General features: G+C 42.6%; 3 protein-coding genes and 1 pseudogene across 4 annotated transcripts in view; all 4 read right to left on the minus strand.

Annotated features, from left to right (window-relative positions):
• The window catches only part of LOC109893193 (trichohyalin), an 11,697-nt gene extending 10,884 nt beyond the window's left edge, over positions 1-813 (minus strand). The window contains exon 1 of the mRNA XM_020486290.2: positions 1-813. This exon is cut by the window's left edge and continues 166 nt beyond it. The gene's annotated coding sequence lies outside the window, so the exon portion shown is untranslated.
• Positions 814-35,845: 35,032 nt separating this feature from the next.
• LOC109892209 (modulator of macroautophagy TMEM150B-like) lies at positions 35,846-38,280 on the minus strand (annotated as a pseudogene).
• Positions 38,281-40,367: 2,087 nt separating this feature from the next.
• On the minus strand, positions 40,368-41,828 carry LOC109891887 (modulator of macroautophagy TMEM150B-like). Its single transcript, XM_031825959.1, has 4 exons — positions 41,821-41,828; positions 41,500-41,590; positions 40,853-41,030; positions 40,368-40,549 (listed from the first exon to the last, which is right to left on the minus strand). The coding sequence occupies exons 1-4, from the start codon at positions 41,826-41,828 to the stop codon at positions 40,368-40,370; spliced, it is 459 nt and encodes a 152-aa protein (XP_031681819.1).
• Positions 41,829-46,534: 4,706 nt separating this feature from the next.
• On the minus strand, positions 46,535-56,422 carry adsl (adenylosuccinate lyase). 2 transcript variants are annotated; one of them, XM_020486291.2, is made up of 11 exons: positions 56,154-56,422; positions 53,792-53,995; positions 53,562-53,606; positions 53,308-53,387; positions 52,086-52,304; positions 51,849-51,939; positions 51,644-51,713; positions 51,132-51,370; positions 47,444-47,533; positions 47,081-47,257; positions 46,535-46,816 (listed from the first exon to the last, which is right to left on the minus strand). In XM_020486291.2, exons 1-11 carry the CDS (start codon positions 56,286-56,288, stop codon positions 46,730-46,732), a joined length of 1,437 nt encoding a protein of 478 aa, XP_020341880.1. In that variant the 5' UTR covers positions 56,289-56,422; the 3' UTR covers positions 46,535-46,729. The 2 variants fall into 2 exon arrangements, with proteins under 2 accessions (XP_020341880.1, XP_031683036.1); XM_031827176.1 differs by lacking the exon at positions 56,154-56,422 and adding an exon at positions 55,213-55,307.
• Positions 56,423-65,646: the final 9,224 nt, after the last annotated feature.

Genomic DNA, 65,646 nt, shown 5'->3' on the forward strand with positions numbered 1-65,646 from the left:
GGAATTGGAACTCCTTGCCTTGCAAGTGGACGGACACCTACACTTGTCGTCTCAGCAAAGTGTCCAGTGAATTAGCAATTGTAGCCTGCTCAATGATACGCTTCCCACACAGAACGTCCACCCAGTTCGAAATTCCACTGTCAGGGGACTAGGGGAGTAAGGCGACTTTTTTAAAGATGATTTGGTCCATTTTCAATTGATGTCTTTAAATCCCCAAGGAACTGTTTGTGGTGTGTTCCAAAAACAATAATCTCCTGCAGTCGGGATGATAGTCGCAGACTGTTTGGTATCACACAATTTAAAAATGTTTTTAAGGCACCAGTCGATACATTAAAAGTCCAGGTGCGAAATTAAAACGCCCAATGTTATAGCCTATGGCTTTAAAATAAACATCTTACATTATCCTAAAAAATAATCAATATAATGAGAAAAAAAATCTTCAAACATTTTAAGTTACTTGTATATATCAGACAAAGCTTACAAACAAACAATATTCTAGACTAGATTAGTAAAATGTTATTTATACTACACATTAATACAGGCTAAAGCTAGGTTATCCCTCGAGACATCAAAACTCTTCAAGTTGATTAAAATCCCTTTTTATTTTCCTTTTTTCACGCGTTGTAGCATACACGAGGTTATTCTCTCCTTATAACGCACGGCGCGCCTCTATATGAAGCGCCACACAAGTGTGGTACGTAGCCTACAATGGGAGTTTGCTGTCCGCTGCTTCGTCACAGGCTTATCAATATCCAAAGCTCTCTGTGGCACAGTGCGCGTCAGCCCTGTTCCCTCCTGATTACGCCTCTACCGCACTTGACGGGACAGCAGATTTCCAAGTTTGTACAGTATCTCTCCCGCCCCCTGAAGGCAGGGCCATCATCTACATAAAAAAGGACTAACTGGGCTCTTGAGGGAAAGGTCTTAAAGGAGAAGTCTCGTGTGAGTTATTGCAAGGGGTCATGTCTGCAACCATGTATTAAAAGCTGCAAATTCACACTGAAATGTGTGTCATAGATCTGTCATTCTCATTGAAAGCAAGTCTAAGAAGCTATACATCGGTTCTATGTGCCCTATTTCTAAGCTTTTCTTCTTAAGTATAGTTTTTGCATCTTTTACTTTCGTTTTTGTACACCAGCTACAAACTGCTGAAAATACAATTATTTTGGTTATGGAAAATATATTTCACAGCGGTTTAGATGGTACAAATATTCTCTACACTTCCTTACACTTGTTTTTTTTTGTCACATAAACTGAAATTAGGTGAACTATTAGAATTTTAGCAACCAGAAAATGGCAGAACGATTTCTACATATTTTTAATAGCCCATTAGCACAGATGTTTGAAAGTACAGTACACTGTAAAACAAATCATGTGATTGTCACAGTGAATTACTGTATAATCAGCAGTAACATACATATAAACTGAATACAGTAGATTACATTGCATTGTGGGAAAAATGAATATGTCAGGGAAATATTTGTTGTATTTTGGAATATCACTGTAAAAATTCTGCATAAAACACAGTAGCAGTTCACTTACTGTATTTGTGAATATTCCAATAAAAATGCCACACTCAAAGCATACAGGCAAAAAAATCAAAGCAGATCCTCTGAAGCAAGACAGAAAGTGTTTTTGCTAATTGTTATTATAAATTGAACATTTATTCTTAGTTAATTAGTACAAGTCCGGCAGACTAAATATCCCGAAGCTTCTGCACATGTGCAGATCATGTTCTGCGCAAGTGCATATTTTCTACTTTATGCGGAGAGAACAGGCTCCCGAGGAGAATAAACGCTTGTTTAATAAAGTCAGATCACATAATGATATTATTCTACATAACAGAACCAAATATAATAGCGTAGTATAAGATTACTGTAAGACAACAAACACCACCTCATTCAATCGTGAAAGATCATTCTTCAAGTTTTACCATGAAACATCCCTGCAGAATCTGCATGCCAATTATTTTATCTCAGTCAGTTTCATGGGGATATACGCTACCGTTCAAAAGTTTGGGGTCATTTCGAAATGTCTTTGTTTTTGAAAGAAAAGCAAATTTTTGGTCTATTAAAATAACATAAAATTGATAAGCAATACAGTGTTAATCTTGTAAATGACAATTTTTTAATGGAATATCTACAGAAGTGTATAGGCCCATTATCAGCAACCATCACTCCTGTGTTCCAATGGCACGTTGTGTTAGCTAATCCAGGTTTATCATTTTAAAAGGCTAATTGATCATTAGAACACCCTTTTGCAATGATGTTAGAACCAGCTTAAAACCGTTGTTCTGATTAAAGAAGCAATAAAACTGTCCGGCTTTAGACTAGTTCAGTAAATGGAACATCAGCATTTGTGGGTTCGATTAAAGGCTCAAAACGGCCAGAAACAAATACCTTTCTTCTGAAACTCATCAGTCTATTCTTGTTCTGAGAAATGAAGTCTATTCCTTGTGAGAAATTGCCAAGAAGCTAAAAATCTTGTACACCGCTGTGTACTACTCCCTTCACAGAACTGTGCAAACTGGCGCTAACCAGAATAGAAAGAGGAATGGGAGGCCCCGGTGCACAACTGAGCAAGAGGACAAGCACATTAGAGTGTCTAGATTGAGAAACAGACACCTCACAATTCCTCAACTGGCAGCTTCATTAAATAGTACCCGCAAAACACTATTATTGTTATGTGACTTGTTAAGCACAGTTTTACTCCTGAACTTATTTACGCTTGCTATAACAAAGGGGTTGAATACTTTTTGACTGAAGACATTTCAGCTTTTCATTTTGAATGAATTGGTCAAATGAAAAACAAATCTCCACTTTGACATTACGGGCTCAATTATGTGGTGTGTGTAGGCCAGTGACACAAAATCTACATTTAATCCATTTTAAAACCAGGCTGTAACACAACAAAATGTGGGAAAGGGTCAAAGGGGTTTTTAGAACTTTCTGAAGCCACTGCATGTAATGTGTTGTCATAAAGAGTTTAACTTGATTGGTAACATTCGCCTAGGAACTCATTTGGTGAAAGCCACAGGACAGAAAATGAAGGAATTAAACAAATCTGTCAACATTTCCCAGTAGCACCGGGCATATGGAAAATAATTCAATACAACGTTGGGGTTTGTAAAGACAAAATGCCTTAAATCTCAATGAATTCATGAATGCATTCATCCATTCATTCATTACATATTCACGAAATAGATGCTGCATTTACAATGACCATGTCATGAATAACCCACGCTGACTTCAGAACAGAGATGAATAGGCTACTGCATAACGCAGTGCCCTTCCTTCCTCCATCTCACATGATGAGAGGTCGTGATCGTGGACCCTCTGTCCTTTACCCACATCGCCCCTAGCGAGAAAGTAGGCCTAAGAGGTGTATCTAAACACCACCAGAGCTATTCTCAGATATTATGACCTTTCCTATCTGCTCATGTTTTTATGGAACATTTCTGGACAATACTGCCTGTGACTCATCCTAACTTAAACTCACTTAGACTTGAGCCCCCAAAATAGTGAGCCAACATTATGGACTGGATGTAATGCGTACAGGTTGATTAGATTTGTTGATATGTCTCTATTTCTACAAATTAAAACATGTGTTACTTGTTTTTTTTTATAGTTGTTGTTTTTGTCTGTAGAAAGGGGAAAGAAAAAAGAGGGGAGAAAAAGGAAAAGGAGAAGAGGGAGAGAAGAAGAAGTAACAGCCAAAAGAACTAGCTCCCCGAGTGAGCTTCAGCAACCACGTTGAGAAACACCACATCACTTGTTAGCAGATAAGTATGTCATCAATGTAATAGGAAAATAATGTAGTGCTTTGCTGTAAATTGCCAGGGACAAAACCGCATATCGGTCAGGGAGGAAATGTTCATTGCTCACAGACAGAGAAGTGACTGTGTTTGGCATTTTACGCTGAGGCTCATAGAAGCTGTGTGGGTGTCAGAAGAATCGGTCAGTGAAACCGTTCAGTGAAACATTGTGGTTTTAAAAGAGAGGACCAGAGGTCAAGTTTGGATGAGCCACTAAAATGTGTCAAGGCTGAACTCTATTCCCCTGTCCAGCCTCTTTCAGGCTCTCTGCCTTTGTGGACATTTGCCCTCTTATCTCATCATGATCATTGACCTTAAACATGTGCTCAGGACAAATTTATATGAGCTTTATGCTATAATTATGCAATATTTAAATTCCGTTTCATACAGTAAGTAGGGAGTCACCTTACACTTCCTGAGAAAGAAAGCATGCCAAACTCCAGACAGCACCACACTCCATAATTACAATGGAAACACACTCCATAATATGTGTTGCCTGCAGTTATGGCAAAAAAAATCTAAATTTCCTTCAGAGGTTGCGTTAAAAGAATGAAGACTAGTTCCATAGTCCCTGTTGACCACACATGACCACCAGTAGGGCTGCAGCCAGAACGTGCCTAATTAGAGCCTGATGAATAATAGGATGCCATTGTTTCTGTTCAGACTGCAGTCAACGGAGGAAACTGAGCTGTTGAGCTATATATATATATATTTAGTCCTATGTATGTAACGTTCACACATTTATCCAGGGCCCATTATGAGTCAAGTCACTGGTGGAAGTATTAGTCATGATAATGACGGAATGAACGCGAGAGAGAGAGAGAGGGAGAGAGAGGGAGAGAGAGAGAGAGCGAGAGAGAGAGGGTCAGAGTAGTGGTTTAAGAGGGGCTTGGAGGGACTGAAGTGGAGTAAGGGTCGAGGCCTATGTTAGGGCTTGAGGTAAGCGCAACACCAAAGGTTAATGGACCAGAATTAGGCGGCAGGACTGACCTTAACTCAATTCTGAACTGGCCCGAGGCTCCACTGCCAACACCAATCTACACCAACCTCCCCACTCTGACGGAAAAAAGTAAACAAACCCAAAACAGGATAGCTTGTAATGCTTAGAAACATAATATATATATAAACAGCTTCATATTTGTGTTTATATTAAGGACATTTATATTGAGGCATTTTAATACAGTGCGCTAGCTATTTAACCGCTCGAGGCCATGGTGGGAAAAACGGAATAAAAGTAAATACCAAGAGCAATGGAAAATTAGATCTGGAACCCTTGACCCCCTTTGGATCTGTGAAAAAGCCCTCAAATATTTTAGTGAGTGCTGTCATTTCTCAATGGCCGATAAAGCGCTCTCTGTTTGGAGGAAATGGGGGTTAGACAAGGCCAGTGTGTGTGAGTGTGCGAATGTGCGAGGGTGTACATCATTGCGCATTTAATGTAGCTGAATGCTGTTCAATGATCTGCCTGTGTATAAAACTATCCATCTTATAAAACGATCCATCGTTGTGTGTATGCGTGCATGACATGTTCACCTTTCTGTTTTATATCTTATATGTGGCAAGAGGTATAAGATTGTTCTGCACATGTATGTTGGTATGAACGTGTGTGTGTGTGTTTTGTAGCAATATGTGTGTCCATGCTCCACACAGTATGAATGTGATGTGGTTATTAAGTTGTCACTTCTGTAGAGGGTGATTTATGCCTCTCTCTCCACTTCATGGTTTTGATGTGAGTCGTTATGGTCGCAGGTGTCTCTGGGACGCAGGCAGATGTAGGATCCTCTGTTTGATCTGAGTGCTGGTCTTGTCTGTGGGGAAATCCCTCTCTCATCAGATGCATACTGTACCTGCTCCTTCCTTTCCATTTCCATCTCTCCCTGGAAACCAAATACAGGTACACACTCCACTCAAGCTGCAAGACGAGAGGCTATAGTTTAAGATTTTTTTTAAATGGTTACTTTATATAGCAAGTGAAGGAAGATTGACACAAGTCATTATTAACCTTTTTTTGTGTGTGTGCAGTTTTGAGCTGGCTCATCAGGATTGTACAGTATGATTCTTCTCTATATTGCCAGCATTGGAGTCATCTTCTAAGTATTCTACTAAACCCTGGTCTACAGTTTATCTACTCCCCCTCATCTACAATGTTCACCTCTTGAGATATTAAAGCTACACCTGCACACACAGCAAATGGTCCAGTGTTAAATCAAAACTGAGTGTTACATTTAACACTGGTCCAGTGTCTATATGGGTCACACTTTTTATTGTTAAATTAACACACTGCTTAGTGAAAAGCTCATTTGCATATTTCCCATAGTGCCTGGATTTTCGAGTGAGTTGTACATTTAACACCCATGACTGTATTTGTTAGTTACAAAGAAAGACATGATGGTTGCATTCATCCATTTTTAGTCCTGTGTCCTTCACCAAGTGATATCCTAAGTGAATATATTATCATTGAAATTGCATTATTTAACACAATAAAACACATATTTAATTAGGCCTTAATTTGAGGGCCTAGTTTATCCTAATATAGTTGCCTGAAACTCATGGTTTATAGGCAATATCAGACCTGCAAGTCATATTATGCTGGCTTGCAAAGTGACGTGTAATTCCTGTTGGAATCCAGCCAGAGTGGGGATATCCAACATTTGCCATTTGTATTCACCCGCAACCTGCATTCAGAATGACTGAATACTGTATATGAGACTACCTAAAGCATTTAAAATAAGTCCAAGTAACAGATTGGATTGGTTTGGAGAAATGTATGTTATTTATATTTGAGTAGCATACAATTAATTAATCAATCAATGTACATGCAAAATGATAGCTATTGAAACAAACAATTCTAAAAATCAACCTGCAATAGACCATGCTGGGAAATGTGATAATGATTTATATTGGTTTAACACTTGTTATTACCTCCAACACTGGAGTTATCAGCAGCACCTGACCCCTTAAATATATTCATAAATGTGGACCTATATTCATAAATGTGTTACCTATATCCACATGGAAAACTTTATATCTTGTCTATTCCATGCCTATTACAGGCCATATCATTTCATTCTAGGTGATATCTGGCCTATTCCATGCTTATGCTATCCAATCTTGCCCTTGATCCACGACCAGACCAGCTCCAACTGACAAAATGTCTCAGTGGGGAGCCTTGTGGAACGCCACAGACTGATCTTCCATTAGTGCCGAGCCTGCTGATAACAGAGTATCAAATACACCAAATGGACGGCAGGGAATCATTAGCTCCACCTTTATGCTAGCACCACCATTACCATTCACATGTCTCAGGTTCCCTTTCTGGATGGAGGAATGTGGCTATCTTGATAAAAAAATAAAAAACGAAAATTTATTCGGCTAGAGACAAAACCAATTCTTATGTGGAGACAATGCAAAGCAAACCAAGGACCCATCTTGGTTCATTGACTCACACTGAATTTTGATAGTGTAAGTTTCCACAGAATAAAAGACCACAATGCATGATTATTTATCAAGATAAACCAATAGCAAGATGTTATTTGAATTTTTTTTAACCTAGCAAGCATGTTTTCTGTATAAGATGAGAGAAGATGGGCAGGTTGTCAATTGAACCCAAGCCAAAGCCTTATTTGCATCCAAGCAGAAATATTCAAGGACAGTCTAAAGCTCTTTAGGATAGTGAACAGATTACTTTGGCAGGCAACAGTCCGCATCTCGCCCCAGGTGACCATAAGTTAACTAATGCTACAGATGAATGTGGTCTATATGCATGATTCTTATGAAATAGACAAAATGCTCATCTGATTATGTATTACTGCACGGCAGAAGTAAGCAGACAACAGCAGAACTACAGTTTCTTCAGAAGGTATTTAGACCCCTTGACTTATTCTACATTTTGTTGTGTTACAGCCATAATTCAAAATGGATTAACTACATTATTTTTCGTACCGATCTACACACAACACCCCATAATGACAAAGTGAAAACAGGTTTTTATAATTTTTTGCTAATTTATTGAAAATGAAATACAGGAATACAGTGCCTTTGGAAACTATTCAGACCCCCTTGACCTTTTCCACGTTTTGTTACGTTACAGCCTTATTCTAAAATGGATTGAATAAAAACATTTCCTCAGCAATCTACACACAATGCCCCATATTGACAAAGTGAAAACAGGTTTGTAGACATATTGAAACATTTATTTAAAAAAAACTAAAACAGAAATACCTTATTTACATAAGTATTCAGACCCTTTGCTATGAGACTCAAAATTGAGCTCAGGTGCATCCTGTTTCCATTGATCATCCTTGAGATGTTTCTACAACTTGATTGGAGTCCACCTGTGGTAAATTCAATTGATTGGACATGATTTGGAAAGGCACACACATGACAATATAAGGTGCCACAGTTGACAGTGCATGTCAGAGAAAAAACCAAGCCATGAGGTCAAAGGAATTGTCCGAAGAACTCAGAGACAGGATTGTGTCAAGGCACAGATCTGGGGAAGGGTACCAAAAAAGCAGCATTGAAGGTCCCCAGGAACACAGTGGCCTCCATCATTCTTAAATGGAAGAAGTTTGGAACCACCAAGACTTTTCCTAGAGCTAGCTGCCCGGTCAAACTGAGCAATCGGGGGAGAAGGGCCTTGGTCAGGGAGGTGACAAAGAACCCGATGGTCACCCTGACAGATCTCTAGAATTCCTCTGTGGAGATGGGAGAACCTTCCAGAAGGACAACCACCTCTGCAGAACTCCATAAATCAGGCCTTTATGGTAGAGTGGCCAGACAGAACCCACTCTTCAGTAAAAGGCACATGACAGCCAGCTTGGAGTTTGCCAAAAGGCACCTAAAAACTCTCAGACTATGAGAAACAAGATTCTCTGGTGTGATGAAACCGAGATTGAACTCTGAATGCCAAGCATCACGTCTGGAGGAAACCTGGCTCCATCCCTACTGTGAAGCATGGTGGTGGCAGCATCATGCTGTGGGGATGTTTTTCAGCGGCAGGGACAGGAAGACTAGTCAGGATCGAGCCAAAGATGAACGGAGCAAAGTACAGAGAGTTCCTTGATGAAAACCTGCTCCAGAGCACTCAGGACCTCATACTGGGGCGACGGTTCAGCTTCCAACAGGACAATGACCCTCAGCACACAGCCAAGACAAGGCAGGAATAACTTCGAGACAAGTCTCTGAATGTCATTGAGTGGCCCAGAAAGAGCCCGGATTTGAACCCGATCGAACATCTCTGGGAGACCTGAAAATAGCTGTGCCGCAACGTTCCCCATCCAACCTGACAGAACTTGAGATGATCAGCAGAGAAGAATGGGAGAAACTCCACAAATACAGGTGTGCCACGTTTGTAGCGTCATACCCAATAAGTCTTGAGGCTGTAATTGCTGTCAAAGGTGCTTCAACAATGTACTGAGTAAAGGGTCTGAATACTTTTTATAAATTAGCAGAAAATTGTTAACCTGTTTTTGTGTGGTATTGTGTATAGATTGATGAGGGAATTTAAATGATGAGACAATTTTTTTTTAAACTAACATTTTTTTTAAATAAGGCTGTAACATAACAAAATGTGGAATTTTTTTGTCAATACATGTTAGTATCACCTTTGGCAGTGATTACAGCTGTATGTAATTCTGGGTGAGTCTCTAAGAGCTTTGCACACCTGGATTGTACAATATTAGCACATTATTCTTAAAATAATTTATTCAAGCTCTGTCAAGTTGGTTGTTGATCATTGCTAGACAGCCATTTTCAAGTCTTGACATAAATCGGAATTTTACATACACTTAGGTTTGAGTAATTTTTCAACCACTCCAGAAATGTCTTGTTCACAAACTATAGCTTTCACTGCATCACAATTCCAGTGGGTCAGAAGTTCACATACACTAAGTTGACAGTGCCTTTAAACAGCTTGGAAAATTCCAGAAAATTATGTCATGGCTTTAGAATCTTCTGATAGGCCAATTGACATAATTTGAGTCATTGGAGGTGCACCTGTGAATGTATTTCAAGGCCTATATTCAAACTCAGTGCCTCTTTGCTTGACATCATGGGAATATCAAAAGAAATCAGCCAAGACCGCAGATAAACAAATTGTAGATCTCCACAAGTCTGGTTCATCCTTGGTAGCAATTTCCAAACACTTGAAGGTACCACGTTCATCTGTACAAACAATAGTACGCAAGTATAAACACCATGGGTCCACGCAGCTGTCATACCGCTCAGCAGGGAGACGCGTTCTGTCTCCTAGAGATGAACGTGCAAAATCAATCCCAGAACAACAGCAAAGGACCTTGTGAAGATGCTGGAGGAAATATTTACAAAAGTATCTATGTCCACAGTAAAACGAGTCCTATATTGACATAACCTGCAAGGCCCCTCAGCAAGGAAGAAGCCACTGCTCCAAAACCACCATAAAAAGCCAGACTACGGTTTGCAACTGCACATGGGAACAAAGATTGTACTTTTTGGAGAAATGTTCTCTGGTCTGTTGAAACAAAAATAGAACTGTTTGGCCATAATGACCATCGTTATGTTTGGAGGAAAAAGGGGGAGGCTTGCAAGCCAAAGAACACCATCCCAACCGTGAGGCACGGGGGTGGCAGCATCATGTTGTGGGGGTGCTTGGCTGCAGGAGGGACTGGTGCACTTCACAAAATAGATGGCATCATGAGGGGAGGAAATTGTGTGGATATATTGAAGCAACCTCTCCAGACATCAGTCAGGAAGTTAAAGCTTGGTCGCAAATGGGTCTTCCAAATGGACAATGACCCCAAGCATACTTCCAAAGTTGTGTCAAAATGGCTTAAGGACAACAAAGTCAATGTATTGGAGTGGCCATCACAAAGCCCTGACCTCAATCCCATAGAACATTTGTGGGCAGAAATGAAAATGCTTGTGCGAGCAAGCAGTTACACCAGCTCTGTCAGGAGGAATGGGCCAAAATTCACCCAACTTATTGTGGAAAGCTTGTGGAACGCTACCCTAAACATTTAACCCAAGTTAAACAATTTAAAGGCAATGCTACCAAATACAAATTGAGTGTATGTAAACTTCTGACCCACTGGGAATGTGATGAAAGAAATTAAAGCTGAAATAAATCATTCTCTCTACTATTATTCTGACATTTCATATTCTTAAAATAAAGTGGTGATCCTAACTGACCTAAGACAGTGAATTTTTATTCTGATTAAATGTCAGGAATTGTGAAAAACTGAGTTTAAATGTATTTGGCTAAGGTGTATGTAAACTTCCAACTTCAACTGTATTTTAAGTCCGTTTTAGGTCAAAACTGTAATAAAGCCACTCAAGAACATTCAATGTCGTCTTGATAACCAACTCCAGTGTATGGCTTTATATTTTAGGTTATTGTCCTAGTATTTTAGGTTATTGAAAGGTGAATTTGTCTCCCAGTGTCTGTTGGAAAGCCTCTAAGCCTCTAGGATCTAGGATTTCACTTGCTCTCTTCCGTTCCTTTTTATCTTAAACAACTCCCTAGTCCTTGCCGATGACAAGCATTCCCATAACATGATTAAGCCACCAATATGCTTGAAAATGTGAAGAGTGGTAATCAGTGATGTGTTGCTTTGAATTTGCCCCAAACATAATGCTTTGTCTTCAGGACATGAAGGTAATTTGTTTGCCACATTTTTTGCAGCTATAATTTAGTGCCTTATTGTAAAAAGGATTCATTTTGTATAGGCTTCCTTCTTTTCTTTCACTTTGTTATTTAGGTTAGTATTGTGGTCATTTAGGTTAGTATTGTGGTCATTTAGGTTAGAATTGTGGTCATTTAGGTTAGTATTGTGGTCATTTAGGTTAGAATTGTGGTTATTTAGGTTAGTATTGTGGTCATTTAGGTTAGTATTGTGGTCATTTAGGTTAGTATTGTGGTCATTTAGGTTAGAATTGTGGTCATTTAAGTTAGTATTGTGGAGTATCTACAATGTTGTTGATCCATCCTCAGTTTTCTCCTATCACAGCCATTAAACTCTGTAACTGTTTTAAAGTCACCTTTGGTCTCATGATGAAATCCCTGAGCGGTTTCCTTCCTATCCGGCAACTGAGTAAGGAAGGACGCCTGTATCTTTTGTAGTGACTATGTTTGTTGATACACCACCCAAAGTGTAATTAATAACTTCACCATGCTCAACGGGATATTCAGTCTGCTTTTTAAATGTTTATCCATCTACTTATAGGTGCCCTTCTTTGCGAGGCATTGGAAAACCTTCCTGATCTTTGTGGTTGAATCTGTGTTTGAAATTCACTGTTCGACTGAGGAACCTTACAGATAATTGGGGTACAGAGATGAATTAGTCACTCAAAAATCATGCTAAACACTATTTTTACATACAGTGTGTTACTATTATGTGACTTGTTAAGTACATTTTTACTTCTGAACATACTTAGGCTTGCCATAACAAAGGGGCTCTATTAATTTGTCAAAACGTCTCAAGGTATTATTCCACTTTGACATTATGGGGTATTGTATGTATGCCAGTGACACAACATCTGAATGTTATCCATTTTAAATTCAGGCTGTAACACAACAAAATGTGGAAAAGTCAAGGGGTGTGAATACTTTCTGAAGGTGCTGTAAATGTTTTCCATCTCCACAGAGGCCTTGGCAAACTGAACTTGACATTATGGTGACTTCAATTGTCCATGATTTGTCCATTTACATTCAACATGGGATGCACCTAAAAGTACTGGAGTTCAGAAATGTTTTGCACTACTACAGTAGATAGCAAAACACTCAGATACTATTTGTCTTTTCAAAGAGCACCGGTAAATGATTTAACGTTGTCTGCCAGTCATTCTTTTGACTGTGTAGTTTCTCCTGGTCGGCGATAGAGAGGTGAAGTTGCTGTGCGTGCTGATGTGAAGAGTGTGACGGAGCAGGTAGACTACAGAGTTAATGTGGCACACATTACATTCTTGACGGTCCATGTAGTCATGTTTCAGCAGAACACTGTAAAGTAGTGCCAAGAGAACGACCGAGTCTAGGAGAGGGAGAAAGAGAGAGTGAGAAAGAAAGAGAGCAAGAGAGAGCGAGAGAGAGAGAGAGAGAGAGAGAGAGCAAGAGAGGGAGCGAGTGAATGAGTGACAGAGAGGCATTACTAGAATGTACTGTCTGTAGTAATACATAGAGAAGGAGTGAAGGATTGACGAGGAGAAGGAGTGAAGGACAAACAGAACATGCTAAAAGAGAGGGATAATAAGAACGAAAAAAAGACGAAGAGAGAGACAGCAAAGGATATATTTGGAGAAATGAGACACAAACTCACACAGATGTTCACAGACCTGAAGGTATGCATGCTGTTTCAACACATAGTCGAAGTCTCCCCTTTCCAAAGGCGTTATTCTGGCTACGAGCCAAGAATCAAGCACCTCTCAAATTTTGCAGGCTTAGTTGCCCAAAGTAATTTACAACTTTATCATCTCCTGACTGTTTTTCTATCTTCATGCCTCCCTGTACGCTGGCTAATGTAAATTACATTGTTCCAAGCTATGTGTATGTCTGCACTATGGTCCTGTAGTTTTGCACGTGCCAAAACTCTACCCACCTACCCACCATCCATTAAACTGATTATTGGACCCTTAGGTCATTTATAAGGAAATGATGCCAATACTTGTTATCCACTTTGCCAAAAACATGCCCTGACTGTGTTTTGGCACACATTTGCCTGCTCAACATATTAATCCTCAATTATCTGCAGGGTAAATGCCAGGCATGCCTGTCTCGGGATGTCAACATGCTCTGTTTGCTAATGGTGTCTACTATTCTCTCTATACTGATGTCAACACTGGTTTGAGATTAGATCATGCCTTACTAAGGACTGTCATTGAATCTGTGCCATAGGGACAGGTATTGGGTCTCTAAATACAGAATTATACAGAAATAGAGAACCACAACAATCGAAATATGTTATGTTGTACACATATCAGCCCTCCTTTGACTGTCTGTCCTCAGTACTTGCACTTGTATACAGTATATTCTCTGACTGCCTATTCTCCCTATCCTGGTTGAGAGAGGGGCTTAATATAGGATATATTAATATCCTATGCAGGTCTCTGCCTGAGACTTTTCCTTTGACAGGAAACCCATTACCTCACTACACAACCCCCCTCCCTTTTCTCAAACAAAATCCCTCCAACATTATTTCAACCCACCATCAACCTCCTTTCAATATTCCCTAAATCTCCACTCAACTTCCCATCAACCTCCTCCCAACCTTCTCCCAAATTACGATCAATCTTCACACAACCTCCCTTCACACAACCTGAGCAACATACAGGCGCTGTCAGAGATAAGCACAAACCTCAGTAAATGTAAATGTACATCACAACTAGCCTAACAGAACAAGGGAGAGAGTGTGGAGAGGAGACCAGGAGACAGCCAGACTTGGAGGGACCGCCACATCCACCACAGAAATAGAAACGGGGAGGGTCACAGGTGTGTACTCTATTGGTCAGACTGAAGGCTCTTCCCTTCCCCCCACCCCACCGCTGTCCTTCCTGTTTAGAGTGCAGCTTCCTGATGACGCTGTCAGTGTCATATTCCCTCATCTGGTATTGCTCTCAGATGAGAGATCACTGTAAGACAGGAGGTCTAGGCACAGAAATATGATTATTAGAACAGACATTCTCACTTGAGTCAATGTTCTGTGCTGTAGCGGTAATACTATTTCTATTGGTCTAGATTCCTGGAGGCTGGGTCTGTGATTACATTAAAACCAATATCCAACTGAGAGCTTACCAAGTTTCAACAAATTGTTCATTTTCATTTAGCATTATAATCATATGCATCCTCACAGGACAAGATGAATGTTGTGTTTTTATTTCTCGCTGAAAAGTGGTTTTTTATTGTTCAGGTCCAAAGCACTTTATTGGTTGTTACATGGTTGTATGCATTTACAACTAAGCCTCTCAGTTGGCGCAGTGGCCTAAGGCACAGCATCTCAGTGCAAGAGGCGTCACTACAGTCCCTGGTTCGAATCCAGTCTGTATTACAACTGGGCCCACAACTGGCCCAGTGTCGTCCGGGATAGGCCGTCATTGTAAATAACAATTTGTTCTTAACTGACTTGCGTAGTTAAATAAAGGTTCCATTTATTATAGTGCATGGTCAAGTTCAGGTGAGAAACAAGTAACATGGACAAATTAAGAGAGTAAGGAACACAAGACGTAGAAGGTTGAAAAACAGAGATAATTCATTTGTCCCAATGCCTATCCCAAAACCTTTATAGTGTTGCCATGCAGCTGCACAACCAAAGTGAAAATCCTTATAGGATCTCATAAATTAAAGACGTCAGACCCAACAATCAAAGCAAATAATCAGACAGGCCCAGACAGCACTGAGCCACTGCGGAATAATCACAAAAGACAAAAAGCAGTTACCGCATCCAAATATATACCATATTTATACGCCTGTGTCTATATACACCTCCTCAGTATACAGTTGAAGTCGGAAGTTTACATACACCTTAGCCAAATACATTTAAACTCAGTTTTTCACAATTCCTGACATTTAATCCTAGTAAAAATTCCCTGTCTTAGGTGAGTTAGGATCACCACTTTATTGTAAGAATGTGAAATGTCAGAATAATAGTAGAGAGAAATACTTATTTTAGCTTTTAATTCTTTCATCACATTCCCAGTGGGTCAGAAGTTTACATACACTCAATTAATATTTGGTAGCGTTGCCTTTAAATTGTTTAACTTGGCTCAAACGTTTCAGGTAGCCTTCCACAAGCTTCCCACAATAAGTTTTGTGAAATTTGTCCCATTCCTCCTGACAGAGCTGGTGTAACTGAATCAGGTTTGTAGGCCTCCTTGCTCATATGCGCTTTTTCAGTTCTGCCCACAAATGTTATATAGAATTGAGGTCAGGGCTTTGTGATGGCCTTTGTGATGACTTTGTTGTCCTTAAACCATATTGCCACAACTTTGGAAGTATGCTTGGGGTCAATGTCCATTTGGAAGACCCATTTGCTTTAACTTCCTGACTGATGTCTTAAGATGTTGCTTCAATATATCCACAATTTTCCCCCCTCATGATGCCATCTATTTTGTGAAGTGCACCAGTCCCTCCGGCAGCAAAGCACCCCCACATGATGTTGCTACCCCTGTGCTACACGGTTGGGATGATGTTCTTGAGATTGCAAGCCTCCCCCTTTTTCCTCCAAACATAACGATGGTCATTAGGGCCAAACAGTTCTATTTTTCTTTCATCAGACCAGAGGACATTTCTCCAGAAAGTACAATCTTTGTCCCCATGTGCAGTTGCAAACCGTAGTCTGGCTTTTTTATGGTGGTTTTGGAGCAGTGGCATCTTCCTTGCTGAGCGGTGTTACGCACGCCTCTATGGAGAGGGAACGCAACACCCTGCTACAACTCAACTCCCCGTGAAGTGAAAGAGATATGGGACTGTAGGTGCGAGTAAGGATGACAAAGGCAGAGAGAGTGGTACCATTTACAAGGAATTTATTACGTCACACGGTAGTATGGGGAAAAGGGGCTGGACGGAACCAAAGCAAAGAAAGTAAATCTCAAAGCCCCCTCTCCTACCTTACCTGGCTACCCACAACTTACCTAATTTAGCACCACCTGGTGCCCTAACCAAAATACAGGGGGTGGTCCACCCAGGTCTTACCTAGTGTCCCTAGACAGTGAATATACTATATGTATGCCCGCAGGCCTCTTGCCTATTTGTCCTCCCCTGGGAACAAATAATAAAACAGAATATTAAACCATTTCACAAACAAACTGAGAAACACAAGACATCAAATATGCTCTATCTGACTGAGCAACAAACTCACACAGAACAAACCAAAGCTGCTCCCATCTACAACTAACATATGCTATAGCCATCAGCCTCCTCTCTCAGCCATCAGCCTCCTCTCTCAGCCATCAGCCTCCTCTCTCAGCCATCAGCCTCCTCTCTTAGCCATCAGCCTCCTCTCTCAGCCATCAGCCTCCTCTCTCAGCAATCATCTTTCTTCAATGACCTCCAAGCAATGATCTCTCTCCTGAACAACAGAATACTGGCTTTTATAACTGGAGAAGGAGTCTAATGGGATACAGCTGTAACTTGACGAGGGGGCGAGGTCAGCTCCAATTAGCCGTGGAGTCGACCAATCAGCTGCTTGGGGGAATTCAGGAAGCTATCATGAAACACACATAACAAACCACAACCCAGAAACTGGGGAAGGTAACAAGTGGTCTTTCAGGTTATGTTGATATATTACTAGTTTTACTGTGGATATAGATAGTTTTGTGCCTGTTTCCTCCAGCATCTTCACAAGGTCCTTTGCTGTTGTTCTGGGATTTATTTGCACTTTTCGCACAAATTGTACATCTGTAGGAGACAGAACACGTCTCCTTCCTGAGTGGTGTGACGGCTGCGTGGTCCCAAATTGTTTATACTTGCGTCCTATTGTTTGTACAGATGAACGTGGTACCTTCAAGCATTTGGCTGATTTCTTTAGATTTTCCCATGGTGTCAAGCAAAGAGGCACTGAGTTTGAAGGTAGGCCTTGAAATACATCCACAGGTACACCTCCAATTGACCCAAATTATGTCAATTGGCCTATCAGAAGATTCTAAAGCCATGACATAATTTTCTGGAATTTTCCAAGCTGTTTAAAGGCACAGTCATCTTAGTATATGCAAACTTTTGACCCACTGGAATTGTGATACAGTAAGTTATAAGTGAAATAATCTGCCTGTAAACAATTGTTGGAAACATTACTTGTGTCATGCACAAAGTAGATGTCCCAACTGACTTCACAAAACTATAGTTTGTTAACAAGAAATTTGGGGAGTGGTTGAAAAAACGAGTTTTAATGACTCCAACCAAAGTGTATGTAAACTTCCGACTTCAACTGTATATAAGTGAAATGATCATTTATTAAGTCGTTTTGAGGAGACAGCTGCCGGTAAAGAATGCTGATGATCCTTGAGTGAGGTCCATGGGGCAAGCGCCAGACCTGGGTTGAAATAGTATTCAAAATCGTTCAAATACTTTGTATTATAATTTGTATAATTTGTATTATACCAATATTTTGGTTGAGCCTGCCTGGAGTGCAGACGCCACAGCGTCCCTGTGTTTGGACTTGTGGAGCTATTCCATTGGTCCCATTGCACTAAGATCAATCAAGGGCATCCGAAGTAGTTGAAAGTAAACACTTACACACAACACAGGTGTCTACACTGTGAAACGGTGACCTCCCTGCCTCGAGCAGAGGAGTGGTGGTAAAGAAGCAAGAGGAGGAAGAACCCCATCAAATAAAACGCGTAATGGTTTACCAGCGAGGGAAGGAAATGAGAGGGTAGGAGTGAGCGTTAGTGGTTAAAGAGGGAGAGAGAAAGAAGGGAAAATCCACATTTCACCTCTCCGAGGATGAGAGGGAGAGAGTGTGTGCCGCCTCTTAGGTGTAAAGCCAAAAGGCTTGACTACATTCCTAGTCTGCTGCTCTCCTCTCCTGCAGGGCTTTTCATTGGGTTGTCCCCCTCCTGGTACTCCAAATACAATGAAATTTGTGTCGGAAAACAATGCGAGCTCTCGGCGCAGTGGAAAGAAAGGTTTGGAGTGGCCTACTTTGACAGGGTAGCAGAGAACTGTGTCAAGGATGTGATGCCTGACTGCATGCACAACAGAGCAGGGGACTGACAAAATGTTATAACGTGTGGCCTTACTATTTAACCTCGGATCTGAACGTTTCTTCATTCACACTGGTAGCACCTCACCATGAAGTTAGCTGTCAATGCAACACCATGGCAAATTCACCTTGTGCACTTTGCTAGCCCGTACAAACAGAAACATTTGTGAAGTCTACATTTTCAGGTTGGTGTTATGGGTTCATGAATCAACACAGGCATGATGGGCTTGATTCCAAATTGACCTTTGATCCCTAGATGACATTCAAATCAACACGTTTGAACTAAAGGTGATGAGACAAGAACTCTTTCCATCGTTGGTCTGCTTTCATACAGTACAGAGCAGCCATATCCTGCCCCGCCCTTCCTCGCTACTCAGAGCACCACATGGCTTTCACATCAGCTCTCCTCTCGCCTCTTCCTCTCCTCTCGCCTCTCCTCCTTCAGCTTCCTCTCCTGTGTTTGTTTGTCCTCCGTTCAGGTCCCAGGTGTTTTCCTCCCCTGGCTCAGGATCTGCGTTCTATAGCGGAAAGAGCTGGTCATCCGCTCTGACTCAGGTACCAGTGGTTTCCCTCCCTCTCCCTCGCTCCTTTTCTCCTCCTTTACCGCTGTGGTCCTACACCTCCCGACCCGGGATCCTGCTCCCGGCTCCCTCCCTCTTTCTCCGGCATCCAACCATAACACAACAAACTCCACTTCCTGTCTGAACGGGAACAATAGTAGGATAGCTTTGATGGCGTGTGGTAGGTTGTTGTACTGTAGGTGCTGGCTTTTCAACATTGAAATCACAACCTGAGTCATAGATCTGGAGTCAAACTGAATCGTGGTTGTTCTTAAAAGTTCTTAATATCCTTCATAAATCTTTTTTTTTTCATATGGTGTGGTCCGTTTACTGTAGCAGACACTTGCAGTATATTCAGTCAACGTGTATATTCCGTATATAAGGGCTGAAACCCACGACTGCTCCAACCAACTGTGCCCTAACAACAGCTGTACAGATTAGTTGTGTGTGTGTTATGGTACAAACCCCAGCGAAGTGGAAAGAGGTGTATGTGACACAGACAGCAGCTGGACAGGTGCTGCAGAGGGCACAGGTAGTCAATATTAAATGCATCAGCAGACTACTGTGTAAACACTGAATACATCATCAGCTCTCTCCCTCTGCCATATGGTGCCTTCAGTCCCCAGCCTCCAGCCTTCAGTTCCACTAGCACAAAGAGCCTGGACATGACCTCTCCTGGACTTGACCTAATAAAACAGCTATGTATGTCTGAAATGGCACCCTATTCCCTATATGGTGCACCACTTTTGTACAGAGCCCTATGGGCCGTGATAAAAAAAAGTCGTGCACTAAATAGGGAACAGGGTGCCATTTCGGCCGCAGCTCCTGGACAGCCAGCGGACTGAGTTCACTCACAGAGACTCTCTGATGTGTTAGTCATAAACATCTTTCTCTCTCTCTCTCTCTCTCTCTCTCTCTCTCTCTCTCTCTCTCTCTCTCTCTCTCTCTCTCTCTCTCTCCTCCTCCTCTTCCTCTGTCTCATTCTCTCCATCTATCAATGCCTCCATTTATTCGATTAGGCCCGAGTCCTCCCGGGGTCATCCTTGTGTTAGGATTCCGAGTTGCTCATGGCAACAATTTGATCATCACGCCTCCACACCAAGTCCCTGTCCCTTTTGTCCACACATACAGCGGACGGACGGAGGGAGTGGTGGTTTCGAGGGGTGTGTGGGAAGGTTATTGAGGAAGGCGATGACTCATGCCACATACCACCCTGCGGGGCACAACAGCACCCCCTGTTGATGGGCAGGGGAAACCCCGTGGCGTGGGTGTATTGTCTCTAGAGAGTGGAGTGCAGACATGACATCACATAACAGGATCTCTCCCACTCACCTCTTTGGTTTATGTGGAGGATGGTGGGGGGGTGTCGGTGCACAGGTGGATACTAGTGTTGTTCTTTCTTTCTTTCTTTCTACTGTGCCCATGGCGATAAGCTACTGTTACTCGATCAATGCCCTCCATTGTTTCATTTCATGAGTATTTAGCAGGATTAACAGTGCACAGCATTGATGGATAAATACTGTATAATACTCTGACAGACGGTACACATTGAGGAGTGCGAGGCCACCACTGTAACAATCGCCTTTGAAATCAGACTCGTTAAACAACCTGCTGTTCTGTGATGTGGCTGCATGTCTTGACAACGTCATAATCATAATTGAATGACTATTATCCTTTTCATGTGTTACTATGTGTTGCTATTTGTTCCTATGCGCCTACTTGTTGTTTTGTTATTTTTGCCATGCGTAACACATCTGTTGGGCAATGACGTCATCCCTCAGCATCACAGTCTGGGTCCTCATACAGGAAGCAGTGTTTACGGAGTTGTGAGAGCGACGGATCGTCTTGTCAAAAGGTAGACCTCTGGAACATGTGTTAAGTGAGTGTGAGTGCCCTCTCTGCCTTCACACTAGCCCTGTCCTGTGTTCCCTTAAACACACACACACATCCACACGCATGTGCACACACACACACACGAACGCATGCCAGCACGCACGCGCATACACATACACACACACGCACACACCAAGACACACACACTCGCGACGCGGCAGGGAGAGGAAACTGCAACACAATGATAAGGTCTCAGAACACAATGGGTCCAGCAGAGCTCACACAGAGCCAGGACCAGTTTAGCTCTGAAAGGTCAACAAGCCTCTCCAGGCTTTCATTCGGTTCCCGCCGTTCTTATGGTTAACGTTCTAATGATTACTCTGATGGTCTTTATTTTGCAAATGTGGAACTATCCGGAAATACCGTTGAAATATGAAAATGCAGGCCAGGAAAAAAAAGGAAAAAAAGAGAGAAGGCGAATGTGTTTGACGTCAAGTTTCCCATGGCCTGGGAGTTTTTCATCTCTGTGGCTGCTGTTGCTGGGATCGCTGGTGAGCTGCCAGGTTAACAGCCCTTAGTCCTTTTGTCTTTGTCTGGGCAGCTAATGCCCATCACTGGACAATGCATGGGGCAGTTTTGGAGGTTTGGGTTGTGTTTTATGAGTTTTCCAGTATTCAAGACTGAATACAGCACAGTAGAATGTCTCGTGTGGTGATGCTGAATGTCAGGAGAAGGTAATGAATTGTGTCCATATTTTCCCCTTGGATGTTTTAGAGTAGCTACAGTTTATTACAAAATCCAACTTTTTTTTTTCCTCCGAGGCTTATTTAAAGATACTACACTGCTCAAAAAAATTAAGTGAACACCTAAACAACACAATGTAACTCCAAGTCAATCACACTTCTGTGAAATCAAACTGTCGACTTAGGAAGCAACACTGATTGACAATAAATTTCACATGCTGTTGTGCAAATGGAATAGACAACAGGTGGAAATTATAGGCAATTAGCAAGACACCCCCAATAAAGGAGTGGTTCTCCAGGTGGTGACCACAGACCACTTCTCAGTTCCTATGCTTCCTGGCTGATGTTTTGGTCACTTTTGAATGCTGGCGGTGCTTTCACTCTAGTGGTAGCATGAGACGGAGTCTACAACCCACACAAGTGGCTCAGGTAGTGCAGCTCATCCAGGATGGAACATCAATGCGAGCTGTTGCAAGAAGGTTTGCTGTGTCAGTCAGCGTAGTGTCCAGAGCATGGAGGCGCTACCAGGAGACAGGCCAGTACATCAGGAGACGTGGAGGAGGCCGTAGGAGGGCAACAACCCAGCAGCAGGACTGCTACCTCCGCCTTTGTGCAAGGAGGAGCAGGAGGAGCACTGCCAGAGCCCTGCAAAATGACCTCCAGCAGGCCACAAATGTGCATGTGTCTGCTCAAACGGTCAGAAACAGACTCCATGAGGGTGGTATGAGGGCCCGACGTCCACAGGTGGGGGTTGTGCTTACAGCCCAACACCGTGCAGGACGCTTGGCATTTGCCAGAGAACACCAAGATTGGCAAATTCGCCACTGGTGCCCTGTGCTCTTCACAGATGAAAGCAGGTTCACACTGAGCACGTGACAGACGTGACAGTCTGTAGACGCCGTGGAGAACGTTCTGCTGCCTGCAACATCCTCCAGCATGACCGGTTTGGCGGTGGGTCAGTCATGGTGTGGGGTGGCATTTCTTTGGGGGGCCGCACAGCCCTCATGTGCTCACCAGAGGTAGCCTGACTGCCATTAGGTACCTAGATGAGATCCTCAGACCCCTTGTAAGACCATATGCTGGTGCGGTTGGCCCTGGGTTCCTCCTAATGCAAGACAATGCTAGACCTCATGTGGCTGGAGTGTGTCAGCAGTTCCTGCAAGAGGAAGGCATTGATGCTATGGACTGGCCCGCCCGTTCCCCAGACCTGAATCCAATTGAGCACATCTGGGACATCATGTCTCGCTCCATCCACCAACGCCACGTTGCACCACAGACTGTCCAGGAGTTGGCGGATGCCAACCTCATCAGGAGCATGCCCAGGCGTTGTAGGGAGGTCATACAGGCACGTGGAGGCAACACACACTACTGAGCCTCATTTTGACTTGTTTTAAGGACATTACATCAAAGTTGGATCAGCCTGTAGTGTGGTTTTCCACTTTAATTTTGAGTGTGACTCCAAATCCAGACCTCCATGTGTTGATACATTTGATTTCCATTGATAATTTTTTTGTGTGATTTTGTTGTCAGCACATTCAACTATGTAAAGAAAAAAGTATTTAATAAGAATATTTCATTCATTCAGATCTAGGATGTGTTATTTTAGTGTTCCCTTTATTCTTTTGAGCAGTGTATATGGAGCGTTTTCCTCTGGTGGGGATCTTGAGCCGAAAAGGGTCGCCGAAATAGAGACAAACGTTGAGTACGGAAACTTTCCCTTTAGCTTAGTCATGAATCACCCTATAGACAGAACACAGAGACAGGACCCGTCTTAACTTCAGTAAGACCGGATCAAGAAAGACAGCAATTCTTCCCAACAACAGTGGCTATGTAGCAGCATCTGTCTGATCTATCCTCAAAGGAGAGGGGAGCAGGAGCAGGTCAGCCCACCCAAATGTCATCCCCGGCTGTTACATAAGCCAGCACTGTATTCTATTCTCCATTATGACACCTATGCCACGAACATTCTCCATCCGGAACACTCCCAACGTGGCGGAAAGGTCACGGGAAGAAAATGAAGGAAAAAAAAGAAGGTATTGTCGCTGACCGATGGCATCATGCAAAGGTTAGCATGGAGAGATGATGACTTTGGGTGCATTTTTGGAGGCTGTTTACCCCCCTGATGTTCTGTCTGTGATTCATGAATTATGTTCTGTCTGCAGTGAACGGATTGCACTCATTTATCAATACCATTATACAGGTTCAACTTTAACCTGAACCGTGTGGACATAAGGCCATTGTTGACCCTTACATCTCAATCATCAGTATTCTGTAATTAAAGGACAAATGCAATAGCATTTGTAAAACTACCCTCTGTGTTAGTTTGAAACGTTCCAGCTCCATGAAGGCAGCGTTCTTTAGAATGGCTGCAATTTCCTGTTGCACACAAGGACAGTGTTTGTTACCATTGTGTACATTCAACCTAAAGCTAATATAACAAAGGCATCAGAGATGATTTATAATCTGTCACAGAAGCTGGAATCCATCTCCCCCGACGCATCCACATTTATTTTAGGGGATTTTAACAACTGTAAAGTTGTTAAAGTCTTGCGCACATACCATCAGTATGTGAAATGTCACACTAGGAAAAATAGGACTCTTGATTTGTGCTATGGAGACAATACCAAAGGCCTTCTCTGCCACCTCCTCCAGACCTCCCCTGGGGACATCAGACCACAATGTGGTCTACCTCAGGCCAACCTACTGTCACCTCCTGGAGAGGGAGAAACCCACAGTTAAAACTGTCCAGATCTGGAATGACAACAGTATCACTTGTCTGCAGGGGTGTTTTGACTGTACAATGTGGGAGGTATTTGAGGACAGCAGCTCTGATCTGGATGAACTCACAGAGGTTATTTCAGACTATGTAAACTTCTGTGTTGAGTCAGTTGTGCCTACTAAGACCTGTAAAATCTTCCCTAACAACAAGCCTTGGGTATCAAAACATCTAAAAATCACTACTTGATAGGAAGAAGGCAGTTTATGCTGGGGGTGATAGACAGGCTTTAAGAGATGTACAACGTGAGATCAAAAGACCGATACTGGTGGACAAGGAGGCATACAAGCAAAGGGTGGATATGAGCCTCTCCTCAGGAAACTCAAGGGTGGCCTGGCAAGGGATTAAATCCATGGCTCGCGCCCCTCACATAGGCAGGGGAAAAACCAGTGCTGACCTTGGGAGAAATGAGGCCAGAACATGGCTAATGAACTGAATGTTTTCTTCTCAAGATTTGAATCAGACAACTTCGTGTCGGAGGTAAAACAAATGGAAGCATCATTACAAATGTTTGAGAGACTTGTTGTTCAACAGTGTGATGTTCTGAAGTTGTTCAGGGGATGTAAACACACACAAAAGCCCAGGCCCAGACAAAATACGTGGACATGTGTTAAAGCACTGTGCTGAACAACTGGCTGTTGTTTTTTACAGACATTTTCCAATCCTCGCTCAACCAGCAACACGTTCCAGTATTGTGGAAAAATCTATAATTATACCAATTCCTAAAGCATCTAATCCCTTTGTGCTGAATGACTGTCGCTTTGACATCCTTAGTTATGAAATGCCTTGAGAAAATTGTGAAAAGTCATATTCTCAGTGTCACCCAGAAGCTCCTCGACCCATTTCAGTTTGCCTATCAGCCCAGCAGAGGAGTTGATGATGCCATGCTTACCCTCCTTAACATGGTCTATAGACATCTAGAGGGGGTATTAACATGGTCTATAGACATCTAGAGGGTGCCAAATCCCATGTCAGGGTTCTGTTTGTTGACTTTTCTTCTGACTTCAACACAATCCAGCCTTACATTCTGGCACACAGACTCATTCGAGACTTCTTCTTAGACGGGGGGCTGGTTTTGTGGCTGTTGGACTTCCTGAGCCAACGCTCACAGCGAGTCAAAATAGGTCCCCATGTGTCGGATACACACAATACCAACACAGGCTCTCCTCAGGGATGTGTTTTGTCCCCACTTCTGTACATCTTGTACACTAATAGTTGTACTAGTTCCCATACTGACAGACACCTCGTTAAGTTAGCTGATGACACTGCCTTGATCAGCCTGTTGCATGATGACGAGGAACATCATGGCCAGGTCCTAGATGACTTTGTAGAGCGGTGTGAGGAATCACACTTGGTCCTCAATACCAATAAGACCAAAGAGATGTGCATAGACTTCAGGAAGCGTACAACATCTACCTCTGCAACATCTATCAGAGGCCAGAATATAGAAATTGTAGAGGAATATAAATATCTGGGTGTCCTTTCGGACAATAAGCTTCAGTGGAGTAAATGTACAGACCTGATCTACAAATAAAGCTAACAGAGACTGTACTTTCTAAAAAAAAGTTGAATATAGACTGTACTATACTGACTCTGTTTTACAAATCCTTTATTGAGAGTATTTTAACTGTTTGTATTGTTTGTTGGTTTGGCAATGCCACTGTCAGCCAGAGAAACATGCTGAGAAGGATTATTACCACAGCAAGCAAGGTACTTGGAGTCAAACAGACAGGCCTGGATGAGATCTTTAAGGTTAGGGCCCTCCGTAAGGCTCACAAAATCATTTTAGACCCAAGCCACCCCTTCAAATCAAATTGATTTATATAGCCCTTCGTACATCAGCTGATATCTCAAAGTGCTGTACAGAAACCCAGCCTAAAACCCCGAACAGCAAGCAATGCAGGTGTAGAAGCACAGGGATTTAGGGGATTTGGCACCCCCTGTACCTGGACTTTGAATTACTCCCCTCTGGGCGCAGGTATAGGGCACCTCTCAGCAGGAAAAACAGAACAAGACAATCATTTGTGCCAGGTGTGATATCCCTCCTAAATAGCTCGGGCAAATGTTCCCATTGACCCTGTAAGGCCAGCAGGCTAGTCTTTTCTTCTTCTTTTTTAAATTATATATTTTTTTATGTTTTATTCCTTATTTCTTACTATTATTATTTGTATTGGTGCGTAACTGTTATGATAGTTGTGTTGTCAATCTTGTTTTGTATTTAAACGCCACTTTAAATGTGTACATGACACTGCAACAAAATTTCGCCGGGGGGACAATAAAGTCGGTAAGTAAGTAAGTAAGTAAGCGTGCAGTGCATCACAATTAAAACTTCAGAGGAACAAATATAACCCCAACTATAACTGTTGGTTATGAGTTCATCATCGTTTCGTTTTTTCCTTTTATAGTAACCTTTGGATGAGCTTCAGAAAACGACTGATCCTAGACTCTTACTCCTGCTGCTACTGGGGAGGCTGGCACTCAGAGAAATCCGACCGAAAGGCAGAGGCGCTCTTTCTTGGAGCCTCTTTAGTTGTAATTACATGGTGATAAGACGACAACAATGACACATTGCCAGAGAAATGAAGGAAGAACCGCGGAGGAGATAAAGTGTTAGCTCCACTCTTTCTCATCTCTACTCTTTCTTTCTCCCTATTGCTGTCTTTCTCTCTCTCTCTCATACACTCACACACTCACGCACTCTCAAAGGTCTGTCTCATCAAGCTTCTCATTTAGATCAAACGACTCTCTTTGTGTGAACTACTGTGAGGTGTGGAATTCAGCCTCTGTTTGACTGTCAGCTTGTCACAACAGAGCTAAATGCAAGACCGAGGCGGAGAGGGTTGATTTGACGAAATGAGAAGACAAGGAGAACATATGCTCGAAAGAAACTGATGCAGCGTGTTAGCTGACCAGAGCAAAGACGATACCCACTGGGCACGTCGATTCAATGTCTATGGCACTGTGGTTCAATGTAATCTCATTGAAATGACTTGGAAACAACGTTGATTCAACCAGTGTTTGAGATACACAAAGTGTGCATGTAGAGTTTGCACAGAATATAGGATTATTATTGCTACTTGATAGGTTAAATTGTCGGTGTTTCTTAATCCTGGTCCTTTATTTTTCCCCTGGCACTACACACCTGATTCCACTAATCAAAGGTTGGATGATGAGTTGATTAGTGGAATCAGGTGTGTAGTACTAAGGCAAAAACTAAAAATGTGCACCCATTTGAGTCCCCACGACCAGGACTAACAAACTAGGTTAAAAACTTCCCCAGGTATTGGAAAGATTTGTCGATCTATTTACGCCTGCAAAGTATCTGTGCCTTTCAAACCCGTACATTGGCAGTGGGATGACAAGGAGAGGGGACAGACGGCAGAGAGACGGATGGGAGAGGTACATTGTCCAAAATAGCAAGGTTGGCAAGAAGACAAGGCAGTGAAGGAGTGAATGACACAGAACGTGAACTTCAATACAGGACTCAGGGATGAACATGTGAATAGCAGTGTCAGAGAAGAGAGTCAGGCCAATATAAAGGAACAAGCATGTTCATTGTCTCTCCATTACTCTCGCCTTCCACTCTCCTCCTAATGCGTCAGTGTGTGTGTTTGTGTGTGTATGTATGTGTTAAAACACACTACAAGAAGGGGGAAGTTCTGCATTGTCTAAGTTCTCCATTCAGTCAGCTCTCCACCACCATCATCAGCCTACCCCCTTTCCCCTCACTCCCTGTCTAGTGCATATTAACAATAGTCTATTCTGTGGCATCCCGTGCAAGAAGGGACACACCCAACCCAAGGCCGGGCTGCAGGGAGAGAAATTTGGGAGGTGGCCAGTCATCAGGGACAGTGGCTCGATTCTCATCTGGGAGCCTGGACAGGGGGGAGGTGGTCTGTCTTAACTGTCCCATGCTAATTGTCATGGTGAGTGAGTGAGTGAGTGAGTGAGTGAGTGAGTGAGTGAGTCAGTCAGTCAGTCAGACAGACAGACAGACAGACAGACAGTGTGTGTGTGTGTTTATGCGTGTGTGTCATTGTTATGTTTCAGTCTGTTCATATCAGCCCAGTACATCTTATAGCATGGGGCATTTTTGTCTACTCTGGGTTATTGTCTCACTGTCAAGTGACTTGGTCTCTCTCTCTCTCTCTCTCTCTCAATCCTTCCCTTTCTCTGTTTTTGTACATTTCATGGGCCCCCGTGTCCAGCAGCTAGTGCCGATTGGGCCGCTGACCCAAAAAAGTCCCCACCCGCGTTACATAGAATCACAATGCACCCCATTACAGTGGGGGACAGACCAGACAGAAGGTCACTCCTTCGCCCTCATGCTCCGACACGACAATCTCCCTCCCTAACTGCACAGCCCACTGTCTTTTGAGCCAGACTTCCTCCATTGTCACATACACAAATATACAGTTTCTGAGTGGCTGGGTCTGCACACTAGTGCAATTATATAATTATGTGATTGTCGCGCGGGGGGGAAGAAAGAGACGAGGGCTTTTGTGTGCCGATGGATGGAATGTGGTGCGCTTGGCATTTTTCTGCAAAAGGGCAGCTTTCTGGAACCTTGTGCCAAGGAGAGGAGGGTGAGATCACAGCTGGTGGTGCCCACTCTGTATCTCTCTCTCTCTCTCTTGCTCTCTTACTATTTTCCTCTCCAACCCCATTCCGTTTTCTCTCTCATTCTCTCTTTATCTATACAATATATCCCTCTATCTGTCCCGGAGAATTCCAGGTTCGTGCTGCTGCTCTTGGACAGACGTGGCCTTTCACTGGGTCTTGAACAGGATTTTGGGCATCAGAAGATAAGGGTTAGGGCACACTTTGAGACCATGGTCCGAGGGCCTGGGGCGAGTGCTCTGTTCGATAGTGGAGCAGAGCTATTGTTGCTGGTCAAGAGCTGTTAGTGGGATAAGAGCAATTTGAGCCGAGGCAGGTGTTTATTGAGATTACAGTAGGCTGCAGCACGGCGTCCTTTTGAATCAAAGTCAAGACTAACAAAGCAGGCGTTTCCCCACTCTCAACCGTTAAAAGATTTTCATCGATGACCTCTCTGTGTTTGACTCTCATTTTTTAAAATGAGTTTTATTTGCTTTATCAGGGGCCTCCTTTGCCATTTAATGAAAACACCTGGACTAGTTTAGGAATTCCTCCTCGTTAGATGCACCGTACGCAGTTTCAGTCCCATCTAGTGAAGATATCTAGTAATCTATGATACTTAATCCAAGTTATGTTCCCACTCTACTTAAATTGTTTCACAGTATTAGGCCTGCATTGCTCCAATGTCTTACTTAGAACCCTATAAACAAAGAACTAAGTTTGAAACGAAACCAAAAAAAACGGGTACTTGGGGGAAAATTCCCATAGAATTCCAGCATGTCTGATCCCCTCGCCTCTCGTCAAAGGCCCCCTCTAGAGATCACACAGCGCAGAGTATGTGAAAGAATGCTAAGGGGACGGGGGAAAGGAGCTAGGGGGCTTGAGATTCCCATCTAAAACCCATTACTCCGTCCTAAAACGGGCGCCACAGATATTTTATGGCGGCAGTAAAAGTTATGAAATTACAAAGAAGTAGAATCAAAAGTAATTTAACATCAACATCTCCGACATCTCCACTTTTATCCAATACAGACTGAATTGGATTAAAAGTGGAGATGAGCCAAGAACCCCTCCCATCACTACGGCTGGCCCTATAAGCAGCCAAGTTGCTCAGTTCATCTTAAAATACCCCTAACAAATTGTTGTGAATGCATAATGTCTGGCCCGATCAGGGGTATCTTCCAAAATGTTTTGGCATGTCACCAGAACGACATTTTCCCATCAGTATGATAATGCGATGTAGCTCCATGTTGCTCCATAGTGTCTCCGGTGGCCATGTTTGTTCCTACATGGCCATGTATGATCCTACATGGCCATGTATGATCCTACATGGCCATGTCTGTTCCTACATGGTCATGTCTGTTCCTACATGGTCATGTCTGTTCCTACATGGCCATGTCTGTTCCTACATGGTCATGTCTGTTCCTACATGGTCATGTCTGTTCCTACATGGTCATGTCTGTTCCTACATGGCCATGTCTGTTCCTACATGGTCATATCTGTTCCTACATGGCCATGTCTGTTCCTACATGGCCATGTCTGTTCCTACATGGTCATGTCTGTTCCTACATGGCCATGTCTGTTCCTACATGGTCATGTCTGTTCCTACATGGTCATGTCTGTTCCTACATGGCCATGTCTGTTCCTACATGGTCATGTCTGTTCCTACATGGCCATGTCTGTTCCTACATGGTCATGTCTGTTCCTATGTGGCCATGTCTGTTCCTACGTGGTCATGTCTGTTCCTACATGGTCATGTCTGTTCCTACATGGCCATGTCTGTTCCTACATGGTCATGTCTGTTCCTACATGGCCATGTCTGTTCCTACACATAAAACATTTATGGAGTGGAGTAGAAGGCGCTAAACTAACATTAGACGAGCCTAAAATCATGAGAGCATTTGAAGGGGATAGGTGCAAATCTTTCTCACAATTAAAAACATTGTGTTTTCTTAGCTGTTTGAAATAGCTCACAGGATATATTGTACCCACAGAAGTAAGCTGTGTGGCATAGTCGGGCTATGAAGGACATGGGAGATAAGACCACAAAGTGTTGTATTAACCTTTGAACGTTCTGCCTGCCTGCCTGCCTGCCTGCCTGCCTGCCTGCCTGCCTGCCTGCCTGCCTGCCTGCCTGCCTGCCTGCCTGCCTGCCTGCCTGCCCTGCCCTGCCTGCCTGCCTGCCTGCGACCCTCCAGCATGACAATGCCACCAGCCATACTGCTCGTTCTGTGCGTGATTTCCTGCAAGACAGGAATGTCAGTGTTCTGCCATGGCCAGCAAAGAGCCCGGATCTCAATCCATTTGAGCACGCCTGGGACCTGTTGGATCAGAGGGTGGGGGCTAGGGCCAGAAATGTACGGGAACTTGCAGGTGCCTTGGTGGAAGTGTGGGGTAACATCTCACAGCAAGAACTGGCAAATCTGGTGCAGTCCATGAGGAGGAGATGCACTGCAGTACATAATGCAGCTGGTGGCCACACCAGATACTGACTGTTACTTTTGATTTTGACCCCCCATTATTCCACACAATGGACACATTATTCCATTTATGTTAGTCACACGTCTGTGGAACTTGTTCAGTTTATATCTCAATTGTTGAATCTTGTTATACAAATATTTACACATGTTAAGTTTTCTGAAAATAAACACAGTGAGAGGACGTTGTGAAACCGTGTGTTTGATAACATTCCATTTATTCCATTCCAGCCATTACTATGGGCCCGTCCTCCCCAATTAAGGTGCCACCGGCCGCCTGTGATTCCGATGAGACCTGTTGGTGCTCTGGGTCTCGCTGAGACCTTGTTTCTGCACAGTGAGCTGGTGACAGTCGGTGTGACAGAACAGGTCAAACAGGCCAAAGAAGGACATGCATGACCAGAGCCCACTCAGAAATGGCCACTTCCAGAGCGGAAGCGCAAATGAGAGAGTATGGCTATAGACACTAAGGAGGGAAAGGACAGTCAAGGAAAATACATTGGTTTCCCCGAAGACAGAACAGCTACATGATCTTCCTCATTCTGTAGAGACAGACTCTGATTTGATGGTGCTGCCATGCAATCAAACACACGTCACCATAAAACATAGCTAGGCAACAGCATATTTAACTCAGCAAAGTAAACATTTGAGTAAACATTTGGCTCTCAGCCAGACTGCAAAAACAAGGGGGTCAAAAATCGAATCAAATCAAATGTTAATTGTCACATGCGCTGAATGCAACAGGTGTAACCCTTACCGTGAAATGCTTACTTACAAGCCCTTAATTAACCAACAAATCAGTTTTAAGAAAAATAAGAGTAAAAAAAATATTTACTAAATAAAAAAATTAAATAAAAGAGCAACAATAAAATAACAATAACGAGTCTATATACAGGGGGTACCGGTACTGAGTCAATGTGCGGGGACACAGGTTAGTCGAGGTAATTGAGATAATATGTACATGACAAATCTTTTCAGTCTCCTGAGGGAGAATAGGTGTTGTTGTGCCCTCTTCACGACTGTCTTGGTGTGTTTTGACCATGATAGTTTCTTGGTGATGTGGACACCAAGGAACTTGAAGCTCTCAACCTGCTCCACCATAGCCCGATGAGAATGGGGGTATGCTCGGCCCTCCTTTTTCTGTAGTCCATGATCATCTCCTTTGTCTTGATCACGTTGAGGGAGAGGTTGTAGTCCTGGCTGTAGTCCCTATAGGCTGTCTCATCGTTGTCAGTGATCAGGCCTACCTCCGTTTTGTCGTCGGCAAACTTAATGATGGTGTGGGAGTACTGCTTGGTCACGCAATCATGGGTGAATAAGGAGTACAGGAGGGGACTAAGCACTCACCCCTGAGGGGCCTCAGTGTTGAGGATCAGCGTGGCAGATGTGTTGTTGCCTACCCTTAGCACCTGGGGACGGCCGATCAGGAAGTCCAGGATCCAGTTGCAGAGGGAGGTGTTTAGTCCCAGGGTCCTTAGCTTAGTGATGAGCTTTGAGGGCACTATGGTGTTGAATGCTGAGAAGTAGTCAATGAACAGTATTCTCACATAGGTGTTCTTTTTGTCCAGGTGGGAAAGGTCAGTGTGGAGTGCAATCGAGATTTTGTAATCTGTGGATATGTTGGGGCAGTATGCAAATTGGAGTGGGTCTAGGGTTTCTGGGATGATGGTGTTGATGTGAGCCATGACCAGGCTTTCACAGCATTTCATGGCTACAGATGTCAGTGCTACAGGTCAGTTGTCAGTTGTTATTTAGGCAGGTTACCTTGGTGTTCTTGGGCAAAGGGACTATTGTGGTTTGCTTAAAACATGTAGGTATTACAGACTCGGCCGGGGGGGGGGGGGGGGGGGGGGGGGGGGGGGGGGGGGGGGGGGGGGGGGGGGGGGGGGGGGGGAGGAGAGAGGAGAGAGAGAGAGAGAGAGAGAGAGAGAGAGAGAGAGAGAGAGAGAGAGAGAGAGAGAGAGAGAGAGAGAGAGAGAGAGAGAGAGAGAGAGAGAGAGAGAGAGAGAGAGAGAGAGAGAGAGAGAGAGAGAGAGAGAGAGAGAGAGAGAGAGAGAGAGAGAGAGAGAGAGAGAGAGAGAGAGAGAGAGAGAGAGAGAGAGAGAGAGAGAGAGAGGAGAGAGAGAGAGAAGGAGGATAGAAGAGAGAAGGCTGTCGCATGCCAAAGACAGAAAATAATGCTGAGTATAGTGGTTTGAACTAACATTGAAAGTGCTGAATAAATCCACTCAGCCAAGACTGCACAGATATTGCAGACCTGGGAAAAGATACAGCTCTGTGGATCATAGGTGCCACATTAACTGGAAGACAGAATTCAATTCTCTACAGATACTGAGAAAGCATTAGGAGCACACTGTACATCACACTGCAGTGGGAAAACTGAGGAAATAGAAGTTGCATCTGTTAGGGAAAATATTGCACCAGTTGAACTGGTCTGTGGTGGTGCCGATCCAAGATGCTGATTGAATAAGATAACTTAATTCACCAATTGTTCACAACGTCCAACCAAAATGTAACTTCTGCTTTATCCCAACCCCTCCAAAACACACACATACATATACAGGTTGGAGCAGGGGGCTGCCACACTGGGCGCCTATGGAACAGTTGTTGTGGGGGGGCTATGTGCCTTGCTCAAGGGCACAACGGCAGGCAATGGCATCTAGGATTGGATAGTAGCAACCCTCCGGTTTCCAGCTCACTTCCCATCAGACCTGGATTCAAACTGGCAACCGTCCGGTTGCTGGCACGCCTCTCTAACCGCTAGGCTACCTGTCGCACTGCCGATTTAATAACTTCCCAGCCGTAATTTGATTTCATGATGACAAACAGCGACAAATGACCGCAAAAGCTCGTTCTGTCTGAGGAATCACTACTTGGTAACAAGAGAAAAAATATATGTATTGCCATTGGACTTTTCCTCTCTATGCTCAGTCATAGAATTCCTAAGCTTAATCACCACTTAAGTTGGATATATTTGCGGCTACATGATTTGCGTACTGTAGGTCCGCATTACTCTGGAATCGTTAAACCCTTCACAGTGTTGTAAAGACCAGTGTGACTCCTACCTGATGTAGTGGAATCTCTCTGTGATATTAACAGTCTCAGCGATACCTGGCAAGAACAAGAACTGTGTTTAGTATTTCAACACTTCAGTGACACTCAAACCTTTTTCAGAACTCACTGTGGAGTTTGACACAAACAAAATTGAGTTATTCAGTTAATGTGTTTTGTTTCTCGCTCTCAGAAAATACGTTTTCTGTGTCTGTTACTTGCACCAATAGTACTATATTTTATTCTCTACTCTGTTTTGGAACACAGAGATGCAGTATAATGTACTTTAAAAGTTCAAAATTGTAAGCGGAAAGATATTTGCCACTCAGTTGGTATGATTCTGTACGTAAATGCGAAACTCCATTTAGTATGATATATTTAGGTTCCATTTTCAATTAGGTTACGTTAGGTTACATTATTAATGGAAAAACGCTCGTACAATATCATCTGACTTATAGGAGGCATAATATCATACATCTTACCCGGTCGTACAATAGCATACGAATTGGATGAGACCAGGTTGCTTGCTGTAGCAATTTATTAGAATTATGGGAATTTACGTTGATGGTTAGGGAAACTAACTACAAAGGTTAGGATAATTTACATGAAAGGTTAAGAGAACTAACATGACAAAGGTTGGGTGAATATGTAGCAGGTTAGTTTTCAAGATCTGTAACTTTCAAAATACAGAAATCATCCCCGTATGATGCATTTTGCATGAAGCAAACGGGGATGATTTCTGTATTTTGAAAGTTACAGATCTTGAAAATGTGATTGCTGACAAGCAAAACATTGTGGGAATATGTTTACAATGAACTAATGAAACAAATACCAAAATATCGTTTTTGGGTGGAGTTTTCCTTAAAGTTTAGGGTTAGGGGACGGGTTAATAACTAAAATGCATCAGTTGTCCCCTACTCAACTCAAACATGCAACTTTTGGATTGCTAGATGGTCATGGCTTACACACCCCACCCGACTGACCAACTAACCGAACTCCCTCTTTTTGTTGCTGTCTTAGTAGGTATCATATGTCTTGGAGGTGCTAAGAAACACATAAAGTATGTTTCATATGGCTCTGAGGCCAGGCTGACTTACATGGCCTGATGGTGCTACCATGTGGTAGAATGGACTAACTACAGTGTAGTGCCTCTCTCACCCTCACCCTACAGATTCATGTAACAGTGAAAGCAATACAATGAGACAACCTACAGAGAGAGAAAACATAGCAGCCACCACTGCTGTAGTCAAAAGATGAACAAAGATCCGAAAAATCACTCTCTATTTCCCATAAACTCAACAGAAACCAAACAAAAAGAGGTTTAGCTAAGGAGATGCCGCATCAAAGACGGTAGTATTTTATTCAAGAAAAAGAGTAGCATTTTATTCAACAATAGGTTTCAAATATGTACACTTAAGTGGAGCTTCATCAGTCAGAGCTGAATGTTCAAATGTTATGTAATTATTACATTACTGTTCTGTTGGCTGTACCACTGTACATTATGATTCCACCACTGTTGATGCTCTGGGTCTTGCTGAGGCCTTGGTTCTGCACGGTGAGCTGGTGATGGTCGATGTGACGGAACTCGGATGCAAAGAGGCCAAATAGGACAAAGAAGCACATGACCAGAGCCCACTCAGAAATGGACGCCATTGAGCGGTAGCCAGTATCAAAGAGTAGACCTATGGCCACTGAGGAGGAAAGGGGAGTCAAGGAGCACAACCCAAACAGGTGACAATGTCTAAAATATAGCCGTTTGTAGGGAGGACATAGAGTTCTATGATATTATTTTTATGCGCAATGTTTTCACTGTAAATTCAGGTAAAGAAGCATGATTTAGGATGATTTTTTTATCATTTACAATTAGCTGTGTTGACCCTGGATCACCATTCAGCCGTGTTGATCTTGGATCGTCGAGCACTCCCCTTGTGCTCTCCCTCTCTCTGATTTATCTCAGCTGATAGATCTGATGTTAAAGGATACTGGTGATGACCAAGATGGTGCAGATGCTACAGAGGGCAGCTCTGAGAGGCCCCATCCAGCGACGGCCTTTAGAGGGCTGGACTTTATAGGTGAGCCACACCTGCAACCAGAAGTAGGCCAGGCCCACAAAGAAGGCCAGAAAAGCCCCGAACACATGGATGCCAAACAACACAGATTGCTGAAAGAGACAGATGGAGAGAGGAATGGTGGTGAGAGGGAAAGAGCCAGGCAGGATATTGTCAACCATATTTCAGGGTATATCAATATGGCATCTTTTTAAGGGAACATGCTAGGATTGGGACGATATTGGGATTCGTATGACGATAATACTGTAGTTATAGTATCCTATTGTAATCGTAAGGCGATACCCGAAAGCTGCCGAGGATGGAGATGCCCAGAGATGAGATGAAGCCCAGTACGATACTGCCGATGTTCACCTTGCTGTTCTGACCATAGTCCCTGACCTGCTGAAACCGGATCACCACAACCCACAGGACTGACAGAGATAGGGAGAGGAAGAGAGAGACAGAAAAGAGAGAGATGGAGGGTAGAGTGGGGAGGATAGAAGGGAGGAGAAGGTTGAGGTTACATACGAAAGACAAGACAGAATAATAAAGTGGTATGAACCAACGTGTAAGTGCTGAATAAATTCACTTACTCAAGACAGCACAGATGTTGCAGACCTGGGAAAAGATACAGCTCTGTGGATCATAGGTGCCACATTCACTGGAAGACAAATTCACATTTGAATTATTTACACATTTGGAAATGACTTGGTAATGAAATATTGACTTTTCAACAAATAGCCACCAGTGTGTCAGTGGTATTGTGGCATTCTGGACTCAGTCACATTTCCCAGCATGTTTTGTTAGTGGTTATACCCGTTTAACTGGTCTGTGGTGGAGCCTCTATTGACATAGTCTAGATACACAGTCGAATTCAGGGTAAACCCTTTACAGTGTTGTAAAGACCAGCGTCACTCTTACCTGATGTAGGGGAATCTCGCTGTGATATTAACAGTCTCATTTGATACAGCGATACCGAACCTGGGAAGAACAAGAACTGTCATTAGCATATCAATACTTCAGTGGTTTTCTGTTTGTTATTTGCACTGAGAGTACGTTTATTATCCTCAACACAATCTCATTGTACCGTAGCATAAGACCACACTGTTATTATATCTAGACAAGTAGCTGGAGAGAGCAGACCAGTCTGTTAAGATACTCACACCACTCATATTCCCACAGTGCCAAACACCGCCAAGCAGATTGGAAGGAGTGCCCAGAGCCACATTATTGTTTACTTACTTCCCCTGGGAAATATGAAACGAGACAACTTGAGACAGCCAGATACACGTTTAGCCTAATTTCAATAAAAAAAGGGACAAAGGCCCTCAACTGAGGAACTCAGGAATCCATGAGAATATCTTACCCCAGGACATTTCACATGGTGACTATCCCAGATAAAGATTTCTGCGATGATCTTTGAGGATCACCTTCCTCGGAGCCTTAGACAGGAAACTGTCAGAGGCACCTATAACCTGGTAACGGAGAGACCCAAGAATAGTCCAACAAAACTAAGGTTAATCATTGTATGTTGAAGTGAGCATAGGCTTGATGGTGCCACCATGTGGTAGAATTGACTTCCGCATCCCCCTCACACAGAGATTCCTGTAGCAGGGAAACCAATAACATGTGACAACCAGCAGAGGGACGAAACATAGCATCCACCACTGCTGCAGTCAAAACATTGAGGACATATTCTCCCCTTTCAACAGAAACAAAGAGATAGGCTCTAGGTGAATAGATGCTGTAGACGACTTACCCAGAAGCAAATCTTGACCTGTATTTTTCTGCCATAACTCTCAGGGTTGACTGAGACATCATGTAGCATGCTGTCTTTCTAATGCAATGTGAAACAGTCAGTCTTCACCTTCTGCTCGATAGCCTGGCTAAACGGACTGACAAAACAAGAGCCTGAAGAAACTGCAGCATTCTCCTTGGCGGGCAGCCAATCTGTCTGTGCCGATGCAACGGCGGAGGACCGGGTGTGTTCAGGAGGGTGCAACGTTAAAAAGCATTCAGCTATAAATGCGTTACGTAGAACAGCTATCCTTATATGTCACATAGAATTAGGTGTCATGCCACGTCTATAAATTATATTTCTATCTGCAACGTTCTTAATGCTTTTACCTCTCTGATTACACCTCTGGTTGTTTGTGTGAGAGGGTAATTCTGAAGAAAATGAAGGGCAGCACAGCTGATGACAGCCACCACCTGCACACGGCACTCACCAAGAGCAAATCAGGAACGGGTGAGTTTCCCAAAGGTATTCTTTATGTTTTTGGGGGAAACTCACACCCAAGGCTGCTTGTCCTAAAGGCTTGGACACACAGTGCTATATGCCTATTTAATCAGAAACACTAATAGCACTGAAAACAAGATTTGGTACAACATCTATCAACAATATGGACCTTTGATGCAAGAAACATTGATTGTTTCAAATGTTTGTAAAGAATTTCATCTGCTGTTTTACAATGCAACATAAAAATAAAAAGGATGTTTTTTAAATGACGTGTGTTTGCACTGGGAGAACAAATGTCATGATATTATTATTATTTGATTTTTTTACATGACAGACACTGATGGAATGCTCGATATTCTCTGTACGGTAAGTTTAAAGTGACATTTTATTCAACATTAGTCAAATAAAATCACTTAAGTTATGTAAACCCTCATCAGACACTTATGTAAACCCTCATGACTTAAAAAAAAAAACTTTGTTGAAGTATCAGTTCCTGTCTCACATCATATTAAAGTTGATTTCAATTTCCATGGCAATAATCAGTTCATTCATCTTCCTCTAGATAAATACTGTAGATATGTTTCCAGCGTTCATGTCTTGATGTGCCATTGAAATAATATCTGTTGGAACAAAAATAAAACCAAAAGGGGAGAAAATCTTAGATCCGCTTAACTGAATAACAGTACAAGACAATTAGAATTGTGAAACATCTTTTTTATATAACTTTATGCCTTTTTTCAATACTTTCATAACATCATATTCAATCAGTAAATAAATAACAGTAATACAAAAGTTGTTTGTGCGTGTACAACAAAATGCTGGGTTGTTCGACCCAACTGCTGGGTTGCAGGCATTGGGCCACTTAGTTGGGTTGTTTTCTTTAAAAAACTGCTGGGTTATTGATGCTGGGTTATTGAGATATGACCCAGCGGATCAGCTCAGAAGACTGGAGTCATGGCTTTGTAGGGGCGTGGCTTTCAGATAGTTATTTTTGGCCACCCATGAGAATAAATGTCATTCTGGTTCATGTGTTCTGTTGTATTGTTATCACATGTTAAGGTTAAACACAGACACTTTTGTAGCTTTAATGATGCTTTCACAAGTATGTGTGTTCCCCAAGAGCTTATGCTAAAATATGGGATATCTCAATGTTGGGATATGTATATAATAATGTTATAAATGTTATATTCAAATATGTAATGTGCAAAGAAATTCAAAGAAAATTGAAATTTGCAGTGTACAAACTTAACAGGAATGACCTTTACTCTTACAGGTGGCCAAAAATCATTATTTGAAAGCCACGCCCCCAATAGGCCATGCCTCATGAAAATAACCTATGGACAACATTTTTTTTTTAAACAGCTGCTGGGTCAACCCAACTGATGGTAAAAAAACAACTAATGATGGTTCAATTAACCCATGTTTGGGTATTCACACAACCCAACTAGCTGGGTCAAAATAACCCAGCGTGTATGTGTGTGTGTGTGTGTGTTTGTTTTTAGATGCTAAGCAATGAACAGTGTATCAATGCATAGTCATTGTCACAGTCTCATTGGCTTTACTATGAAACCACTCCATTGGTGATCTGTGTCTTCAGACCTTGTTTCTGCACGGTGAGCTGGTGGAAGTCGATGTGACGGAACTCGGACCCAAAGAGGCCAAAAAGGACAAAGAAGGACATGACCAAGGCCCACTCACAAACGGCCGCTCCAGATTTGTAGCTGGTATTATGAAGTATAGCCACTGGGGAGGGAAAGGCCAGGCAAGGAGCAACAACACAAGCAGATGACCTGTCAATGTCGAAACTATACAGTTTGTATACCGTCTCATTCCCAGCTAAGTGTAGTGTACCACTGTACTGCCAGTCTGGTCAGGGAATATATACTACAGTCCATTGTTTATGTGTCATATTTTCACTGGTATTCAAGTTGCTATATTTTGCATAAACACTGTTAAGCATGCATCAACAGTGAGTAATAGATGTGTTTTATCTTCCTACATGAAGAGACATTCTCTCGCCCCCAGCGGTATGGTCTGTAAGGATACTGGTGATGACCAGGATGCTGCAGATACTGCAGAAGGTAGCTCGAAGAGGTCCAACACAGTGGCGGTCTTTAAAGGGGTGGGCTTTGTAGCAGAGCCACACCTGCAGCTGGAAGTAGGCCAGGCCCCCGAAGAAGGCCAAAAACGCTCCCAACAAGTGGATCCCTATCAGTACAGATTGCTGAAGGAGAGGGATGAAGAGAGGGAGGGATCGGAGAGAAGATGGAACGAAGGAGATATAGCCAGCAATTGTCAAGGTATAACAATATGTCAACTTGCTATGTGTAAATGCGAGGGGCGGAGGGTATTTAAGCAATAAGGCCCGAGGAGGTGTGGTGTATGGCCAATATACCACGGCTAAGGGCTGTTCTTAAGCACGACATAGCCTTTAGCCGTGGTATATTGGACATATACCACAAACCACGAGGTGCCTTATTGCTATTATAACCGGTTACCAACGTAGTTAGAGCAGTAAAAATGTATGTTTTGTCGTACCTGTGGTACACGGTCTGATATACCATGGCTGTCAGCCAATTAGCATTCAGGGCTCGAACCACCCGGTTTATAATAGGACAAAGATATTATAATAGTATTGCGATAACTGCCCTTTATCACAATAGTTTACACTGAAGCGAGATTCCAAACGATACCTGGGAGTTTCCGATGATGGAGATGCCCACACAGGAGATGAAGCCCAGTACGATACTGCCAATGTTCACCTTGCCGTTCTGACCATAGTCCCTGACACCGGATCACCACAACCCACAGGGCTGACACACAGAGAGAGAAGGGGGTATTTTTGTTGTGTGTGTATATATATATATATATATATATATATATATATATATATATATATATATATATATATATATATTCACTTACCCAGGACAGCACAGACGTTGCAGATCTGAGCAAAGATGCAGCTCTAAGGATTATAGGTGCCACATTCACGACGGAACAAAAATATTCACATTTGCATTCTCTACGATCATAAACAAATAATATAAGACGTAGGAACCTCAAAATGTGTATTCGTTGATTTCACAATACACACCTTATTGTTTCCCTCTCATACTTTAAGTAAAAAAATGTATCTTAGTTTTTGCTTCAAATTATTCTAAAAGTACCTTAAAAAAAAATGAGTGTGTAACTCAATGAAGTTGCTTATAGGTGATTTGGATATGAAGCGCAAAGAAGCTAATATTGACTTGCAGACCGGTAAACACAACCAAAGCATGGATTGCTGTCATTTTTTAAATGTAACTTTTTTTTTTTAACTAGGCGAGTCAGTTAAGAACAAATTCTTATTTACAATGACGGCCTACCCCGGACGACGCTCGGCCAATTGTGCGCCGCCCAATGGGACTCCCAATCACGGCCGGATGTGATGCAGCCTGGATTCGAACCAGGGACTGCAGTGACGCCTCTTGCACTGGGCTGCGCCACTTTGGAGTCATACCTTGTCCATAGACTGCTTACAGGGTAAGGAAATCAATGTCATTTTGTAATTTGGGTGAACTTTAATACACCATGCTAGCTATCGGCATGCCTCCCCGGGTCCTCTCCAAATAGTACCGCTGCACGTCCTGACCGGTTGCATCTGGGCCTGGGACTGTGTATGTCTGTGAGTGAGTGCATGTGTGCTAGTGTGTGGAGAATCAGAGCAGGGGGTCAGTCCAGTTCAAGTGTTCAGCAGTCTCATGCTCCGATACCATCTTCCGTTCTGATACCAACGGGCTCAGAGACCGTTTCTATCCACAAGCCATCATACTGCTGAACACTTGAACTGACCACCTGCTCTGATTCTCCACACCCACTCATACATTCATTATACACACACACACACACACACCCACACGCATAAAATCATTCATTACACACACATCACAACTGCTGCTACCAGACTCGTATTATACTGCTCAATTTATACACGTGCACCCCTCTCCAATACACGTGTAAATATTGGACAATAAATGGTGCTTTCCTGTATTATACTTACACTGAATGTACAAAACCTTAAGAACACCTGCTCTTTCCACGACATAAACTGACCAGGTGAAACCTATGAACCCTTATTGATGTCACCTGTTAAATCCCCTTCAATCAGTGTAGATGAAAGGGAGGAGACAGGTTAAAGATGGATTTTTAAGCCTTGAGACATGGATTGTGTATGTGTGCCAATGGGCAAGACAAAAAAATTGAAGTGCCTTTGAACGGGGTATGGTAGTAGTTACCAGGCTCACCAATTTGAGTGTGTAAAGAACTACAATGCTGCTGGGTTTTTCGCACTCAACAGTTCCCTGTGTATCAATAATGGTCCCCCAAAACACATCCAGCCAACTTGACATTGTAAAGTCCATGCCCTGACGAATTGAGGCCGTTCTGTGTATGCAAAAAAATTATTTTATTTTCTGCCATTTGCGTTATGTTCGTATTCTTATATTTTCTTATTTCTTATTGTTGTTGCATTGTCGAGAAGGAACCTACAAGCATGTTTTTAATTGGACGATGTATACCGTGCGACAAATACAATTTGAATAATGTTATAACTTTAATATTAAAGTGATATAGTGTTGATTCCTCAATGATTCACTTTTCATTTTGATCCATGCCATTGAGAATATTTATAGAGTACTGTGAGACATTGACTTGATTACAAGACCAGTGTGACTCCTACCTGATGTAGGGGAATCTGTCTGTGATGTTAACGGTCTCATTCAAAACAGCGATACCAAACCTGGCGAGAACAAGGACTGCAGTTAGTATTTTAATACCTCCCATTACAACATACCCTTCGACAAGTATTCAGACCCTTTTACTTTTTCCACATTTTGTTAAGTTACAGCCTTATTCTAAAATATATTAAATTGTTTGTTTCCATCATCAATCAACACACAATACCTCAGAATGACAAAGCAAAACTAGAATTTTAGATATTTTTGCTAATTTATCAAAAATAAAAATTCACGTAAATATTCAGACCCTTTACTCAGTACTTTTTTTGAAGCACCTTTGGCAACGATTACAGCCTCAAGTCTTCTTGGGTATGACACTACAAGTTTGTCCCAGACTTGTCCCAAAGCCATTCCTGTGTTGTCTTGGCTGTGTGCTTAGAGTTGTTGTCCTGTTGGAAGGTGAACCTTCGCCCCCAGTCTGAGGTCCTGAGCAGGTTTTCATCAAGGATCTCTCTGTACTTTGCTCTGTTCATCTTTCGCTCGATCCTGACTAGTCTCCCAGTCCCTGCCGCTGAAAAACATTCAAACAGCATGATGCTGCCACCACCATGCTTCACAGTAGGGATGGTGCCAGGTTTCCTCCAGAAGTGACATTTGTCATTCAGGCCAATGAGTTCAATCTTGGTTTCATCAGACCAGAGAATCTTATTTCTGAAAGTCTAGGTGCCTTTTGGCAAACTCCAAGTGGGCTGTCATGTGCCTTTTACTGAGGAGTGGCTTCCATCTGGCCACTCTACCATAAAGGCCTTTTTTGGCATTTTTTGAAAGTACATTTTTGAAAGGGGTTTGCTCTGCAAGACATTACAGTAACAGTCTGGCCAACAATGTCCTGATTCACAACTATTTGCACTAGCTCCTCCCAGTAACATACTGTACAAGCTGTGGGCTTCCTCTGCACACCTCGCTCTCTCACTCACACACACACAACCGCATTACCATAAATGATTGTACATCCACATAGTGAAACCAAAAATCTATCAGAAGGACTTGATATACTCTTCTTTCTCTCTAGACTGAAAGCTGTAACAGGGTGTCTACTGTTGAGCATTAGATAAGTTAAATACAAAGTAATAAATGAGTGTAATAATGGTTCCACTGCACCAATATCATCAGCTTCCTATGATGACGCTCTTGGTAATAAAGATTGGTGGTACAAAGGACCTTTGACCCGATCCATTTGAAGTAGAAGCTGTGTCCTTTAGTCTCAATAGGTTTATGGTGCCTCAAATAGCTAACAAGTTATTTAATTAAACTCCATGTTGTTTTACTTGGTGAATAATACATTCATTTAGGAAAATGTAGTGTTGGAACAGTATGGAATTCAGACGTAGGCCCTGAAATGTCAGATTTCACAGTTGAAGTCAGAAGTTTACATACATTTAGGTTGGAGCCATGAACTCGTTTTTCAACCATTCCACACATTTCTCGTTAACAAATTATAGTTTTGGCAAGTCAGTTAGGACATCTACTTTTTGCATGACACAAGTCATTTTCCCAACAACTGTTATTATTTCACTTAATTCACTGTATCACAATTCCAGTGGGTCAGAAGTTTACATACTAAGTTGACTGTGCCTTTAAACAGCTTGGAAAATTCCAGAAAATCTGGCTAATTGACATCATTTGAGTCAACTGGAGGTGTGTTCAACTCAGTGCCTTTTTGCTTGACATCATGGGAAAATCTAAATAAATCAGCCAAGAAAAAAATTGTAGACCTCCACACGACTGGTTCATCCTTGAGAGCAATTTCAAAACGCCTGAAGGTACCACATTCATCTGTACAAACAATAGTACGCAAGTATAAACACCATGGGACCACGCAGCCATCATACAATCAGGAAGGAGACGCGTTCTGTCTCCTAGAGATTAATGTACTTTGGTGCGAAAAGTAATCACAGAACAGCAGCAAAGGATCTTGCAAAGATGCTGGAGGAAACAGGTACAAAAGTATCTATTTCTACAGTAAAACGAGCCCTATATCGTCATAACCTGAAAGGGCGCTCAGCAAGGAAGAAGCCACTGCTCCAAAACCCCCATAAAAAAAGCCTAACTACGGTTAGCAACTGCACATGGGGACAAAGATCGTACTTTCTGGAGAAATGTCCTCTGGTCTGATGAAACAAAAATATAACTGTTTGGCCATAATATCCATCGTTATGTTTGGAGGAAAAAGGGGGAGGCTTGCAAGCCAAAGAACACCATCCCAACCGTGAAGCACGGGGGTGGCAGCATCATGTTGTGGGGGTACTTTGCTGCAGGAGGGACTGGTGCACTTCACAAAATAGATGGCATCATGAGGAGGAAAATATTGTGGATATATTGGAGCAACATCTCCAGACATCAGTCAAGAAATTAAAGCTTGGTTTGCAAATGGTCTTACAAATGGACAATGACCCCAAGCATACTTCCAAAATTGTGGCAAAATGGCTTAAGGACAACAAAGTCAAGGTATTGGAGTGGCCATCACAAAGCCTCGACCTCAATCCAATGGAAATTTTGTGGGCATAACTGAAAAAGCTTGTGCGAGCAAGGAGGCCTATAAACCTGACTCAGTTACACCAGCTCTGTCAGGAGGAATGGGCCACAATACACCCAACTTATTGTGGGAAGCTTGTGGAAGTACCTGAAGAATTTGACCCAAGTTAAACAATTTAAAGGCAATGCTACCAAATACAAATTGAGTGCATGTACACTTCTGAGCTCTTGGGAATGTGATACAAGCTGAAATAAATCATTCTCTCTGCTGTTATTCTGACATTTCACATTCTTAAAATAAAGTGGTGATCCTAACTGACCTAAAACAGGGAATTTTTACTTCGGCTTAAATGTCAGGAATTGTGAAAAACTGAGTTTAATGTATTTGGCTAAGGTGTATGTAAACTTCTGACTTCAACTGTATGTATACGTTGTAACCTTGCTAGTTTAGCATTACATCATTAAACTCACCGACTTTTGATTTCAATCTTTTATTGTCTTACAATACAGCATGCAATTAGTCAGTCATGAGGTTTATTTTGGTGTGTAACAGTATGTGTTTTAGTGAAAAGGCCACTCCTGACCTGCAAAATAATATCATCATTTCAGAATTGGTTAAAACTAAGTTAAGCGTTAAATTAGTCGTTTTTTTAGGTCAGTGTCCCCTGTTTTAGAGCTCCAGCTCAAATTTGACGTCAATCTCGGCCTTGTAAGGTTCCAGCAGAGGGCGTACCTCCTCAGAGAGAAACCTCGCCACCTGAGAAGGAGACAGAATGATGAGTTAGGGTGCGTCAACTATAAGCGTATGGAGAAAATCTGTATACTCTACTAAATACCAAAGAGCACACTGGTGATATTGATGCTCAGATTGAATGGATATTTTGCCACCATGAAATCTGTACCAAGTGTGCTGGAGATTATTTTCTGTTTTAACTAAAGGTTAAACTAAAGATTTTACAATACTCTGAGGCCAAGTTGTGAAAAACAAAGATAACGGGTAGTGGGGTGTTCTGTATAGTACCTGTTGGGGGGCGCGGCCGATGAAGGTCTTGGGGTCCAGGATGTTGTCAAGATGGCCCAGGATAGGGGCGAAGTAGGGGTCAGCCTGGACCCTGGCCAAGAGGTCATTGTCCCCCCCCTCCTGTTTCACCACGTTTGCAGCCTGCTGGGACAACACACGGATCTTCTCATGGCAGTCCTGGAGCAAGAACACAGGCAAGAGAAACTGTTACTGTGTGATTACACAAAAATATAAATACGCAACATGCAACCATTTCAAAGTTTTTGACTGGGAATATAGATAAGCATCTGTTGGTTACAGATACCTTTAAAAAAAGGTTGACTCATACAGCAGACATCTCCTTCGCTAGAAGGGTGTGTGTACCTGTCTGTTGCCTCCAGCCTTCACCATAGCCATGATGATGTTCTCTGTAGCCATGAAGGGAAGCTCATGACGGATGTGTCTCTCTATCACCTGAGAGCGTGAGAGAGGATGAGAGAAAGCGAGGGGGAAAGATGAAAATTATGATGAGAAAGGGATAGATTACATTAGGAGTGTAACGGTTCACCAAACCCAGGGTTCGGTACGTATTACGGTTAAGGGGTCACGGTTCAGTTTCGGTAGAGCAGGACATTTTTTAAAAGGCAACAGTTACTGTAGTTAATTTTAGTTTGGGCAAAATATGTCAAACTAACCCAGGAACAGATCATGAGCCGTATAATGTCGGGCCCAATAAAAATGTTTTTGTTTTTCCAGGTTTCTGATTTCCCCCTGTCAAAAACACTTTAAAAAGGAAAAAGAACAATACACCAGACATTTTAGGTCTGGCAAAAAAACAAATACATTTCATTTTTGGGTGAAGATAACCTTTCATTTAGGTGCACAAAGTATTGAGAAACTTTTGTTATTGACCAAATACTTATTTTCCACCATAATTTGCAAATAAATTCATTTAAAAAAAATCCTACAATGTGATTTTCTGGATTTCTTTTCCTCATTTTGTCTGTCATAGTTGATCTGTACCTATGATGAAAATTACAGGCCTCTCTCATATTTTTAAGTGGGAGAACTTGCACAATTGGTGGCTGACTAAATACTTTTTTGCCCCACTGTATATTTTTTTTAATGAAATATTAAATTAATATAAGTATTCAAACACTTTACTCAGTACTTTGTTGAAGCACCTTTGGCAGCGATTAAAGCCTCAAGCCTTCTTGGGTATGACGCTACAAGCTTGGCATACCTGTATTTGGGGAGTTTCTCCCATTCTTTTCTGCAGATCATCTCAAGCTCTGTCAGGTTGGATGGGGAGAGTTTCTCCAGAGATGATCGATCAGGTTTAAGTTCAGGCTCTGGCTGGGCCCCTCAAGGACATTCAGAGACTCCCAAAGCCACTCCTCTGTTGTCTTGGCTGTGTGCTTAGGGTCGTTGCCCTGTTGGAATATGAATCTTCGCCCCAGTCTGAGCTTCGGAGCAGACTTTCATCAAGGATCGCACTGTACTTTGCTCCGTTACTTTTGCTCGATCCTGACTAGTCTCCCAGTCCCTGCCGCTGAAAAACATCCCAACAGCATGATGCTGCCACCACCATGGTTCACCGTAGGGATGGTTCCAGGTTTCCTCCAAAAGTGACATTTGTCCTTCTGGCCAAAGAGTTCAATGTTGGTTTCATCAGACCAGAGAATCTTATTTCTCACGGTTTGAAAGTCTTTAGGTGCCTTTTGGCAAACTCCAAGCAGGCTGTCATGTGCCTTTTAATGAAGAGTGGCTTCCGTCTGGCCACTGTACCATAAAGGCCTGATTGGTGGAGTGCTGCAGAGATGGTTGTCCTTTCCAAATCATGTCCAATCAATTTAATTTACCACAGATGGACCCCAATCAAGTTGAAGCAACATCAAGGATGATGAATGGAAATATGATGCACCAGAGTTCAATTACGAGTCTCATAGCAAAGGGTCTGAATACTTGTGTAAATAAGGTGTTTTATTTTGTAACATGTTTTCGCTTTGTCATTATGGAGTATTGTGTGTAGATTTTTATTTATTCTAAAATGGATTTAGGCTGTAACGTAACAAAATGTGGAAAAAGTCAAAGGGTCTGAATACTTTACTTTGTAGTTAACATTTCATTGAGAAGGTTTTTAGGAAAGACTTTCCATCTACCAGAAGACAGCTGTCCTTAGCATCATCGTGTACAGCTATACACAGACAGGGGGATCCCGCACCATTGCCTCTTCAGAAAGTTGAAGGAATACACTAATGACTTGTGCATTTTCTTCACGTCTTATCTTGGGCAAATTAATGCTCTAATAAGTTCAATACATTTTTGCTTCTACGAGGAAGCCAAAATATTCCCTAACTGGAGATTTAAACAAATGGAGGATCATCCCATTCTGAGATACACAGTTGAAGTCGGAAGTTTTACATACACCTTAGCCAAATACATAAAATTAGTTTCACAATTCCTGACATTTAATCCTAGTAAAAATTCCCTGTCTTAGGGCAGTTAGGATCACCACTTTATTGTAAGAATGTGAAGTCAGAAAAATAGTAGAGAACGATTTACTTCAGCTTTTATTTCTTTCATCACATTCCCAGTGGGTCAGAAGTTTACATGCTACCAAATACCAATTAAGTGTATTGCCTTTAAATTGTTTAACTTGGGTCAAAGATTTCAAGTAGCTTTCCACAAGCATCCCACAATAAATTGGGTGAATTTTGGCTCATTCCTCCTGACAGAGCTGGTGTACCCAGGTTTGTAGGCCTCCTGGCTCGCACACAGGCTTTTTCACTTCTGCCCACAAATTTTCTATAGGATTGAGGTCAGGGCTTTGTGATGGTCACTCCAATACCTTGACTTTCTTGTCCTTAAGCCATTTTTCCACAACTTTGGAAGAATGCTTGTGGTCATTGTTCATTTGGAAGACCCATTTGCGACCAAGCTTTAACTTACTGACTGATGTCTGGAGATGTTGCTTCAATATATCCACACAATTTTCCCCCCTCATGATGCCATCAATTTTGTGAAGTGCACCAGTCCCTCCTGCAGCAAAGCACACCCACAACATGATGCTGCCACCCCCATGCTTCACGGTTGGGATGGTGTTCATTGGCTTGCAAGCCTCCCCCTTTTTCCTCCAAAACATATTGAAGGTCATTATCGCCAAAGGGTTATATTTTTGTTTCATCAGACATTATTTCCTTTTGATTTTCCCATGATGTCAAGCAAAAGAGGCACAGAGTTTGATGGTAGGCCTTGAAATACAGCCACAGGTACACCTCCAATTGACTCATATGTCAATTGGCCTATCAGAAGCTTCTAAAGCCATGACATTATTTTCTGGAATTTTCCAAGCTGTTTAAAGGCACAGTCAACTTAGTGCATGTAAACTTCTGATTTCAACTGTGTGTGTGTGTGCACTATATTCACTCAAAGTGCTGACCAAACAGAGGTCCCCGTACCGAATGGTTCGGATACGAATGTGTACCGTTACACCCCTACATGACATCAAATCACATTTTAATGTGAGTGTAGCGAAAAGCTTGTGCTTCTAGTTCCAACAGTGCAGCAATATCTAACAATTCCCCAATAACTACCTAATACACAATCTAAGGCATGGAATAAGAATATACAAATATATGGATGAGCAATGACAAAGCGGCATAAACAAGATGCAATAGATAGTATAAAATACAGTATATACATATGAGATGAGTAATGCAATATATGTCAACTTTATTAAAGTGGCATTATTAAAGTGACTAGTGATCAATTTATTAAAGTAGCCCATGTTTGTATGTAGGCAGCAGTCTCTGTGTTAGTGATGGCTGTTTAACAGTCTGATGACCTGCAAGACAGTGCGAGTTGAATGTTGTTCCTCTGTGTGCAGATAGGCAGTTGTGTGCATTACTCATGAAATGACAAGGTTTAAAACGCTAGTGATAATACCTTATGTGGACAATGGTAAAAAAAAAGAAATGTTTTAAACATCCCGGTTTGTGTTTTTATCCTCAATTTCTGTCTGGAGAAGCTTACTACATTTAATTAGCTAAAAAAAACTCAATGACTCTACCTTGGGGTAGACCACCAGACCTTCAGTGATGTTCTGCAGGGTGCTGAGGATGATGTCAGCAGTAAGGAAAGACTCAGGGAGAGAGATTCTCCTGTTGGCACTGTCATCTAGTGTTCTTTCCAGCCACTGGACAGAGGCGGTCTGGAGGGGATCAGCAAGCAGCGCTATCAGGTGGCGGGCCAGACTACAGCAACGCTCACAACGCATTGGGTTCCTCTTGTAGGCCATGGCACTGGAGCCTGGTGGGGGGGAGACTTGTCAGTGGGACCCAGACAAGTAACAATGGGTTGGCATTTAGGAAATAACATAAACTAGCTGTTTACTCTGAGTCATCAGGATGATTTACTGGTTGGAGGTAAAGAGGTAAAGAGGTAAAGGACCTTCTGATCTTTTGCTCCAATCCGCTTTGAGAAAGATGCAAGGAGAGAGGAATCGAGAGTCACCCTAGTTTTGGGATTAGATTCCCCTATACCTGGGTAGGAAGTTGATCAATTTCTTCTCTTATAACTCACCGATCTGCTCCTTCTCAAACGGCTCCTCAATCTCTTTAAGGTTAGCCAGCAGGCGGATGTCAGTGCAGATCTGAGGAGGAGAGTATAATGTATTACCTGTGGGTCATTCAACTACTGTTAAAGACCACCAGGAGGCATTGTTTCTCCGTATATAGACTGTAAGGATGACAAACTGATTTCCACTAAAGTAAAAGCTCATCTCGACCTTGTGGATGGTGGCTCCCATGCTGGCCAGGTGAGAGAGGGAGTCAATGTCCACCTTACGACTGTACGTCTGTCCGGTCACCATGTAGGCCCTGGGAGGAAAAATGAACAGGATTAGAGAACATAAACCTAAAAATAAAAAAAGTTGAGGGATCTGTTTTTACTAGCCTCAAATTACAAAACTTGTGGTAGATAGGAAACTCAAGAGACTGTTGACAAAAGTATAAATTAAACTCACTTTTTGAAGCCTGCCATCTCTGTGACCATTCTGTCCAGATCCTCCACCTTATCATGGTCCCCCTGGAAGAGCTGCAGGAAGCTGGCCTGGGTGCCCGTAGTACCCTTCACCCCCCGGAAACGCAGGTCTTCGCGGGCACGCTGAAGGTTCCGCATGTCCATGGCCAGGTCCTGGAGCCACAGACATGCTCTCTTACCCACTGTGGTCAACTGGGCCGGCCTGGTAGAGAGCGAGAGAGAGGTAAAATATAAATAAATATAAAGATTCAAATAAAAACAGAAAGATGAAGACAGAAATAAGCCAGAGATTAAAGTGCACTGAATATATCGCTTTAATCCTAGAGGAATATAAGAAGATTTTGAAGATACACAACGTAGAGGATGAGAGGACAGGAGAACTAAAAAGTAAATAGAGTACCAATGGTCAATAGGGATTTGTCAATGGAAATAATTGGTCTTCAGTTCAACAGCTGTTCAGAATCTTTGGAATGTCAGACTCAGAGCTACGTGTGCCACGTTTTCATTGATCTGTACATTGAGACTGGAGCAGGATACTTGTTATTTGGCCATTGGCCCAGTTGTACTGCAAGGACTTCTGATTGGTCAACCCCAGGCTAGGGTGGGGGGGGGGTTATAAATGGCATTGTGTTCCTTTGTTCTGTGGAGAAAAGTTGAGGACAGGGGGAATGAACATCTACCTCCCAGCATAACAGCTATGATTTGACCTTTTCAAATGAATACATTTTTCTCCCCCTGATTTGCTTTGGGGTTTGTGTTATTGAAGAATAACATCAACTGCCAACAGGAACATGAGTGTTCATAGACAAATGGTGAGTGATTTACACAGATATACCCTAGGAGTCAAAGGTCAAAGTTCTGTTGACCTGAACATTCCAAAAATATTTCTGATGGATAGCTGTGAAGCTAAGCTTTCCAATGTTATAGGATTAAAGGCTATACGTGAACAATACATTGTTCAAAACTGACATTGTTTGTCATAGGGTAAAACCCCTATGGGGAAAATAAATGGGATGGAGGGATGAAGAGACAGAGAACGCTACCATTGCTACACTGCTATCACACACTTTCCAACTCTAGAGACACAAACCTTGAAGAAAATCACTGAGACATCGTCGGCCCAAGTGAGCCCGACAGCCCAAATTTGAGGGTCATGCTCATGTACTAATAAAAACTTTCGAACCTCCTGGGGTGTTCATACTTACTGGTAATGTGTGAAACCCAGGGTGGGGAGATCAGCGTATTTTTCAGCAAAGTTTGACAGTCTGTCGATCACTCTGGCCAACTATAGACAGAATACTGTTTTTAGTTTACGGAAGTGATGAGGATATATAGGATCATATTTGTTCGCAGACATTTTCAACAAAGTTGCACATAACTTTACACTATACTATCAGTATCTAGTGCTGCCCTGGGGGTAGTAGTATTAATCCTTCCTGGTCTAAAACAACTAATTTACCTTTGGCAGGAGAATGTCAAAACCGTCACGAAGCAGGATCAAATCCTGGGAGAAAAAAAAGCAGGTATATCAGTCAATATGAATAAAAATCTTAGTCGTATGTATATATATATTCTCATGGGTATATATATATATATATATATATATATATATATATACACCCATGAGAAACAAACATGACCATTAAGCACACTCATCCTAAAATAACGTGGTTGCCAGGCTTCTCTTACCGTGTTGTCTCCCACGTAACAGGAAGTGGCACCCAGGTGGATGATGGGAGCCGCGGTGGGGCAGCAGTGGGCAAAGGTGTGCACGTGGGCCATGACATCATGCCTCAGCTTGCTCTCCTCCTCCGCCGCCATGGCAAAGTCGATGTCCTCAGCGTGGCTTTCCATCTCGGTCACCTGGGCGTCGGTGACGAGCAGGCCAAGAGCCTGGAGAAGGGAGGATAAGAAGAGGAGAGAGTTAGAAGGAGCAGACAAAGAACCTGGAGGTCAGCGGGGGAGGGGGCAAGAGAAGCAGAGACAGTTAGAGATGGTACTCTAGGGGTGTAGGGAAAGCACTGCAGCCTGTCATTGTAGCTGATACACTGGATGCATATCCCAGAGTAAGCGCTAGCTACTTTATCAAGTGTTCCCTGGATTTTATTAAGCCGAAACATCGTTGCAACATTACAGCTTGTAGTCGTTGCACATTGTAGGCTCCTATGTAATAAAAAGTAAGCCAATTGGGTCAATGGGACGTGAGGTAGAACGGTTCAGAAAGTGGGTCAACATTTTCCAATCACTTTCAAACAGATAGCTAGATGCGTTGTTGTTTTGCTCCATATCTCAGAGTACTTAGGAAAACTATTCAAGCACAATCATCACGGTAGGTCTATTTACAACCATTGAAAAATAGAATGTGGTGTTTGAGTAGGAGATCAGGAGGTTGGCCCTGTGTTTATGAGAATAGCGAGTGACATTTCTGGGCAGCGTCTCAACTCCCTCCCTACCCCTCCCCTTAACCGTAAGTAACAATGTTTTTTACTTGGCTCTGGATAGGTAGGCAGTGCAGTGGTGGAGTTCCCACCATATTGTATACAACTTACATATCTGCAAACATAAAAGGGTTACTTATGGCCAAGGAGAAGGGAGTGAAGAGAGTAAAGAGGTTAACTCTCAGGGAGTGTCTTATTACCCTGACATTTTGGCCTGGCTATTTTAGACAACCCCACCCCAACAGAAAGACACTGTAGCCCAACTTGCTACTTGACATCTGACAAAACAACATTTTGTATGGGAACACTACGTACATTCCTTTTCATAAGGGCACAAGTTTAAAGTAGCTACTAGCGAGTGTGAGAAGAGATTTCCAACACCCCCATGGCCCTGTATATGCGTGTGTGTCAGCTAAGCTGCTAAAATTCTCCACAAGCAGAGATGACCAGTATTTAGGGAAAGGGGAATACCTAGTTAGTCGTCCAACTGAAATGTGTCTTCCATATTTAGCCCATGAAATAGCGAATCCACTAATCGGAAGGAGTATCCATATACTTTTGGCCATGTAGTGTTTATTTGCACACATATTTTGTTGTTTATTTTGATACAAAATATAACGATCAATGTATCTGTATTTTGTCATTTCTGGCTATCCCTGCCTATATCCTTACCTTTGTGTAGTCCATTTCCCCTCCACTAACAGAACAGATGAGCTGATGCATTTGACAGAGGGTCTGATAGTAACGTTAATTACACACACAGCGCCCCTGTAAATTAGAAGGGTTGTGTAAGTCATTTTTGTCTTTAAGCTAATCAAAAAAAATTGCTCACATCCAGGCCGTGATTGGGAGTCCTATAGGGTGGAGCACAATTGGCCTCTAGCGTCCTCCGGGTTTGGCCGTCATTGTAAATTAGAATTTGTATTTAATTGACTTGCCAGGTAAAAAAAGGTTAGATAATAATTATTTTTTTAAGCTTATTGTTTTTCTCTTAAAAGGTTTTTGCTTTGCAACACTTAGGTTTCAAAGTCTGCACTTTTACTCATGTGGACTAGCTAGACATATATCCAGTTTCCAAATAGTTTAGCCCAACAGCAGTGGAATATTGGAATTTGCAGTGTGGTCACGAGGCTGAACAATATATGGAACCCAGACATTAAGTTAGAGGCTAGATTCATTGAAGGGGATAACGTTAAATCTGAAGGACTACTACAGGGTTGATTGAAAGTTGGTAAAGTAAGTTGACTAGTCCAGTGTTAACCAATCCTGGTCCTCGAGTACCCCCCCAACAGTACACAACTATGCAATGACTATCACAAGACACTGCATCCTACTAGCAAGACTAGCTTGTTTAGCTGCTGCCTACTATGGTTCGCATCTTCTCTCTTGGGAAGGCAAACATTCTGAACCTGTTCATTTACTGTAAGGTCCCCATATTTAGAGTAGGGAACTTGAAGTCTCTCAATGTCGCAACTTTTACAATAGACTTGCAAAATATATTTGGAAAACAATAGCTAGCTAACGTTAGTTACTGAAATACAGACGAGGGCATGCATAACAGTTACATGTTCATCCCATGATGGCTAGCTAAGTTACTATAAAATATCTAACACCTTTTCCGCTTTGGCCAGGTAGATCCACAGTTTTCTCCACGTTGTGAATTTCTTCCTGTCACTGAAGTTGTAGGCCATTTCCTTGCTGGCATATCGAGACACCAGCGGCGAACGATACTTACTAAATTCGTCCATAACTAAAACTCGCTTATCACCAGCATGCGTGCAGTGCTGCCAACTAATTTGAAGGGGAAATTGCTAAAGGCAGGTAAATTTGTTGCTAAAAGTTGCTCAATTACGTTATGATATCATTGCGTGATGATGTCATTACGTAATAACGTAAACCTGTGTCATTACGTAGAATACGCAACAAAGTTACTGAAATTGACTGGCCATCTCGGCAAAAAATATGATTGACATTTGTTAGTAAAGATTTCTTTGTTTATTATCATATCTTTTTATTTGTAAAAGTAATATAAACACAACACATTTTATATGATCACATTTTTATTTTGAAACACAACACATTGAATTATTAAACAATTACATTTTATTTGTTTATTTTTTAACTACTAAGCCTACACATTCTGAACAATTATAGTTTTAAGCAGTGTATTGGTAGTTAGTTAACATGCTACCTAACTGCTCAACAATTATAGGTACCGGCTAATAACAAGGTATATATGCTATCTTATTGAACAAGCAACTTAACTCAAATAAGGATGTATGCGCTAGGCGTTTCTCTCCAGCTCTCCAGGTTGTTGTGCTGCTTGGCTGGCTAGCTGCTCAATGGTTTCCTCCAGATATTGCCACTGTTTTCACACACACTGCAGTACACACTGCCACCACCAGCTGTGTGTCTCCGCCAGTTCCAGAAAGTCCACTCCTTGCATACATACTGTAAATATGATGAATCATAGGTTGGCAAGGAAATCCTCTTCATCTTCATTGTCACGGAGCTGGAACCAGCAGTAGAGGATGGAGTGGCCTTAAAGCTGTATGCTGCTGTGGTGCCAAACTGCTGCAGAACTTCACTTGGTAGTTTATGCTGGTAACAGGTATCACCAGCCAGCTTCAGTCCATACCACACCAGGAGTATGGAGTTGAGAGTGTGCAATGACATTCTATTTCTTATAACTTTGACTTAACCACACTCATTTGGCTGAACAGCCGTTCAACCTCCGCGTTTGAGTGTGGCAAGGAGAGGGCAGCGAGTGCAGCTTTGCACAGTTCTTCAAATGAATTTGACCCAAAAGAGTCTGTGTAGTTATTAACTTCTCTCCAAAACTCGACTGTATTTTCAGTTGAGTCCCACCTAAACAGATGGAATTTCTCTATTGGGGAACAAATGTATCAATTGTTTGGGGCTGGTATCCCAGTAGCTCAGCTACTTTAATCATTTCAGTGGTGCCTTTATTGTGCTTTAGTGTTTCCTTAACACTGAACAAGGCCATGTTTCGCAAGGATTCAAGGTTGTCTGGGAGCCTTGCTTGGAGCTCCATGCTTAAAGCAACAATGTAGTTGATGCACTGTCTCCGAATGACCTTTTTGTCCTCTGGCGCAAGACTGAGTTGGTACACCGTGCTCTCGAAAAGGTACCGAAGGTATGGTGATGGACTGAGATGTCCATCAATGGCATCCTTCAGGACATACATTTTTGCCATAGTGTTGACTACTTTGCTGCAAATTGATGTTAAGAGGTGTACCAGATTGTCCAAAAGCTTGACAGGATCTGTTTGCTCTCCCTCAAATGACTTCACTGCAACTTGTACGTTGGACAGGATTGATTTTAAGAATGTCAGGTAGACATAGTTGGTCTTGTCCATGTACATGGCGTGTAGCACATCCACCATGTAGCAACGCTCTCTGGCCTTGGTCAACTCAAAGTGGAGTTTCAGTTCTTCCCACTGGCTCAATATACAAGTTACCGCAGGCTCAATCGATAGCCAACGTGTGGCACACACTTTGGTGATCTGCAGGGGTTTCTGGCCACAATTAATGGTGGCATACACTGCTTTGTACTGCTTTGTACGCCTCGCGCCATTTTGGGGAAATCGAAAACCAGTTTAAGATTGAGTATTCAACACTCCTAGGGATGGTTTCTTTGGATGCTTCACAGACAGCCAATTGTAAAGACTGGCACACACAGCGGGTGAGTACCAAATTGGGCAATGCACATTCTTCCTTTAAAATTATGTGCACCCCGTTGTGCACCCCAGTCATCACGGACGCATTATCAGTGCCAATACACTGAAGATTCTCTTTTTTAAGGTTACACTTCTCAAGAAACAACTGTTCTTTTTTTAGCACTGAAATACCGATTCACCACACCTAACTTCTCATCCCCCACATCTGATGTTACCCTTCTGAGAAAATAAGGAGCCAGTACTCCCCTAATCATTCCTGTGCACTTGGTGCGGTGCATTTGGAATTTTGTTGCTGCCGCAGAATCTGAAAAGGCAGCTTTGCAAGCCATACCTAAAGGGTTACATGCTAGCAGCGAACAATGCTCAGCAGTGGCCATTGCAATAGTAGCTTCTGCAATAGTAGCTTCTGCGCTTTTGCAGTTATCCACTTTTTTAACCAACTGTGGTAATGTAGCCTGAGTTGTGGGGTTGTACGGTTTTAATAATTTTTTTTGCTTTGCTGTAGCACAATGTTTTTTGATGTCATACATTTTTGCAAGCATATCTGATTTGCAGTACACACAGTATGCCTGACAATCATCCCCAATTACTGGCATCAGCCACCCTTTAAATTCAGGTACAGACTCACACTCTTTTCTGTACTTCTGGCAATACAATTTTGATTGAGACATGTTGATTGATGTTGTAAGTTCTGTTCAAGATCAAACATTTGTCACCAACTATATTCATTGGGTTTGTCTCATCAAACACATACTACTGCTGCTGCAGTCAGCCAACAATGATTTGCAATTTGCTGAAATTGCTGCTGACATCACTGTAAAGGTTGTCGTCAGTGGAAGAAGGAGAGGACCAAAGCGCAGCGTGGTTAGTGTTCATCTTTTTAATAAGAAACTGAACACTTCAAAATTACAAAACAACAAAGTGACAACCGAAACAGTTCTATCTGGTGCAGACACACAAAGACTGAAAATAACCACCCACAAAACACAAAAAGGAAAACAGGCTACCTAAATATGGTTCTCAATCAGGGACAACGATAGACAGCTGCCTCTGATTGAGAACCATATCAGGCCAAACACAGCAATAGAAAATATGGAAAAACTAACATAGACTGCCCACCCCAACTCACGCCCTGACCATACTAAATAAAGACAAAACAAAGGAATAAAGGTCAGAACGTGACTATCCCTCACAATGCACTGTTGCAGCCAGGCACGTGTGTTGTGACTGAGTGTGTGACAGAGAAAATAGTTTTTGTGTCATTTAGAGGGGAAATGTGTGCATTTTAGCGTTTGAGTCACTTTTCAAAAGTTGCTAAACGTTCCAAATACATTTTTAAAAGTAGCTAAATTTGTTGCTAGGTGCTGTTTGAAAGAAAAGTAGCCAAATCTAGCATCACTGCCTGCGTCTAGTCAGCAACAATTCAAAAGTACTTCCAGTTCTTATTATTCAATGAGGTTTAACGGCGGTTGCCATCCAATAAATGTTGCATTACCGCCACCTACTAGACTGGAGTATATCTCCCTTATACTTTACTTGAAAAAAAAGATCAATACTTAATAAATCAATAAATGCACTACAATTAAAACTACACTCACTAAAACCCCACCACCCTACTCCACTATTTAAATCTATTTAGTCCTACCTCAGGCCAACAGGCTGCAAGGATCGGACACCACCACGTAACACACTCTGTAACTCTTCTGAAGTCAAGTCTTGCACACCCAAATATCTATCTGCAACTGCCACCACCACCTCAATTTTCTGTGACTTACATTCCATCCCTGCAATACAGTTGATAACCATTGTTATAAGCACAAAAACATCTAATCTTACTGAAACATACAATACCAGTCATAAGTTTGGACACACCTACTCATTCAAGGGTTTTTCTTTATTTTTTACTATATTCTACATTGTAGAATTATAGTGAAGACATTAAAACTATGAAATAACACATATGGAATCATGTAGTAACCAAAAAAGTATTAAACAAATCAAAATGTATTTTATGTTTGAGATTCTTCAAAGTAGCCACCCTTTGCCTTGATGACAGCTTTGCACACTCTTGGCTCTCTCTCAACAAGCTTCATGAGGTAGCCACCTGGAATGCATTTCAATTAACAGGTGTGCCTTGTTACATTTGTGGAATTTATTTCCTTCTTAATGCGTTGAGCCAATCAGTTGTGCTGTGATAAGGTAGCGGTGGTATACAGAATATAGCCCTATTTGGTAAAAGACCAAGTCCATATTATGGCAAGAACAGCTAAAATAAGCAAAGAGAAATGACAGTCCATCATTACTTTAAGACATGAAGGTCAGTAAATCCAGAAAATGTGAAGAACTTTGAAAGTTTCTTCAAGTGCAGTCGCAAAAACTATCAAACACTATGATGAAACTGACTCTCATGAGGACTGCCACAGGAAAGGGAGAGCCCGAGTTACCTCTGCTGCAGAGGTTAAGTTCATTAGAGTTACCAGCCTCAGAAATCATCAATTAACTGCAACTCAGATTGCAGCCAAAATAAATGCTTCACAGAGTTTAAGTAGCAGACACATCTCAACATCAACTGTTCAGAGGAGAGTGCGTGAATCAGGCCTTCATGGTCAAATTGCTGCAAAGAAACCACGACTAAAGGACACAAATAAGAAGAAGAGACTTGCTTGGGCCAAGAAACATGAGCAATGGAGAATAGACTAGTGGAAATCTGTCCATTGGTCTGATGAGTCCAAATTTGAAGTCCAACTTCTCACACCTAGGAACGTCCCTCCTACACATTGCTGCCATATGCCCATAAGCCATCATTTATATATCCTAACATCACTTTGTCGGGCAAAGACTCAACATCAAAACTCAAGGACAGGCAACGACTCTTCTGTTTCACCACTCACGCCACCTGGTCTGCGTCGCACCAAACAAGCATCACAAACACTGGGACTCTTCCCCTCCAGTTGGTCAACTTTCACATTTACCGCTACCCCAGTAATCACTCCTCTCAATGGCGCCCTCTCCTTCAGAGCAAAACAATTCATGTCTCTTGTCCCCATTGTTTAACGCGGAGCGCCTGCTCCCTCTGACCAACAGAAACACAAACACCGATTCCACAGCACCCAATGCTGTTTTCACCCACCCTGAAACCACAAATGGATCAGCCAAAAGGCAAGGGTCCACTTTTTCCAAAAACTTCACTCCTACCGTCACTGACTCATCTTTATCCTGACCCTTGGTGCAAGCCTTGGGCTCTGAGAACTTCTACACACCTACCACCTCCGATACTTCTTCCTCATTCACTTCCATTTCTCCTCCTGTCTTCGATCCAGCACACAGCTCACTCTGCTTACACTTTCTACCATTCTTCTTTAACAAATCATCTCCATTTATTTTTGCTGATTTTAACCAACTCAAGCTCACCTTCTTCCTCCCTCTCTCTTTTCGACCTCCTCTGTCTCTCTTTTTCCCTCCATTCATCCTCCATATTCCAAGTATACGTCTCCTTATGATAATACTGCAGTTCTCCTGACGTACATGTTGTTCTTGCCCTCTTAAGGGACGCCATTTAACCGGCTGTCACAATCTCCATACAATCAGCACGAACCCCTCGGGTTGTAGTGCTCAACAGTGCACCCCACTTGTGAAGCAGCTGCTTCTTCTTGATGTTCTTCTTTGTCAGTAGCTATTGAGGAGCTTTTCCATTTCAAACATGCGCGCTCTTCCAACCACCAGCCATAGACACTTCCACCTTCGACCTTTCCACTCGTTCCATGATCTCAGCTGCATCAGAGATTCTTCTTCTATGGTATATTGGCGATTGCATAATTTAATGTGCATCCCAGTACTGAGTTAGGTAGGAGGATTTAGAAATGTGTAGCTAATGTTGTATACCATGATTGACCACACACTCCAGCACAGTAGGTGGCGGCATGGCGGTTTGTTTGTGGACCGCCATTACATCATAGAAGAAGAATATGCATCCTCTACCTACTGTACAGGATGGAAACAGGATTCCCCCCCAAAATGAAACAAACTACCCCCAAAAATTACCAAACTGACAAAAAAATTCCACCCAGCACCATCTGAGCTGCCCGTCTGCCCAGCGCCATCTGAGCCGCCCATCTGCCCAGCGCCATCTGAGCCGCCCGCCAGTCAGGTGCCGCCAGAGCCGCCCGCCAGCCAGAAGCCGCCAGAGCCGCCCGCCAGCCAGGAGCCGCCAGAGCTGCCCGCCAGCCAGGAGCCGCCAGAGCCGTCAGCCAGCCAGGAGGCGCCAGAGCCGTCAGCCAGCCAGGAGCCGCCAGAGCCGTCAACCAGCCAGGAGCCGCCAGAGCCATCAACCAGCCTCAGCTGCCTCTCAGTCCTGAGCTACCCCTCAGTCCTGAGCTACCCCTCAGTCCTGAGCTACCCCTCAGTCCTGAGCTACCCCTTAAGTCCAGAGGTGTCCCTCAGTCCGGTGGGCCTGTTTAGGATTCCCAGGTCAGGGTCGGTGGCAAGGGTCGCCGTTCCTAGGAGACCACAGAGGCGGACTAAGACTATGGTGGAGTGGGGTCCACGTCCAGCGCCAGAGCCGCCACCGCGGACAGATGCCTACCCAGACCCTCCCCTATAGGTTCAGGTTTTGCGGCCGGAGTCCGCACCTTGGGTTGGGGTTACTGTCACGTTCTGACCCTAGTATTTGTGTTATTTGTTTGTTTGAATTGGTCATGACGTGAGTTGGGTGGGCATTCTATGTTTTGTGTTTCTAGGTTGGTTTTCTGTGTTCGGCCTAGTATGGTTCTCAATCAGAGGCAGGTGTCGTTAGTTGTCTCTGATTGAGAATCATACTTAGGTAGCCTGGGTTTCACTGTTGTTTTGTGGGTGATTGTTTCCGTGTCTGTGTTCTGTTATTCACGTTCCGTTTATTGTTTTTGTATGGAGTGTTCAGTTTATGTGTTTAAATAAACAACGATGGACACTTACCACGCCGCATATTGCTCCTCCGATCCTTCTCGCCTCTCCTCTTCAGACGAAGAGGAGGAAAACCATTACAGGAGGGGAGACTGGGAGGGCAGGCTGTCTTCCGGTGCCGGTACCCCTTGCAAGTCTTTGGATGTAATATTCTTAAGTCCCAAAAACATTTCTGCCTCAACCACAATAAAGTCTAGTTTCATAGTCTTCTTTAAGACTTGAGCTGTACAGTTTATTACTGTGGCAATGAACGCCACAAAATCCATCTTTTTAACACACAGGGTATCTTTTGCCTGGCAGCAAACATTTACTACAGGCTGCGGTGCATCCACTACCATATCTTCACTAGCATCACTTGTTTTCTCAATTATTTTAATCGCCTCCGCGTAGGACATTCGATTGGTTGCCATAACTTTTGCCACTTCAATCTCCTTCACCCTCACAGAAAACTCCAGGAACTCGGAATCACGATCCCACCCCAACTGAAACCGTCAACCTTCTGCACACCGTTCTTCAGTATACTCCATCCATCTGCATACACATGGAACATGGCCAAATCCTTTACAGTTCTGCAGTAGTTTGGGGATGAAAGCTCTCACATCTTATCTTACATAATAACTAAGCTTCACATGCATAGATAGGTGCTCTTCATTAAAAAAAAACAACAGGACAGACTTTCTTCTTTTTCTGTATTCACCCAGGAGGTCAGATGCCTGGCACTTCATGCATGTGGAAATTCACATGTGAAATCATGTGTTTCTTTTAACGTAAGGTGATGATCCATTTTATGAATTAACTTCATTGTGATATTTGTTTTGTTATAAAGTATGCTTTTTTTTAACCAAATTTACTTGCATCACTCTTGCTTTTTAAATAAACATGTTGTATGTCCACCAGAAGGAAGATTATAAGATATTTTGGATTTTACATTGTGAAGTATTTTGGTATGACAATATACACTGAGTGTACAAAACATTAAGGACACCTGCTCTTTCCATGACATAGACTGACCAAGTCACTTGGTAAATCCACTTCAATCAGTGTATATGAAGGGGAGGAGACAGGTTAAAGAAGGATTTTTAATCCTTGAGACAATTGAGACATGGATTGTGTATGTGTGCCATTCATAGGGTGAATGTGCAAGACGAACAATTTAAGTGCCTTTAAACCGATGGGTTCTATGCCGAGACTCATAAAATTGCCTTTGTAACCGATATGAAATGGCTAACTAGTTAGCGGTGTGCGCTAGTAGTGTTTAAAATCGGTGATGTCACTCGCTCTGAGACCTTGAAGTAGTTTCCCTGCCAGGATCGGGGCTTTTGTGGAGCAATAGGTAACAATGCTTCAAGGCTGACTGTTGTCAATGTATACAGAGGGCCCCTGGTTAAAGCCCAGGTTGTGGTGAGGAGAGTGACTGAAGCAACACTGCTACACCTCCCGAGGGTGGGAAATATTTGAATATAATGACGAGATACCTAAGTTTCCACCCTAACAATAGGACTCGTTGTCCACAGAACGGAAAGGCAGGCTGTCAAGCTCCCGTCCATTCCTCTATTTGTATTGGTGGATACATCTCATTATTGTAATACTTTCTTGAATATTGGATGTTGACATCAACCGCCTGTATTCACTGGAGAGAGATGCTAGGCTACTAGCCTCATGTCATGAATGTGCATAGCCGATATATAGTGTTTTCTTTCAAAGTTGCCATGATGTCACATGTCCTACTTATATCAGTACACTCGTAACAACCTAAGCATTATGAAACTTCTATTCAATTAAAATGACTACCCTCTCTGGCCTCACATCCTCTAGCCAGTATGGCCAGCAACTCCATTGTGTATATGGATAAATTATCCATTTCTCTTTTTGTCACTGCTACCTTAAACTCAGGAACACTGAAAGCTGCACCTGGCCTCCCTGTTTTAGGGTCTGTGGCATAAGAATCAGAATTAGTTAGGTAACATAAAATCAGCAAAAAAAGAAATGTCCACTCACTGTCAACTGTGTTCATTTTCAGCAAACTTAACATGTATAAATATTTGTATCAACATAACAAGATTCAACAACTGAGACATAAACTGAACAAGTTCCACAGACATGTTATCAACAGAAAGGCAATAATGTGTCCCTGAACAAAGGGGAGGTCAAAAGTAACAGTCAGTATCTGGTGTGGCCACCAGCTGCATTAAGTACTGCAGTGCAACTCCTCCTCATGGACTGCACCAGATTAGCGAGTTCTTGCTGTGAGATGTTACCACACACTTCCACCATGGCACCTGCAAGTTCCCGGACATTTCTGGGGGGAATGGCCCGAGCCCTCACCCTCTGATCCAACAGGTCCCAGACGTGCTCAAATGGATTGAGATCCGGGCTCTTCGCTGGCCATGGCATAACACTGACATTGCTGTCTTGCAGGAAATCACGCATAGAACGAGCAATATTGCTGGTGGCAATGTCATGCTGGA

Source organism: Oncorhynchus kisutch, linkage group LG6 (genome assembly GCF_002021735.2).
Source record: "Oncorhynchus kisutch isolate 150728-3 linkage group LG6, Okis_V2, whole genome shotgun sequence".
NCBI classification, from domain to species: Eukaryota; Metazoa; Chordata; class Actinopteri; order Salmoniformes; family Salmonidae; genus Oncorhynchus; species Oncorhynchus kisutch.

Bases quoted from the DNA above. Each gene is read 5' to 3' on its own strand.
- LOC109891887 (XM_031825959.1), bottom strand. The intron at 41,031-41,499 runs GTATCGTTTGGA...CCTCTCCTTCAG, and splicing joins CCATCATCGGAAACTCCCAG to CAATCTGTACTGATAGGGAT. The intron at 40,550-40,852 runs GTATCCTTACAG...TTCCCTCCCCAG, and splicing joins CAGCATCCTGGTCATCACCA to TGGCTATACTTCATAATACC.
- adsl (XM_020486291.2), bottom strand. From the start codon at position 56,288: ATGGACGAATTTAGTAAGTATCGTTCGCCGCTGGTGTCTCGATATGCC. The intron at 52,305-53,307 runs GTAAGTATGAAC...GCTCTCTACCAG, and splicing joins CTGGGTTTCACACATTACCA to GCCGGCCCAGTTGACCACAG. The intron at 46,817-47,080 runs GTACTATACAGA...TCTCCTTCTCAG, and splicing joins TCGGCCGCGCCCCCCAACAG to GTGGCGAGGTTTCTCTCTGA.